Raw genomic sequence first — 72089 nt, 5'->3', positions numbered from 1 at the left:
ACCAAAACCTGTACGCAGACAGCATTAAAATAACTCCTCATTCAAAATCACAGGACACACATTCACCAACTGCGGTAACGTAAACAGACATTATATGCACTATTGGGCAAGGAAAATCCACGATGGCTGCGACAAGTGGAACATCAACGACCTAGGCGGGTTGATGTATGGTGCGTCATTATTGGAGGAATGATAATTGGACCCATTTTATCGATGGCAATCTAAATGGTGCAAAGAATGCTGATTTCCTACGTAATGTTCTACCGATGTTACTACAAGATGTTTCACTGCATGGCAGAATGGCGATGTACTTCCAACATGATGGATGTCCAGCCCATAGCTCGCGTGCGGTTGAAGCGGTATTGAATAGCATATTTCATGACAGGTCGATTGGTCGTCGAAGCACCATACCGTGGCCCGCAAGTTCACCAGATCTGACGTCCCCGGGTTTCTTTCTGTGGGGAAAGTTGAGGGATATTTGCTACCGTGATCCACCGACAACGCCTGACAACATGTGTCAGCGCATTGTCAATGCATGTGTGAACATTACGGAAGGCGAACTACTCGCTGTTGAGAGGAATTTCGTTACACGTATTGCCAAATGCATTGAGGTTGACGGACATCATTTTGAGCATTTATTGCATAAATGTGGTAGTTACTGGTAATCACGCTGTAACAGCATGCGTTCTCAGAAATGATAAGTTCACAAAGGTCCAGGTATCACATTGGAACAACCGAAATAAAATGTTCAAACGTACCTACGTTCTGTATTTTAATTTAAAAAACCTACCCGTTATCAACTGTATGTCTAAAATTGTGAGCTGTATGTTTGTGACTATTACAGCGCCATCTATCGCAATGCGAAAAAAGTGATCCAACTAAATAAAACATTCATATTTCTTTACGCACTGCACGAATATGTAATAAAAAGTAAGGGTTCCTATTTATAAAAATGCAGCTGATATCCGTTTGACCTATGGCAGCGCCATCTAGCGGGCCAACCATAGCGCCATCTGGTTTCCCCCTTCAAGCTAGACAAGTTTCGTTCTTTGTAGTTTTTTCGTTTGACGCTTATTTCGTGAGATATTTGGCCCGGTCACTATCAATGGACCACTTTGTAGTTTACATAATGCCATTTTCAAAGTTTGTCCACTTGTATGTGCAGCCCAATTTTCTAATATAATTCATGAGAAATGATCTAAAACGGTTCTCGTTTGTAGGTGAGATTGTATCCTTGACACCTCTGAACCAAAGTTTCCTGAGACGCAGAATCGATCGGAAGTAAGAGCACGTGGAGCACAGTAGCAGTTGCCATTGCACTCTGTTGACGTAAGAGTTAAAGCTAGTGGCTAGCTGTGAAAATTTAGTTGTAGGTCTATGCACGCAACATGATACAGCTTTTATAAAATGAAGTGATGAATGATATTGCTGGTACTCACACAGAGCCAGTAAATGTTACGACAAAGCTATTTCTATGAAAGTGTAAAACGTGTATTATTAATTTGTAAGGACACAACATTATGAAGGATCGAAGTGATACTGATTTTTAACAAATATTGACCATTGTCCATGGCTATTAGAGAAATGCATTGACTCAAAGGGAACAAATTTATAAGGTAACGATGTCTTGTATATTTAGTTTTACGTATGCAGCAACGCAGCATGTTGGTTTCGCTCAGTTTTGCAATACTGACCCCTGAATGTAAGAACGAAATATTTTCCATAAGATTTAATGCATAGGTTGATTAGGTGAATCTGATTTATAGTATTATGTCTGTTTTGTAATCATGATACAGAGAAGACAAATTCTGGTATCTATTTTGTCAAACAATGTCAGACTTTTTCGCATGTAACAGTCCAAGTTTTTTAAATACGACAGTAAGTAAGAATTGTAGAACAGTTAAGAAGTTCACTGGGATTGAAGTTAATGTAAAATTTTTCGCATCAGATTTTTTGAAGAAGAGACTTCGTTTTGGATGAAATTTTCAAATGGTTCAAAAATGGCTGTGAGCACTATGGGACTTAACATCTGAGGTCATCAGTCCCCTAGAACTTAGAACTACTTAAACCTAAATAACCTAAGGACATCACACACATCCATGCCCGAGGCAGGATTCGAACCTGCGACCGCAGCGGTCGTGCGGGTCCAGACTGAAGCACCTAGAACCGCTCGGCCACTCTGGCCGGCTTACAGTTTTCAAACTGATACATTCGGTTTTAGCATATGCCCCTCTCAATACCTCATCTTCTTCCATGTCGTGGTTATTTAAATACAATGAATATTTTTTTAAAGAAATCCTTTTTCAGTCAGAATCAGAACAACATTAATGTGCCAGCAGAATCAGAAACGTATCAATGTAACAGCTCCACTGCGGGCAGCACGGCCCAACGCTGAGCCAATAACCAGTATTTTCACTTAACATTTGCAAGGTTCATCATTTATCAGCTATTTCTATGAAGCTATTTTACTGCCGGCATTGCATGTATATTTTGTATGCCTACTGTGGAGAGAAAGGAATACGAAGATTATATCCAATGCGACTATACAGCCAAGAAAAATTTATTTCATTGTTTATTTACACAGGGAATTTTATCAGTTTGTTATACAGGGCCATAGAACTCCATGCTCACAAGTCTGGGTAAATTTAAGAGCGATTAATTTCACTCTGGGTATTACGTATTAGTTTTCCAGATTAAGTTGTTTAATTTTTTTGGGGTTATACTAAAACTAATTAAGCACACCATATGCTCAACCACTGCTTTCCTTTAATGTCCCTCGACTCTTATAACTGCCATCTGGTTTCTGTATAAAAAATGTAAATAGCCTTTCGCTCCCTGTATTTTACCCCTGCAACCTTCAGAATTTGGAGTGAGACAGGGTTGTAGCCCCTCCCCAATGTTATTCAATCTGTGTACTGAGCAAGCAGTAAAGGAAACAAAAGAAAAATTCGGAGTAGGTATTAAAATCCATTGAGAATAAATAAAAACCTTAAGGTTCGCTGATGACATTGTAATTCTGTCAAGAGACAGCAAAGGACTTGGAAGAGCAGTTCAACGGAATTGACAGCGTCCTGAAAGGCGTATATAAGATGAACATCAACAAGAGCAAAACGAGGACAGTGGAATGCAGTCGAATTAAGTCGGGTGATGCTGAGGGAATTAGATTAGGAAATGACACACTTAAAGTAGTAAAGAAGTTTTGCTATTTGGGGAGCAAAATAACTGATGATGGTCGAAGTAGAGACAATATAAAATGTAGACTGCCAATGGCAAGAAAAGCGTTTCTGAAGAAGAGAAATTTGTTAACATCGAGTATAGATTTAAGTGTTAGGAAGCTGTTTCTGAAAGTATTTGTATGGAGTGTAACCTTGTATGGAAGTGAAACATGGACGATAAATAGTTTGGACAAGAAGAGAATAGAAGCTTTCGAAATGTTTCGATATAGAATAATGCTGAAGATTAGATGGGTAGATCACATAACTAATGAGGAGGTATTGAACAGGATTGGGGAGAAGAGAAATTTGTGGCACAACTTGACAAGAAGAACGGACCGGTTGGTAGAACATGTTCTGAGGCATCAAGGGATCACCAGTTTAGTATTGGAGGGCAGCGTGGAGGGTAAAAATCGTAGAGGGAGACCAAGAGATGAATACACTTAGCAGATTCAGAATGATGTAGGCTGCAGTAGGTACTGGGAGATGAAGGAGCTTGCACAGGATAGAGTAGCATGGAGAGTTGCATCAAACCAGTCTCAGGACAGAAGAAAAGAACAACAACATGTTCAACAACAAATCACACAGTAAATTAGCATAACACGAACATCACGCAAATCATACTCATTAACAAACAAACATTTATTTTTTATGATGAATGTTATAGTATCCTCTGTCAGTTTGCCATTTTGCACAGTTAAAACTAATGCTTGTAAGTAAAACAAACTGGTCTCTTATTGTTCACGGTGGTGCAATAATTCTTAAGACGGCAGCTGCAGAATCAGGGGAAATACAAAGTGCGAGATAACGGCGGAGTACTTAAAGTTCCCCTACACCTGGATGCGAGAAGTTCAACATCGGTCGTTATCAGGTACAGCGTTCAGCTATTTGTCTCAACGCCTGACAGATGTAGAGATATTTAAAACAAAGAAAGTTATCACAACAGTCGTTTACAGGTTCTGCCACAATTGCGCTTCGAAATCTATTTAGTTAAGGCTCTCCCTTTGTACAAAACAAAGTTACATGCTTGGAATGCCTGCAGGAGTACGTTCTATTTATCAGTCGTCTTAGTTTATTCTGTTGTATTCAGACTTAGCTACCCCTTTCCGGATGAAAAGTGTCGAAGACAGGGATGTAGAGTTTCGTCCGTGCTATTCAGTCCACACAACGAAGGACTGGCAGAAATGAAATGAAGCTTCGGGAGTGGCATTAAAATTCAGAGTGAAAGAATATTTATGATTAGATTCGCTTATGACACTGTTATCCTCACCGAAAGTGAAGAAGAATTACAAGACTTGTCAAAAGGAATTAACAGTCTAATGAGTACAGCGTATGGGTTGAGAGCAAACGGAGGACAGACGCAGGGAGACGTAGCAGAAACTGGATTAGCGAATAACGTTAGGTGACCACTAAGTGCAGTTGAAGTGAAGCAATTTTGGTGCGATGCGACCAAGTTATCCCACGACGCATGAAACAAGGACATAGAAAGTAGATAGTACAGGAAGTGGGCATTTCTGTCCAAGAGAAGTCTAGTTGAATCCAACATCGGCTTATATCAGGGGAATAAATTTCTGAGAACGTGCGTTTCCAGCACTGCAATCTATGACAGTGAAACACGGACTGTGAGAAAACCGGAGAAGAAGAGAATCGAAGCTGTTGAGATACTGTGCTACAGAAGAATGTTGAAAATTAGGTGGACTGATATGGTAAGGAACAAGGAGAGGTTTTTGCAGAATCAGTGAGGCATGTGGAGGGCACTGACAAGGCGAAGGGAGAGGATGACATACGATGTGTTAAGGCATCGGGAATGGTACTAGAGGGAGTTGTAGGGGAAGACAGAGATGGGAATACATTCATCAAATAATTGGGGACGTAGTGCCAACCTGAGGTCAAGAACTTGGTGCAGGAGGTTGAATCGTATCAACCGATTCAGAATACTGAAGACAAAAAAGAAAAAAAAATCTCCGCAACCCGGTCAGTTGATTCAAAATCGTAATGTGATGGTAAGCTTAACAGTTCGGAAACAAAACAGTCGGTTCCAAAACACAACCGAATGGTAATTGTGATAAATGTAGGACAAATAACTGTGTCTGTATGGGTGTGTGTGTGTGTGTGTGTGCGTGTGTATGTCTAACGATATGAGTGTTCACTGTTCGCCTAAATAAAAACAAAAAATTGAAATAACAATTGGAAAGCATTACCTATGGACATTTCCACTGTGTCCGCCCCCAATGGCTCAATGGTCAGTGCGATAGAATGTCAATCCTAAGGGCTCGGATTCGATTCCCGGTTGGGTCGGAGATTTTCCCCGCTCAGAGACTGGGTGTTGTGTAGTCATCATCATCATCATTACATCCCTATCGACGCACAAGTCGCCGAAGTGGCGTCAAATCGAAAGACTTGCAGCTGGCGAACGGTGTATCCGACGGGAGGACCTACTCACACAACATTTAAATTCCATTGTGTAACTAATCATTTATAACAGCAGCAGATTTTATAATTTAGACAAACAGTCACGTTTATTAATACGTAAATGCACCGTGAGTACCAACTTAAGTTTCCCTGTTGGTTTCAAAACTACCGTATTTACGCGACTAATGTCCCATCAAATGTAATGCGCCCAGCAATGTTATAAAGTAAAAATACAAAAAAAGAACTCATTTCCACATCAGCAACAGACTAATTTTGTTTTGGATAACAATTAATGTACATATTATAATATTATTGGATTTTAGATAGTTGATATGAGATATTTGCCATAAAAGAAAAGGACAGCCAACGAGCTGTAGTTCGTAAAGATGCTAAGCATCACAGCGCGAGAGTAAAGAGAAGAAATATGTTTTTTAATGTGCGCCTATACCAAAACGCACATCCAGCGTTTAAATACTCTAAATAAACACTATGACCCGCTGGGCGCAGATATTTAAATCATTGCCACAGCTCTTGATAGCAAGAAGCTGCGAAACAGAAGAAAGAACTCCATGCTGCCCGTAATCGCGATGTGATTGACATGCGTAATCACACTTCCATACTTATCAAGAGGTCCGAAACGAATAATACGGTCTGCTGCCATCCTGCAGCATGGGGTTCACGCCCGAGCCTCAGGACGTGTGCTAGCAGCGCACGTCGGGTGTTTCAAGCGCCAACTTCGCGTCTCAATATCTCGGGATGAAATGGGAATATTGCGATGCAGTCAACGCCATTGTGTATGTGCTTTGTCATGCTATGGATTGCTGAAGAAAAAAATATAGGAGGTCCATTTAAAAAAACATAAGTTTGTGTTAAAAAACACATATGCTTTCGTTTTAGAATGTTTCCAAATATGTACATTCATGGGCCCCAGCCCTACATTGATACCGGTGAAAGTCGTTTGCCAATAGCTGTTATTGTTCCAGAGATATTTTGGGTGGACAAGATAGCTGGGACACCCTGTATATAATAGAGGCTCCGCCCACTTCTGACGGCATGATGTCTTCGTGATCAAGACTGTTTTTAATAGTAAATATTGGTAAGACATCGATCACTGCCTCTCCGATAAGGTATTCAAAAGTAACATATTTGGGACGCCTAGCAATGTGCTCTTTAGAAGAATCTCCACCCCTCGTACTCTTACGGATTTATGGTCAGCGCTGCAGGATTCATGGTGTCAGTTCCCTGCTGCACTACTTCAGTCATTAGTCTTGTGCATGCCACGTCGTATTGCGGAACTTCGGCGTCTCGCCGGGGTCCTACACGGCATTAGGCAGGTGTACCTGTTTCTTTGTCTCTTCGGTGTATGAGGGTAGTTCAATAAGTAATGCAACACATTTTTTTTCTCGGCCAATTTGGGTTGAAAAAACCGGAAATTTCTTGTGGAATATTTTCAAACATTCCCGCTTCGTCTCGTATAGTTTCATTGACTTCCGACAGGTGGCAGCGCTGTACGGAGCTGTTAAAATGGCGTCTGTAACGGATGTGCGTTGCAAACAACAGGCAGTGATCGAGTTTCTTTTGGCAGAAAACCAGGGCATCTCAGATATTCATAGGCGCTTGCAGAATGTCTACGGTGATCTGGCAGTGGACAAAAGCACGGTGAGTCGTTGGGCAAAGCGTGTGTCATCATCGCCGCAAGGTCGAGCAAGACTGTCTGATCTCCCGCGTGCAGGCCGGCCGTGCACAGCTGTGACTCCTGCAATGGCGGAGCGTGCGAACACACTCGTTCGAGATGATCGACGGATCACCATCAAACAACTCAGTGCTCAACTTGACATCTCTGTTGGTAGTGCTGTCACAGTTGTTCACCAGTTGGGATATTCAAGGGTTTGTTCCCGCTGGGTCCCTCGTTGTCTAACCGAACACCATAAAGAGCAAAGGAGAACCATCTGTGCGGAATTGCTTGCTCGTCATGTGGCTGAGGGTGACAATTTCTTGTCAAAGATTGTTACAGGCGATGAAACATGGGTTCATCACTTCGAACCTGAAACAAAACGGCAATCAATGGAGTGGCGCCACACCCCTACGAAGAAAAAGTTTAAAGCCATACCCTCAGCCGGTAAAGTCACGGTTACAGTCTTCTGGGACGCTGAAGGGGTTATTCTGTTCGATGTCCTTCCCCATGGTCAAACGATCAACTCTGAAGTGTATTGTGCTACTCTTCAGAAATTGAAGAAACGACTTCAGCGTGTTCGTAGGCACAAAAATCTGAACGAACTTCACCTTCTTCATGACAACGCAAGACCTCACACAAGTGTTTGCACCCCAGAGGAGCTCACAAAACTTCAGTGGACTGTTCTTCCTCATGCACCCTACAGCCCCGATCTCGCACCATCGGATTTCCATATGTTTGGCCCAATGAAGGACGCAATCCGTGGGAGGCACTACGCGGATGATGAAGAAGTTATTGATGCAGTACGACGTTGGCTCCGACATCGACCAGTGGAATGGTACCGTGCAGGCATACAGGCCCTCATTTCAAGGTGGCGTAAGGCCGTAGCATTGAATGGAGATTACGTTGAAAAATAGTGTTGTGTAGCTAAAAGATTGGGGAATAACCTGGTGTATTTCAATGCTGAATAAAACAACCCCTGTTTCAGAAAAAAATGTGTTGCATTACTTATTGAACTGCCCTCGTACTTTTCTTACGACGTCACATGATCGTAAAGCCACCAGGCGGCGTTCACCGTCATGGTGGTCAGCGGCCTTGACACTTTGTCTCGTCACTGCAGAGCTGACCGTACTGTGACTTGATCACTGGCTGCTAACTCTGAATGGTGAATGTTCAACAAAACGTAAGTTCTAAACAGCAGAAATGAGAAACCCCGGAAAATGAATCACAAGACTCGCAGGAATGCGGTGTGGTACACATCAGATGGAAACATTTAAACCCAAAAACTCTAGAGGAAACTGAGGAACAACAATAGTGTTCTGGATATGGCCAGCTGGGCTGTGGTAAAAAATTGCTGTTTTGCAGAGCTCGCCGCAGAGTGTAATGTAAAGCAGTCGCCCTCCGTTTCTGGCGGTGGCGCCGCTGTGGTAATCGCAGCTTTGGTTCCCCCTCTGGTGTGAAAGGGGAAGGGTAGCCTGTTCACGTGCATTTAAGGGGAGCTATGAGCTCACGAGGGGCCATTCTGGTCAGTTGGTCAGCCGGGTCAGTGTGGGGCAGTCAGTGTCTGTCTGTCGTCCGGAGTGCTAGTATGTCTTAGGCCGCCAGTCTGCTCGAGTTTGTTCAGGCAACGGGCATTGGTGGTTGGATCGATCGGTTGGTCGGTCGCGCACTGAGACACAAGATGACTTGTCCGTCTTGAGCGTCGGCGCATGTGAGGTCGCCACGTGAGTCCAGTGGGCCGCGCCGTATAGCGAGGGGTAGTGGCTTCGCGGCCGACACGAGAGCAACAGGAGTCAACCCACGACGTCGGTCTGGCCGGGGCGAGCTGCGACGCCGTGAGACGGGAGATCGGCGCGCCTTCCTGCTTCCGTTGAAGCGGCTGGCAGCGGGCGGTTTGGGAAAGCGTTTTGGGGGGGTGCTGCGCCAGGTCTTCGCCAGACATCGCAGTTTATTAGAAGTTAAGTGATTCGTGATATGTTGTTCCATTTACTTGTTTAATCTCACTTGTTATGTTGGTCAGTCTCTCGTCCCCAGCTTGCTCGTCTGTCTCCCGTCCGCATTTGTCAGGCAGTTAGTGTCTGTCTGTCTGTCGGTCTGCCGTACCTTAATAGCTGCCTCTGTCATGTTTGTCGAATTCGGTGTTAACGAATTTATTGCTTAAAGTGTAACGGCTGAATTCCTGAAATATGTTTTTATCTTGCCTATCATCTTGAGAGGCGGTATATGTGTAATATGGCAACAGAGTGTGTGCAAGATGACGTAGGGAAATGGAATATGTCAGACATTCCAGAAGAGCGAAGTTTCTTTTAGAGATGCAGGTACTGTGACTGAATACCACATGTGGGGCGGCGGATTTAGAATTGAAAATTAGTCGTTTGCTGTATAAATGTTTGAATGTTGAATCAGTTTCTAGCTTTTAGAATGTTGTTAATGCTGTCTTTCGCCGTTCTCAACACTGGCTCTCTAATTCCTTTTTAGCCCCCAGAAAGTGATTTAACAAAACGTGAAGCCTGTAATTAGAGTTCCTAGTGCCCACTTCAGATGAGAATATAATTATAGCTGCAGCTTATAGCTCTGAGGAATTAGGAGATTGTCCGGGATTTCTAATCAAAAACGATTTTCCAAAATAGTTGAGTATATTCTCAAATTCACAAATAAAAAACACAAGTATCCCTACAACCTAACTAACGGAGCAGTTCAGAGTCTAATGCGCTGATGCAACTATAAATGTCCGAATTAAATGTTAAAAAGAATGCTCGCCATAATTTGATGAGAATATTTCATCAAACGCCACGCTAAATATTTGGTAGAATGTCTGTCCCGCGACGGCACGTGAAAATACGACAATACGCAAACTGAAGCTAGATAATGAAAATCGTCCCAGAATTAACACTTCACTTGAAATGATTTCATGGTTCCGCGTATCTCTAGTAACTTAATACAGCACCCGAGGCTGTTTGTCTCAGTGATACCGACGCGACGCGACTCCCGACTCAGATGACGTGCTATTCAGCGTCTGGAGAGAACTGGGGCCTTGCTTCCTCGCGCAGCATTCTTATATATAAAGCCGCGGTGCGGACGGCTAAGGGAACGCCTGATCAAATCGGCTCTCCCGACTAGCCGCTGGGCTAGTAACGCACCACTTCAAGTTACATAATAAATTATAGCTTCTTGTGCTGATGGCCGAAGAAGCTCTTAATTTTAATGTGCATTCAGCACGCAGGTAAGTATTGATAATAAAATTTTGACGTGGCTAAGTTAAGTATTTTGGGCGAGAGAATTAATTTAATTGCACTGCACGCAGCAGATGAGCTCTGAACTGTCCCTTTCGAGATCCGCTATCGCTATAATTTTATAGGTATTCAAAAGAAACTTTTCACATCTTCATAGTCATAGCGGACCTCCAACCTATTTAAATCTAAACATCCTAACCTTATTTACTAGCCTACTTAATCTATCTTGCTTCCTTCAGTTTTGAGACGAAAACCAGAAAATCATGAATCTCCACTAAAATCTTAATCTGTGAAATCCAAAGTACTGTTTTTATTAAATCATTATGAAAGATGAATCTAAATATAAATTTTGAAATCTCTAGCTCTTTTCTGTTGCGCCAATGATTTTTACAGAAAAACGTCCAAATTTCGGAAATGGCTTAAGTTATCGAACTGATATTCAACACACATTAATTTAGTACTCTTCCTGACATGCTAGAAAAGTTTTAGCTCATTTGATTGATTTTTAAGGTATTGCGCAACATTTACGACGTCAGAGCTAGTTACAGCAGACTGGCTGGCACACAATGGAAACTGATATGAATTTACTACAGCGTGAGTAGGCTGCATCCCTACACAGAAGAGCTGTTTTTCCTCTACAGCGCAGAAGATGTGATGTAAATAAGGTCAGCCTATCCCTCGTTGATCGCAACAGATGCTAGCCATGATGAATATGGGGAACTGGAGTGTAGAAGTACATGTGGATAGAATAGTCCTTCACTAGTATATCACAACAGAAATGTAGATGTAGATGTGGACAGAGTAATCCTTCACTAGTAGATCACAAAAGAAGGTGGAAAAGAGGGACTTCGGGAACAGGAATGTAAATGAGAACAGAGTAGTCCTTTGCTAGTAGATCACAACAGAAGGTGCCCAAGAGGGACATGGGGAACTGGAATGAAGGTGTAGATGACAGAGTCGTCCTTCACCAGTTGATCGCAACAGAAGGTGGCCAAGAGGGACATGTGGATGAGGACAGAGTAGTTCTTCACTAATAGAAGGTTTCTAAGAGCCACATGGGGATCTGGAATATAGATGTAAATGAGGACAGAGTACTCCTTTGCTAGTAGATCGCCATGAATGTGGCCAAGAGGGTCATGTAAATGAGGACGGATTAGCCCTTCCCTAAAATAGATCACAAATGAAGGTGGCCAAGACGGACATGGGGATCTGGAATATAAATATAAATGAGGACCAAGTAGTCCTTTCCCAGTAGATCGCCACAGGTCCAAGAGGGTCTTGTGGATGAAGACAGAGTAGTCATTCACTATTACATCACAAAAGAAGGTGGGCTAGAGGGACATGGGAAACTGGAATATAGATGTAAATGAGGACAGAAAAGTCCTTTGCTAGTAGATCGCCACATACGGAGGGCTAGAGGGTCATGTGGATGATGACAAACTTCACTAGTAGATCACAAACGAAGGTTGCCAAGAGGGACATGGAGAAATGGAATATAGGTGTACATGAGGACAGAGTAGTCCTTTGCTAGTAGATCGCCACAGTAGGTTTCCAAGAGGGCCATGGGAATGAGGACAGGTCCTTCACTAATAGATCATAAAAGAAGGTGGCCAAGAGTGACATGGGGACATGGAATATAGATGTACATAAGAACAGAGTTGTCCTTTGCTAGTAGATCACAAAAGGCCAAGAGGGTCACGTGGATGAGGACAGATTAATCCTTCACTAGAAGATCACAACAAAAGGGGCCCAAGAGGGTCATGGGAAACTGCAATGTAGATGTAAATGAGGGCAGAGTAGTCCTTTACTAGTAGATCGCAAGGGAAGGTGCCCAAGAGGGACATGGGGAACTGGAATGAAGATGTAGATGACAGAGTCGTACTTCACCAGTTGATCGCAACAGAAGGTGGCCAAGAGGGACATGGGGAACTGGAATGAAGAGGCAGATGACAGAATAGTCCTTCACCAGTAGATCACAAAAGAAGGTGGCCAAGAGGTACATGGGGAACTACAATGTAGATGTAAATGAGGGCAGAGTAGTCCTTCGCTAGTAGATCGCAACAAAGGTGGCCAAAGGGTCATGTGGATGAGGATAGAGTATGCCTTCACTAGTAGATCACAAACGAAGGTGGCCAAGAGGGACATGGGGAACTGGAATATAGATGTAAATGAGAACAGAGTAGTCCTTTGCTAGTAGATTGCCACATAAGGAGGCCAAGAGAGTCATGGGGATGAGGACAGAGTATGCCTTCACTAGTAAATCACAGGATGTAGCCGTGGTCTAGAGGTAGCGTCTTTGATTCATAATCAAAACGTCTTCGGTCCTGGGTTCGATCCCCGCGACTGCCTAAATTTTGATAAATAATCAGCATTGGCGGCCGAAGACTTCCGGCATAAGAAGTCAGCCTCATTCTGCCAACGGCCTTGTCAAAGAGGGCGGAGGAGCGGATAGAGGTTCAGGGCACTCTGTTGTCCCAGGGGTGGGATATTGCCCCTAAAGGCGGAAGAATCAGCAATGATCAACGACATGAGGATGCAGAAGGCAATGCAAACCACTGCATTAAAGACACGTAACGTGTATCCACAGGACATGTGGCCTGTAATTGAAGAAGTGTCATGATGATCTCTCCATTGGCAAAAGATTCCGGAATAGTCCCCCATTCGGATCTCCGGGAGGGGACTGCCAAGTGGGAGGTTACCATGAGAAAAAGATTGAATAATCACCGAAAGGATAACGTTCTACGAGTCGGGGTGTGGAATGTCAGAAGCTTGAACGTGGTAGGGAAACTAGAAAATCTGAAAAGGCAAATGCAAAGGCTCAATCTAGATATAGTAGGGGTCAGTGAAGTGAAGTGGAAGGAAGACAAGGATTTCTGGTCAGATGAGTATCGGGTAATATCAACAGCAGCAGAAAATGGTATAACAGGTGTAGGATTCGTTATGAATAGGAAGGTAGGGCAGAGGGTGTGTTACTGTGAACAGTTCAGTGACCGGGTTGTTCTAATCAGAATCGACAGTAGACCAACACCGACAACGATAGTTCAGGTATACATGCCGACGTCGCAAACTGAAGATGAACAGATAGAGAAAGTATATGAGGATATTGAAAGGGTAATGCAGTTATGTAAAGGGGGACGAAAATCTAATAGTCATGGGCGACTGGAATGCAGTTGTAGGGGAAGGAGTAGAAGAAAAGGTTACAGGAGAAAATGGGCTTGGGACAAGGAAATAAAGAGGAGAAAGACTAATTGAGTTATGTAACAAGTTTCAGCTAGTAATAGCGAATACCCTGTTCAAGAATCACAAGAGGAGGAGGATACTTGGAAAAGGCCGGGAGATACGGGAAGATTTCAATTACATTACATCATGGTCAGACAGGGATTCCGAAATCAGATACTGGATTGTAAGGCGTACCCAGGAGCAGATATAGACTCAGATCACAATATAGTAGTGATGAAAAGTAGGCTGAAGTTCAAGACATTAGTCAGGAAGAATCAATACGCAAAGAAGTGGGATACGGAAGTACTAAGGAATGACGAGATACGTTTGAAGTTCTCTAACGCTATAGATACAGCAATAAGGAATAGCGCAGTAGGCAGTCCAGTTGAAGAGGAATGGACATCTCTAAAAAGGGCCATCACGGAAGTTGGGAAGGAAAACATAGGTACAAAGAAGGTAGCTGCGAAGAAACCATCGGTAACAGAAGAAATACTTCAGTTGATTGATGAAAGGAGGAAGTACAAACATGTTCCGGGAAAATCAGGAATACAGAAATACAAGTCGCTGAGGAATGAAATAAATAAGAAGTGCAGGGAAGCTAAGACGAAATGGCTGCAGGAAAAATGTGAAGACATCGAAAAAGATATGATTGTCGGAAGGACAGACTCAGCGTACAGGAAAGTCAAAACAACCTTTGGTGACATTAAAGGCAACGGTGGTAACATTAAGAGTGCAGCGGGAATTCCACTGTTAAATGCAGAGAAGAGAGCAGATAGGTGGAAAGAATACCTTGAAAGCCTCTATGGGGCTGAAGATTTGTCTGATGTGATAGAAGACGAAACAGAAGTCGATTTAGAAGAGATAGGGGATCCAGTATTAGAATCGGAATTTAAAAGAGCTTTGGAGGACTTACGGTCAAATAAGGCAGAAGGGATAGATAACATTCCATCAGAATTTCTAAAATCATTGGGGGAAGTGGCAACAAAACGACTATTCACGTTGGTGTGTAGAATATATGAGTCTGGCGACATACCATCTGACTTTCGGAAAAGCATCATCCACACAATTCCGAAGACGGCAAGAGCTGACAAGTGAGAGAATTACTGCACAATCAGCTTAACAGCTCATGCATCGAAGCTGCTTACAAGAATAATATACAGAAGAATGGAAAAAAAAATTCAGAATGCGCTAGGTGACGATCAGTTTGGCTTTAGGAAAAGTAAAGGGACGAGAGAGGCAATTCTGACGTTACGGCTAATAATGGAAGCAAGGCTAAAGAAAAATCAAGACACTTTGATAGGATTTGTCGACCTGGAAAAAGCGTTCGACAATAGAAAATGGTGCAAGCTGTTCGAGATTCTGAAAAAAGTAGGGGTAAGCTATAGGGAGAGACGGGTCATATACAATATGTACAACAACCAAGGCGGAATAATAACAGTGGACGATGAAGAACGAAGTGCTGGTATTAAGAAGGGTGTAAGACAAGGCTGTAGCCTTTCCCCCTACTCTTCAATCTGTACATTGAGGAAGCAGTGATGGACATAAAAGAAAGGTTCAGGAGTGGAATTAAAATACAAGGTGAAAGGATATCAATGATACGATTCGCTGATGACATTGCTATCCTGAGTGAAAGTGAAGAAGAATTAAATGATCTGCTGAACGGAATGAACAGTCTAATGAGTACACAGTATGGTTTGAGAGTAAATCGGAGAAATACGAAGGTAATGAGAAGTAGTAGAAATGAGAACAGCGGGAAACTTAACATCGGGATTGATGGTCACGAAGTCAATAAAGTTAAGGAATTCTGCTACCTAGGCAGTAAAATAACCAATGACGGACGGAGCAAGGAGGACATCAAAAGCACAATCGCTATGGCAAAAAAGGCATTTCTGGCCAAGAGAAGTCTTTTAATATCAAATACCGGCCTCAATTTGAGGAAGAAATTTTTGAGGATGTACGTCTGGAGTACAGCATTGTATGGTAGTGAAACATGGACTGTGGGAAAACCGGAACAGAAGAGAATCGAAGCATTTGAGATGTGGTGCTATAGACGAATGTTGAAAATTAGGTGGACTGATAAGGTAAGGAATGAGGAGGTTCTACGCAGAATCGGAGAGGAAAGGAAATGTGTGGAAAACACTGATAAGGAGAAGGGACAGGATGATAGGACGTCTGCTACGACATGAGGTTCAAAATGGCTCTGAGCACTATGGGACTCAACTGCTGAGGTCATTAGTCCCCTAGAACTTAGAACTAGTTAAACCTAACTAACCTAAGGATATCACAAACATCCATGCCCGAGGCAGGATTCGAACCTGCGACCGTAGCGGTCTTGCGGTTCCAGACTGCAGCGCCTTTAACCGCACGGCCACTTCGGCCGGCAAGACATGAGGGAATGACTTCCATGGTACTAGAGGGAGCTGTATAGGGCAAAAACTGTAGAGGAAGACAGAGATTGGAATACGTCAGGCAAATAATTGAGGACGTAGGTTGCAAGTGCTACTCTGAAATGAAGAGGTTAGCACAGGAAAGGAATTCGTGATGGGCCGCATCAAACCAGTCAGTAGACTGATGACCAAAAAATAAAAAAAATAAAAAAGTAGATCACAAACGAAGGTGGCCAAGAGGTACATGGGGAACTGGAATATACATGTAAATAAGAACAGAGTTGTCCTTTGATAGTAGATCACAAAAGGCCATGAGGGTCATGTGGATGAGGACAGATTAATCCTTCACTAGTAGATCACAACAAAGGTGCCCAAGAGGGTCATGGGAAACTGCAATGTAGATGTAAATGAGGACAGAGTAGTCCTTTACTAGTAGATCGCAAGGGAAGGTGCCCAAGAGGGACATGGGGAACTGGAATGAAGATGTAGATGACAGAGTCGTACTTCACCAGTTGATCGCAACAGAAGGTGGCCAAGAGGGACATGGGGAACTGGAATGAAGATGTTGATGACGGAATAGTCCTTCAACAGTAGATCACATTAGAAGGTGGCCACGAGGGACATGGTGAACTGTAGTATAAAGGTTACTTCAGAGCAGTGCAGTTTCTGTTACAGAGGCAGTTACTGCGACAGAATAGAAGAAGAGGTGCAGTTCCCTTGCAGCAGACTGGACAGAGTAAGTAAATACACTGAATCGTTTACACCACTAACGTTTGACTGGTACGGCAATTATTCCATGTCTGTGGTATCAGTTCATTGAAATTTCATCCTTGTGAGCTTATTTTCAGTGCCGAGGGTCACCACTGGAACCGTCGACACCTGGTTTCAGAAAGCTGCGTTGTGATCGTGAGTTGTGTGTTGCCGTGTGTCTCGTGTGCCGATGGCACTGTACTATAGACAACAGGGACTATCTTGGTGCACAGACAGAATCGACTGAGATATTCCGTGGCCTTGTTTGGTGTTCAGTGGTAACACTTACTTCTGTTTATGTCGCTCAGATGAACACCAGCTTCTCCGGGGACGATATGTTAAGAGCTCACTGCAGGCTGTGTTCCTATTGTCCCGTACCTCCCCATATCCTGAAATCGAGTTGTGAAGAACTCTTGGCTATTCCAATAGGACTGTTTTCGTATTTCTACATCTACATCTACATCCATACTCCGCAAGCCACCTGACGGTGTGTGGCGGAGGGTACCTTGAGTACCTCTATCGGTTCTCCCTTCTATTCCAGTCTCGTACTGTTCGTGGAAAGAAGGATTGTCGGTATGCTTCTGTGTGGGCTCTAATCTCTCTGATTTTATCCTCATGGTCTCTTCGCGAGATATATGTAGGAGGGAGCAATATACTGCTTGACTCCTCGGTGAAGGTATGTTCTCGAAACTTTAACAAAAGCCCGTACCGAGCTACTGAGCGTCTCTCCTGCAGAGTCTTCCACTGGAGTTTTTCTCCGTAACGCTTTCGCGATTACTAAATGATCCTGTAACGAAGCGCGCTGCTCTCCGTTGGATCTTCTCTATCTCATCTATCAACCCTATCTGGTACGGATCCCACACTGCTGAGCAGCATTCAAGCAGTGGGCGAACGAGCATACTGTAAGCTACTTCCTTTGTTTTCGGATTGCATTTCCTTAGGATTCTTCCAATGAATCTCAGTCTGGCATCCGCTTTACCAACAATCAACTTTATATGATCATTCCATTTTAAATCACTCCTAATGCGTACTCCCAGATAATTTATGGAATTAACTGCTTCCAGTTGCTGACCTGCTATTTTGTAGCTAAATGATAAGGGATCTATCTTTCTATGTATTCACAGCACATTACACTTGTCTACATTGAGATTCAATTGCCATTCCCTGCGCCATGCGTCAATTCGCTGCAGATCCTCGTGCACTTCAGTACAATTTTCCATTGTTACAACCTCTCGATAAACCACAGCATCATCCGCAAAAAGCCTCAGTGAACTTCCGATGTCATACACAAGGTCATTTATGTATATTGTGATTAGCAACAGTCCTACGACACTCCCCTGCGGCACACCTGAAATCACTCTTACTTCGGAAGACTTCTCTCCATTGAGAATGACATGCTGCGTTCCGTTATCTAGGAACTCTTGAATCCAATCACACAATTGGCCTGATAGTCCATATGCTCTTACTTTGTTCATTAAACGACTGTGGGGAACTGTATCGAACGCCTTGCGGAAGTCAAGAAACACGGCATCTACCTGGGAACCCGTGTCTATGGCCCTCTGAGTCTCGTGGACGAATAGCGTGAGCTGGGTTTACACGACCGTCTTTTTCGAAACCCATGCTGATTCCTACAGAGTAGATGACTGGTCTCCAGAAAAGTCATTATACTCGAACATAATACGTGTTCCAAAATTCTACAACTGATCGACATTAGAGATATATGTCTGTAGTTCTGCACATGTGTTCGACGTCCCTTCTTGAAAACGGGGATGACCTGTGCCCTTTTCCAATCCTTTGGAACGCTACGCTCTTCTAGAGACCTACGGTACACCTCTGCAAGAAGGGGGGCAAGTTCCTTCGCGTACTCTGTGTAAAATAGAACTTGTATCCCATCAGGTCCAGCGGCCTTTCCTCTTTTGAGCGATTTTAATTGTTTCTCTATCCCTCTGTCGTTTATTTCGACATCTACCATTTTGTCATCTGTGCGACAATCTAGAGAAGGAACTACAGTGCAGTCTTCCTCTGTGAAACAGCTTTGTAAAAAGACATTTAGTATTTCGGCCTTTAGTCTGTCATCCTCTGTTTCAGTACCATTTTGGTCACAGAGTGTCTGGACATTTTGTTTTGATCCACCTACCGCTTTGACATAAGACCAAAATTTCTTAGGATTTTCTGCCAAGTCAGTACATAGACCTTTACTTTCGAATTCATGGAATGCCTCTCGCATAGCCCTCCCCACACTACATTTCGCTTTGCGTAATTTTTGTTCGTCTGCAAGGCTTTGGCTTGTTCAAGGAAGGCCCAACGTTCACCAGTATATGCAAAGAAAGTGAAATCCTTTTGTCACTTTTCTCATAACCAGTCTATCAAACAGCTTACTCCATCAGGATAATGGAGGACCCCGTACTGTAGTTTACCATCACCCTGAACACTGTAAGGATTTGCACGGCCTGACCCACACAGCATGCAAGATATTGGGAAAAGTACAGCTTCATGCCAAGACTTACAGAGCATGTGTTCCATGTCGAGCAAAGATGGCTATAGTGTCCATGGCAAGTACAGTGGCCTCTCCGTGTTATCCTCTTGGAGTTGGCTGCATCCTGGTGGTAGACAGTTAAAACTATTCAAAGAGACTTCTTTGGTTCTGTCAGCGAGTTTCATGGCGATAGTTGTGCTTCTTTGTCCGCAGTAAAGATGGTCACTGTTGCCTGTACGTCTGATGTACGGCGACAAACTCTTCAGCTTGTTTTAAGAATGTATTGTATTAACTGCAACGGTGCTGGTAAAAAGTTGGCCTTTAATCGGAAAAACCAAGAGTTTATGAATTGCCTAGGTTACATAATTCCGTAACCAGACAACATTTAGCGTACTGACGTCTAGTTGGTCATAGTCACCAGTAGCCTGACGTGACAAAGTGGCCGCTTCATGACGTACTTGTTTCAAGACAACGGAATTGATAAGAAGGCAAGACTGTTTAAAAAAAAAGTATACTGTGGTGCTAATTGTCTTAACACGTGTTTCTCTTAGGATCAAATTATTTAAGAAAATCACTAGAACAGTTATGGGATTTCCAAGCTACGCAACAAGCACTAGACGCTGCAAGGAAATGAAAGATGCCATTCGCTACAGTAACCAAACTACACTACTGGCCATTAAAATTGTTACACCACGAAGATGACAGGCTACAGACGCGTAACTTAACCGACAGGAAGAAGATGCTGTGATATGCGAATGATTAGATTTTCAGAGCATTCACACAAGGTTGGCGCCGGTGCCGACACCTACAGCGTGCTGACATGAGGAAAGTTTCCAACCTATTTCTCATACACAAACAGCAGTTGACGGGCGTTGCCTGGTTAAACGTTGTTGTGATACCTCGTGTACATCTACATCTACATCTACATTTATACTCCGCAAGCCACCCAACGGTGTGTGGCGGAGGGCACTTTACGTGCCACTGTCATTACCTCCCTTTCCTGTTCCAGTCGCGTATGGTTCGCGGGAAGAACGACTGTCTGAAAGCCTCCGTGTGCGCTCGAATCTCTCTAATTTTACATTCGTGATCTCCTCGGGAGGTATAAGTAGGGGGAAGCAATATATTCGATACCTCATCCAGAAACGCACCCTCTCAAAACCTGGCGAGCAAGCTACACCGCGATGCAGAGCGCCTCTCTTGCAGAGTCTGCCACTTGAGTTTGTTAAACATCTCCGTAACGCTATCACGGCTACCAAATAACCCTGTGACGAAACGCGTTGCTCTTCTTTGGATCTTCTCTATCTCCTCCGTCAACCCGATCTGGTACGGATCCCACACTGATGAGCAATACTCAAGTATAGGTGGAACGAGTGTTTTGTAAGCCACCTCCTTTGTTGATGGACTACATTTTCTAAGCACTCTCCCAATGAATCTCAACCTGGTATCCGCCTTACCAACAATTAATTTTATATGATCATTCCACTTCAAATCGTTCCGCACGCATACTTCCAGATATTTTACAGAAGTAACTGCTACCAGTGTTTCTTCCGCTATCATATAATCATACAATAAAGGATCCTTCTTTCTATGTATTTGCAATACATTACATTTGTCTATGTTAAGGGTCAGTTGCCACTCCCTGCACCAAGTGCCTATCCGCTGCAGATCTTCCTGCATTTCGCTACAATTTTCTAATGCTGCAACTTCTCTGTATAGTACAGCATCATCCGCGAAAAGCCGCATGGAACTTCCGACACTATCTACTAGGTCATTTATATATATTGTGAAAAGCAATGGTCCCATAACACTCCCCTATGGCACGCCAGAGGTTACTTTAACGTCTGTAGACGTCTCTCCATTGATAACAACATGCTGTGTTCTGTTTGCTAAAAACTCTTCAATCCATCCACACAGCTGGTCTGATATTCCGCAGGCTCTTACTTTGTTTATCAGGCGACAGTGCGGAACTGTATCGAACGTCTTCCGGAAGTCAAGAAAAATAGCATCTACCTGGGAGCCTGTATCTAATATTTTCTGGGTCTCATGAACAAATAAAGCGAGTTGGGTCTCACACGATCGCTGTTTCCGGAATCCGTGTTGATTCCTACATAGTAGATTCTGGGTTTCCAAAAACAACATGATACTCGAGCAAAAAACATGTTCTAAAATTCTACAACAGATCGACGTCAGAGATATAGGTCTGCTCGACGACCCTTCTTGAAGACTGGGAGTACCTCTGCTCTTTTCCAATCATTTGGAACCTTCCGTTCCTCTAGAGACTTGCGGTACACGGCTGTTAGAAGGGGGGCAAGTTCTTTCGCGTACTCTGTGTAGCATCGAATTGGTATCCAATCAGGTCCAGTGGACCTTCCTCTGTTGAGTGATTCCAGTTGCTTTTCTATTCCTAGGACACTTACTTCGATGTCAGCCAGTTTTTCGTTTGTGCGAGGATTTAGAGAAGGAAGGAGGAGGAATGCGTACCATCACGTTTCCGACTTTGATAAAGATCGGATTGTAGCCTATAGCGATTGCGGTTTATCGTATCACGACATTACTGCTCACGTTGGTCGAGATCCAATGACTGTTAGCAGAATATGGAATCGGTGGGTTCAGGAGGGTAATATGGAACGCCGTGCTGGATCCCAACGGCCTCGTATCACTAGCAATCGAGATGACAGGCATCTTATCCGCGTGGCTGTAACGGATCGTGCAGCTACGTCTCGATCCCTGAGTCAACAGCCATCTGCACGAACAGTTCGACGACATTTGCAATATCATGGACTATCAGCTCGGAGACCATGGCTGTGGTTACCCTTGGTGCTGCATCACAGACAGTATTGCCTGCGATGGTGTACTCAACGACGAACCTGGGTGCACGAATGGCAAAACGTCATTTTATCGGATGAATCCAGGTTCTGTTAACAGCATCATGATGGTCGCATCCGTGTTTGGCGACATCGCGGTGAACGCACGTTGGAAGCGTGCATTCGTCGTCGCCATACTGGCGTATCACCCGGCGTGATGGTATGGGGTTCCATTGGTTACGTGTCTCCCTCACCTCTTGTTTGCATTGACGGCACTTTGAACAACGGACAGTCATTTCAGATGTGTTACGATCCGTGGCTCTACCCTTCATTCGGTTCCTGCGAAACCCTAAATTTCAGCAGGATAATCCCTGTACGGGCCTTACTGGATACAGGAAATGTTCGACTGCTGCCCTGGCCACCACACTCTCCAGATCTCTCACTAATTGAAAACGTCTGGTCAATGGTGGCCGAGCAACTGGCTCGTCACGATACGTCAGTCACTACTCTTGATGAACTGTAGTATCGTGTTGAAGCTGCATGGGCAACTGCACCTGTACACGCCATCCAAGCTCTGTCTGGCGCAATGCCCAGGCGTATCAAGGCCTTTATTACGGCCAGAGGTGGTTGTTCTGGGTACTGATTTCTCAGGATCTATGCACCCAAATTTGCGTGAATTTGTAATCACATGTCAGTTCTCTTATAATATATTTGTCCAATGAATACCCGTTTATCATCTGTATTTCTTCTTGGTGTAGCAATTTTAATGGCCAGTAGTGTAATCTAGTTTCTTAAGAAAAAATTTAATTTTTTGAAGTTAATTGTTTTTATTTAATTTTTTAGGTATAAATATTAACTTATTTATTCTTTAAGTACTGGAGCGTCAACACTCGCCTATGAAGATTTCTCACGTTGCTCTTGCTGAAAGAGAAAGACACCGTCCCCCGTATACTATCTGCAGTTGCGTCAGCCTTAGCTGATACGTTGGGTTCCACGTAACCGAGCAGCCCGGAAGCTAGCCGGGGAACCACTGAGCAGTGCTGCCAACCTCTGATGATGCTGTCCCTGCGTGCTACACATCCTCAGAACGGTGCAACTTTTTTCTGTCATAGGCATCAGTGCTTTACAACGCCGAAACAACTTCGACAACAGTTCTTCTCCGCAAAGTACTCAAGACATTTTGCTCAGTGGCAATCATGCAACCGGAGCGATTTACTTACCTATCCTAGATAACACGACAAATACGAGTTATCTACTGACAAAGCAGATAGTAGGCAGATATATAACTGCACGATACGCCTCGAATCGGCTGTTTGGTGTTATGTTAAGAGGTACGTCAGTACAGAAGAGGAATTGCGGACGGAGTCAGTGACCATCTTTAACTGCAGCTGAGACAAATAGCGTGCTGTGGACTAGTGTCGAAGCGGGCTGTTGCCACTTTTTAAGACCAACCAAGAAACTCGTAAGTACCGCTAAGGTTACATATTTATGCCTAGTTAGATAAACATAAATGCAACATCTACCACGTTTTCGTCACTCATTTACCGAGCATTCCTGTCTCTTGCTATTTGGCAGAGTGAAGGAAAAAACTAGTAGCCAACATTTGCAAGTGATTCCGAAGTGCCGGCCGGGATGGCCGAGCGGTTATAGGCGCTACAGTCTCGAACCGGGCGACCGCTACGGTCACAGGTTCGAATCCTGCCTCGGTCATGGATGTGTGTGATGTCCTTCGGTTAGTTAGGTTTAAATAGTTGTAAGTTCTAGGGGACTGATGACCTCAGAAGTTAAGTCCCATAGTACTCAGAGCCATTTGAACCATTTGATTCCGAAGTACTATAATCTGTAATTAAGTTTCTGTGTAATTTTCGCAGCTTTCTCGATCTCTGTGTTGACCAAAGTTTAATGTTATGAAGTGTCTTCCAGCTGGCTTACAAGGGGAGGCCGCCAATTGTGAAATTCAGATTCGATTCATACTGCGCATAATAAAAGCTCATGGCCAGAGGTGTAATGTGGCAAAGCACCAAGATGCACTTCTCAGCCGCTGTCGAGAAAATCGACAGTTAAAAAAAACAGTTGCGATGAAATACTCTCTACGATTTACAATTTCCTACAGCGTCGTGGCGCAGCGGTAGCTCGGGTTCGTAATCCGAAGGTCGCCGGATCGAATCTCGCGCCATGCAACCTTTTTTATTTAGAATTTGTTTTTTGTAATATATATATATATATATATATATATATATATATATATATATATATATATATATATATATATATCGTGGGGTCTCTACTCTAATTCGAACGTTTGACTTACACTATACGTATTCGTTTCGGAATATCATTTCTACGTCTTCTGTTAACTACACGTGTAAACATTACGAAGACAATTAATAACATTTGTGTAATACAACTTTGTTTGCGGAAAACATAATCATGTTCGAAGTCGCTAGTTTTTCCACGACAAATGACTTTCAACAACTTATTATATGCATAATTGTTGCAACTGATTGCCGGGAATTTTTTATATATATATTTGAATTACAAAAAACAAATACTAAAAAAAAGTTCCATGGTGCGAGATTCGATCCGGCGACGTTCTGATTACGAAACCGAGCATTTACCGCTGTGCCACGACGCTGTAGGAAATTGTAAATCGTAGAGAGTATTTCACCGCAACGGTTTCTTTTAACTGTCGATTTTCTCGACGATGGCTGAGAAGTGCATCTTGTTGCTTTGTCACATTATACCTCTGGCCATGAGCTTTTATTATGCGCAGTATGAATCGAATCTGAATTTCACAGTTGGCGGCCTCCCCTTGTTAGATATAGCCATTCTGTGTTATATTAATATAATGTGACCATACTTTGTTTCATACTTCGATCAGTACTTTAGGTAGTCCGTATTTAAGGTCCCACGCCTCCTCGTAACTATTTATTCGTCCTAGTCGAAATCTGAACTGCTTTCTGACCTGAAGGTGTGTACAGAACCTCCACTTTCCCAGGCGTTCGGTGTTGTGTACGTCTGTATGACTAATGACTACTCAGCAATACATATTCAAGTGTTTGGAAAATGCTTCATAGATCCAGTTTCAAGACTAACCATCGATAGGTCCACTCCCCAGTACCACTTGGGAAAAACGGAAATCTAACTCTTCACTTGCCTAATTTTATTACGAACGTCGCTTGTTCATACGTGAATGAGCGTCAACAAACTATTTTAACAACGATAATGACTGCCGCTGAAGAAATGAATTAAAGTTTGTACCACGATCGGCATTCGAACCTGTGTGTTCTCACTCACTACGCAGAAATGCTGACCATTACACCAGCGCATCTCTACAGTGAACACTACTGCGGCCGGCCGAAGTGGCCGTGCGGTTAAAGGCGCTGCAGTCTGGAACCGCAAGACCGCTACGGTCGCAGGTTCGAATCCTGCCTCGGGCATGGATGTTTGTGATGTCCTTAGGTTAGTTAGGTTTAACTAGTTCTAAGTTCTAGGGGACTAATGACCTCAGAAGTTGAGTCCCATAGTGCTCAGAGCCATTTGAACCAACACTACTGCACGAACCATCCAAGACAGGTGCCCTCCGCAACACACGCTTCAATTCATTCACTCCTGGAAATTGAAATAAGAACACCGTGAATTCATTGTCCCAGGAAGGGGAAACTTTATTGACACATTCCTGGGGTCAGATACATCACATGATCACACTGACAGAACCACAGGCACATAGACACAGGCAACAGAGCATGCACAATGTCGGCACTAGTACAGTGTATATCTACCTTTCGCAGCAATGCAGGCTGCTATTCTCCCATGGAGACGATCGTAGAGATGCTGGATGTAGTCCTGTGGAACGGCTTGCCATGCCATTTCCACCTGGCGCCTCAGTTGGACCAGCGTTCGTGCTGGACGTGCAGGCCGCGTGAGACGACGCTTCATCCAGTCCCAAACATGCTCAATGGGGGACAGATCCGGAGATCTTGCTGGCCAGGGTAGTTGACTTACACCTTCTAGAGCACGTTGGGTGGCACGGGATACATGCGGACGTTCATTGTCCTGTTGGAACAGCAAGTTCCCTTGCCGGTCTAGGAATGGTAGAACGATGGGTTCGATGACGGTTTGGATGTACCGTGCACTATTCAGTATCCCCTCGACGATCACCAGTGGTGTACGCCCAGTGTAGGAGATCGCTCCCCACACCATGATGCCGGGTGTTGGCCCTGTGTGCCTCGGTCGTATGCAGTCCTGATTGTGGCGCTCACCTGCACGGCGCCAAATACGCATACGACCATCATTGGCACCAAGGCAGAAGCGACTCTCATCGCTGAAGACGACACGTCTCCATTCGTCCCGCCATTCACGCCTGTCGCGACACCACTGGAGGCGGGCTGCACGATGTTGGGGCGTGAGCGGAAGACGGCCTAACGGTGTGCGGGACCGTAGCCCAGCTTCATGGAGACGGTTGCGAATGGTCCTCGCCGATACCCCAGGAGCAACAGTGTCCCTAATTTGCTGGGAAGTGGCGGTGCGGTCCCCTACGGCACTGCGTAGGATCCTACGGTCTTGGCGTGCATCCGTGCGTCGCTGCGGTCCGGTCCCAGGTCGACGGGCACGTGCACCTTCCGCCGACCACTGGCGACAACATCGATGTACTGTAGAGACCTCACGCCCCACGTGTTGAGCAATTCGGCGGTACGTCCACCCGGCCTCCCGCATGCCCACTATACGCCCTCGCTCAAAGTCCGTCAACTGCACATACGGTTCACGTCCACGCTGTCATGGTATGCTACCAGTGTTAAAGACTGCGATGGAGCTCCGTATGCCACGGCAAACTGGCTGACACTGACGGCGGCGGTGCACAAATGCTGCGCAGCTAGCGCCATTCGACGGCCAACACCGCGGTTCCTGGTGTGTCCGCTGTGCCGTGCGTGTGATCATTGCTTGTACAGCCCTCTCGCAGTGTCCGGAGCAAGTATGGTGGGTCTGACACACCGGTGTCAATGTGTTCTTTTTTCCATTTCCAGGAGTGTATCTTTAGCTTATTTTGCCCCTGCATTCTCACTAATGTTAGGACTCTACGGCACTGGAGTAGCACCCAAGCGTTGGACGTTGTGGGGAAATCCTGTACCACAGAAGGGCGCAACGAAAACTGCCTTTGTATTAGTGACTTATCATGTCCGTAAAACTCACTCTGCTCTTCCGCGATAGTTCAAAGTGAACTGCCTTTCTTTGAATTTATTCGATGTCCTGCGTTAATCCAGTTCCACATAAAAGGATGGACAAGTGTAGTGTAGGCACTCTCTTCAGTAGGCTCGTTGCATCTTTTAAGACTTTTGCGAAAGAACGCAGTGTTTTGTTCGCCTTCCCCATAATATTACCTATAAAATTAGCGCTAACAGAGGGCGCTGATTATATGCAGCACTATGTTTTCTTTCATTTGTGGCTCCGTTAGCGATTTGTTTTATGGATGTTTAGTATTACCCGGTGCACTATCAACGGTGTCTAATATTTATGTCATTATCTAGAATATATACGAAGACAATAACTTGTTCTATAAAGAACAGTTACTGTTGATGACCGTGCAGCTTTTTCCTGGAATAAATTATGACTAACTGAAAACCTCAGCTGCCGACAGGTGTTGTTGATATACCTCGATGTGGGCAGCTGAAAATGTGTGCCCCGACCGGGACTCGAACCCGGGATCTCCTGCTTACACTCCTGGAAATGGAAAAAAGAACACATTGACACCGGTGTGTCAGACCCACCATACTTGCTCCGGACACTGCGAGAGGGCTGTACAAGCAATGATCACACGCACGGCACAGCGGACACACCAGGAACCGCGGTGTTGGCCGTCGAATGGCGCTAGCTGCGCAGCATTTGTGCACCGCCGCCGTCAGTGTCAGCTAGTTTGCCGTGGCATACGGAGCTCCATCGCAGTCTTTAACACTGGTAGCATGCCGCGACAGCTTGGACGTGAACCGTATGTGCAGTTGACGGACTTTGAGCGAGGGCGTATAGGGGGCATGCGGGAGGCCGGGTGGACGTACCGCCGAATTGCTCAACACGTGGGGCGTGAGGTCTCCACAGTACATCGATGTTGTCGCCAGTGGTCGGCGGAAGGTGCACGTGCCCGTCGACCTGGGACCGGACCGCAGCGACGCACGGATGCACGCCAAGACCGTAGGATCCTACGCAGTGCCGTAGGGGACCGCACCGCCACTTCCCAGCAAATTAGGGACACTGTTGCTCCTGGGGTATCGGCGAGGACCATTCGCAACCGTCTCCGTGAAGCTGGGCTACGGTCCCGCACACCGTTAGGCCGTCTTCCGCTCACGCCCCAACATCGTGCAGCCCCCCTCCAGTGGTGTCGCGACAGGCGTGAATGGAGGGACGAATGGAGACGTGTCGTCTTCAGCGATGAGAGTCGCTTCTGCCTTGGTGCCAATGATGGTCGTATGCGTGTTTGGCGCCGTGCAGGTGAGCGCCACAATCAGGACTGCATACGACCGAGGCACACAGGGCCAACACCCGGCTTCATGGTGTGGGGAGCGATCTCCTACACTGGCCGTACACCACTGGTGATCGTCGAGGGGACACTGAATAGTGCACGGTACATCCAAACCGTCATCGAACCCATCGTTCTACCATTCCTAGACCGGCAAGGGAACTTGCTGTTCCAACAGGACAATGCACGTCCGCATGTATCCCGTGCCACCCAACGTGCTCTAGAAGGTGTAAGTCAACTACCCTGGCCAGCAAGATCTCCGGATCTGTCCCCCATTGAGCATGTTTGGGACTGGATGAAGCGTCGTCTCACGCGGTCTGCACGTCCAGCACGAACGCTGGTCCAACTGAGGCGCTAGGTGGAAATGGCATGGCAAGCCGTTCCACAGGACTACATCCAGCATCTCTACGATCGTCTCCATGGGAGAATAGCAGCCTGCATTGCTGCGAAAGGTGGATATACACTGTACTAGTGCCGACATTGTGCATGCTCTGTTGCCTGTGTCTATGTGCCTGTGGTTCTGTCAGTGTGATCATGTGATGTATCTGACCCCAGGAATGTGTCAATAAAGTTTCCCCTTCCTGGGACAATGAATTCACGGTGTTCTTATTTCAATTTCCAGGAGTGTACATGGCAGACGCTCTATCCATCTTTTTTTTTTTTTTTCTTGCGCTGATATGAAACTTCCTGGCAGATCAAAACCGTGCGCCCGACCGAGACCCGAACTCGGGACCCCCGCCCTTCGCGGGCAAGTGCTCTACCAACTTTTTTTTTTTTTTGGCAAGTTCTCTACCATCTTTTTTTTTGGGAGTGAGGAGTTTTTATGTATTTATTTATTTATTTTATATGAAGGAAGGTAGGAGAAACAGAAAACTTTATTATTCACAAAATAAACATAGTACGTCCTGACACATGATAACTGTCCGGGAAGGAACCTCGCTGCCGTCGTACCATGCAGCATGAAATAACAACAAAACCGAAGTGGGGCCACCTCCGGCACCTAAAGAAAAGTATTTATGGATATGAAAACAAAATTTGAAGTACATTCATTTGCGAACTGTTCAAGTCTGTGTTTTTCGTAGGTCGCATACTCGCATAGTGTTCTTAGTCGATCACATTACTTGGTCGGTTTCACAACGAAAGCACCGCAGCTCATCTTTGCGCACCCGGCACACCCCAAGCATATGGCGGGTCCGCAAAAACCGTTACTAGGAAATTGGCATACCAGTCCTTGTACTTTTGTAGCCGTAATAGTTTTACGTGTCCATCTTGCAAGTATTGCCAGTAATCCAGGACGTTCAGTAAGTTCGTACGTGTGTCTCTATAGATGTAATGGACCGTCATACCTGTGATCCACGCCACTGCGTTCGTCTTATGACGCGGAAAATACGTTTCCTCTGGAAAAAAGACTATGTCAGAACAGTCTGCTGTATAGATAGTGCGCCGCATGAACGCTATTATCTTTCTTGCGAGAGTCCAGACAGCCAATGCCTCTCTGCAGACCAGCCGATGGTCGTCCGTATCCGGCACGCCGCATTGGTGACACAAGGGCGAATCTGCCAAATGTATTGCGTACTTTTTATCATTTGTAGGGTATTTTCGGTTGACGACAATGTACCATGTTGACCTGACTGATGTAGGTAGGTGGGGGTGGTGGACCGTGCGCCACACCACGTGCCAATTAACAGCTGGATGTTTGCGTTCCACCCTATTCCGGGCGATCTGTCGAAGAAGCAGATGGTACACGTCCTTCGATGTCGACTGTCGGGTCGTCGGTAAACGCTCTCCAACGTAACTGTGTTCCACGATGAACGTGCGCACATAGGTTAACGGGGGCGATATATAGCCGACACTGACTGGAGGAAGATGCGATGTTGGTAGGAGTTCTTCGATGATCGTCCCCGTAAGCGAGTGATTCCTGTTGCGCCACCGTTTGAGCATAGTATTAATATACATGGCACGCGCCTTCTCGTGCACGTTCACTAAACCAACGCCCCCCTCTCGCGCTGGGAGGGTAAGCGTGTTGTACTGTACCTTAAAGAGTTGTCCCAGGCACACATAGTACCCAAAAGCCGCCTGAATCCTCATAGCCATCGTGCGCGTCAAGGGGAGAAGGTGTGTCAGGTGGCACATCATCCATCTGAGCCACCGAGGACACAGATGAATAGCGCGACTGCAGGGACTTATCCCTTGCACGCTTCCCGTGAGACTCACATTCCCAACTGTCCACAATTCTACATATGTAATGTACCTTATAGACATTTGCCCACCCACTCATTACTCGCGCACTCTTTGGCGATTCCCGTAAGAGTTTGGGCAACCTGTGCGCATTCGCACAGACGATGATCAATGGCTGGGTAGCCTTTAACTATATAAACGAAGACAGTAACTTGTTCTCGAAAGAACAGGTACAATTCATATGTAAAATTGTGGACAGTTGGGAATGTGAGTCTCACGGGAAGCGTGCAAGGGATAAGTCCCTGCAGTCGCGCTTTTCATCCGTGTCCTCGGTAGCTCAGACGGATAGAGCGTCTGCCATGTAAGCAGGAGAACCCGCGTTCGAGTCTCGGTCGGGGCACACATTTTCAGCTGTCCATATCGAGGTATATCAACAACACCTGTCGACAGCTGAGGTTTTCAGTTAGTCATCATTATCTAGAATATTGGCACTAGAGCACATGTCAACCGCTGTGTCTTAACTCCTTCTCTTTTTAACAATATTACTTTTTTCGTGTTCTTCTTTTTATTGTTTTTTATTACCGTAATGCCTTTTATTCGTTATAAGCTTATTACAGACTTCAACTATTGTATCCCCCTTTATTTTCGCTGTTTCAATTAATTATTGAAAACTAGTGTATGGCGACATTAGCGACATCTGGTCAACTTACAACACAAACATCTTGTGGCTACTGTACGGCAGCTTGTTTTAAACATTAGTACTACTGACAACACGACTCGTGCATGTGATGTTATCTATATGTATTCGACGATGCTGGTGCTGATTCCGCATTTAACATTTGACGATGCCACTATGGCTGCAGTACATTGAGACTGTTTTTACGAAACAGGTATGCCTCTGCATATTTAAAGCGCACAAATGTAAATACTTCCCCCATGAACCATGGACCTTGCCGTTGGTGGGGAGGCTTGCGTGCCTCAGCGATACAGATGGCCGTACCGTAGGTGCAACCACAACGGAGGGGTATCTGTTAAGAGGCCAGACAAACATGTGGTTCCTGAAGAGGGGCAGCAGCCTTTTCAGTAGTTGCAGGGGCAATAGTCTGGATGATTGACTGATCTGGCCTTGTAACATTAACCAAAACGGCCTTGCTGTGCTGGTACTGCGAACGGCTGAAAGCAAGGGGAAACTACAGCCGTAATTTTTCCCGAGGACATGCAGCTTTACTGTATGATTAAATGATGATGGCGTCCTCTTGGGTAAAATATTCCGGAGGTAAAATAGTCCCCCATTCGGATCTCCGGGCGGGGACTACTCAAGAGGACGTCGTTATCAGGAGAAAGAAAACTGGCATTCTACGGATCGGAGCGTGGAATGTCAGATCCCTTAATCGGGCAGGTAGGTTAGAAAATTTAAAAAGGGAAATGGATAGGTTAAAGTTAGATATAGTGGGAATTAGTGAAGTTCGGTGGCAGGAGGAACAAGACTTTTGGTCAGGTGATTACAGGGTTATAAATACAAAATCAAATAGGGGTAATGCAGGAGTAGGTTTAATAATGAATAAAAAAATAGGAGTGCGGGTTAGCTACTACAAACAGCATAGTGAACGCATTATTGTGGCCAAGATAGACACAAAGCCCATGCCTACTACAGTAGTAAAAGTTTATATGCCAACTAGCTCTGCAGATGATGAAGAAATTGATGAAATGTATGACAAGATAAAAGAAATTATTCAGGTAGTGAAGGGAGACGAAAATTTAATAGTCATGGGTGACTGGAATTCGTCAGTAGGAAAAGGGAGAGAAGGAAACATAATAGGTGAATATGGATTGGGGGGAAGAAATGAAAGAGGAAGCCGCCTTGTAGAATTTTGCACAGAGCATAACTTAATCATAGCTAACACTTGGTTCAAGAATCATAAAAGAAGGTTGTATACCTGGAAGAATCCTGGAGATACTAATAGGTATCAGATAGATTATATAATGGTAAGACAGAGATTTAGGAACCAGGTTTTAAATTGTAAGACATTTCCAGGGGCAGATGTGGATTCTGACCACAATCTATTGGTTATGAACTGCAGATTGAAACTGAAGAAACTGCAAAAAGGTGGGAAGTTAAGGAGATGGGTCCTGGATAAACTGAAAGAACCAGAGGTTGTAGAGAGTTTCAGGGAGAGCATAAGGGAACAATTGACAGGAATGGGGGAAAGAAATACAGTAGAAGAAGAATGGGTAGCTCTGAGGGATGAAGTAGTGAAGGCAGCAGAGGATCAAGTAGGTAAAAAGACGAGGGCTAATAGAAATCCTTGGGTAACAGAAGAAATATTGAATTTAATTGATGAAAGGAGAAAATATAAAAATGCAGTAAATGAAGCAGGCAAAAAGGAATACAAACGTCTCAAAAATGAGATCGACAGGAAGTGCAAAATGGCTAAGCAGGGATGGCTAGAGGACAAATGTAAGGATGTAGAGGCTTGTCTCACTAGTGGTAAGATAGATACTGCCTACAGGAAAATTAAAGAGACCTTTGGAGAGAAGAGAACCACTTGTATGAATATCAAGAGCTCAGATGGCAACCCAGTTCTAAGCAAAGAAGGGAAGGCAGAAAGGTGGAAGGAGTATATAGAGGGTTTATACAAGGGCGATGTACTTGAAGATAGTATTATGGAAATGGAAGAGGATGTAGATGAAGATGAAATGGGAGATAAGATACTGCGTGAAGAGTTTGACAGAGCACTGAAAGACCTGAGTCGAAACAAGGCCCCGGGAGTAGACAACATTCCATTAGAACTACTGATGGCCTTGGGAGAGCCAGTCATGACAAAACTCTACCATCTGGTGAGCAAGATGTATGAGACAGGCGAAATACCCACAGACTTCAAGAAGAATATAATAATTCCAATACCAAAGAAAGCAGGTGTTGACAGATGTGAAAATTACCGAACTATCAGTTTAATAAGTCACAGCTGCAAAATACTAACGCGAATTCTATACAGACGAATGGAAAAACTGGTAGAAGCGGACCTCGGGGAAGATCAGTTTGGATTCCGTAGAAATGTTGGAACACGTGAGGCAATACTAACCTTACGACTTATCTTAGAAGAAAGATTAAGAAAAGGCAAACCTACGTTTCTAGCATTTGTAGACTTAGAGAAAGCTTTTGACAACGTTAACTGGAATACTCTCTTTCAAGTTCTGAAGGTGGCAGGGGTAAAATACAGGGAGCGAAAGGCTATTTACAATTTGTACAGAAACCAGATGGCAGTTATAAGAGTCGAGGGGTATGAAAGGGAAGCAGTGGTTGGGAAAGGAGTGAGACAGGGTTGTAGCCTCTCCCCGATGTTATTCAATCTGTATATTGAGCAAGCAGTAAAGGAAACAAAAGAAAAATTCGGAGTAGGTATTAAAATTCATGGAGAAGAAGTAAAAACTTTGTGGTTCGCCGATGACATTGTAATTCTGTCAGAGACAGCAAAGGACTTGGAAAAGCAGTTGAACGGAATGGACAGTGTCTTGAAAGGAGGATATAAGATGAACATCAACAAAAGCAAAACGAGGATAATGGAATGTAGTCAAATTAAATCGGGTGATGCTGAGGGGATTAGATTAGGAAATGAGACACTTAAAGTAGTAAAGGAGTTTTGCTATTTAGGGAGTAAAATAACTGATGATGGTCGAAGTAGAGAGGATATAAAATGTAGACTGGCAATGGCAAGGAAATCATTTCTAAAGAAGAGAAATTTGTTAACATCGAGTATAGATTTAAGTGTCAGGAAGTCGTTTCTGAAAGTATTTGTATGGAGTGTAGCCATGTATGGAAGTGAAACATGGACGATAACAAATTTGGACAAGAAGAGAATAGAAGCTTTCGAAATGTGGTGCTACAGAAGAATGCTGAAGATAAGGTGGGTAGATCACGTAACTAATGAGGAGGTATTGAATAGGATTGGGGAGAAGAGAAGTTTGTGGCACAACTTGACTAGAAGAAGGGATCGGTTGGTAGGACATGTTTTGAGGCATCAAGGGATCACAAATTTAGCATTGGAGGGCAGCGTGGAGGGTAAAAATCGTAGAGGGAGACCAAGAGATCAATACACTAAGCAGATTCAGAAGGATGTAGGTTGCAGTAGGTACTGGGAGATGAAGAAGCTTGGACAGGATAGAGTAGCATGGAGAGCTGCATCAAACCAGTCTCAGGACTGAAGACCACAACAACAACAACAAATGTAAATATTGTCAGTACTCTTTTTCTTTATGGTCTGTGTATTGTTCTTAAGCTTTATACAGTTTGCGAGTGTATTTATGTTTTTTTTTTCATTTTTGCTGCCGATCTGATAATGGTCATTAATGACCGAAACAGGTAATCTGTTAACAAAAAGTTTGTGACCACAGACGTAAGTTAAAGGAAACCTATAAAATAGTTCCAGTTTATGTTGTTTGTAACAGTAATCCCCAGGTTATTACCTGATCCGAGAACCTTTAAGTTCGTGTGCTTTATTACATAGCTAAAAATGTTCATATGTGTGTGAAATCTTATGGGACTTAACTGCTAAGGTTCAAAAAATGGTTCAAATGGCTCTGAGCACTGTGCGACTTACCTTCTGAGGTCATCAGACGCCTAGAACTTAGAACTAATTAAACCTAACTAACCTAAGGACATCACACACATCCATGCCCGAGGCAGGATTCGAACCTGCGACGGTAGCGGTCGCTCGGCTCCAGACTGTAGCGCCTAGAACCGCACGGCCACTCCGGCCAGTAACTGATAAGGTCATCAGTCCCTAAGCTTACACACTTCTTAACTTAAATTCTACATCTACATCTACATCCATCCTACGCAAGGCACCTGACGGTGTGTGGCGGAGGGTACCCTGAGTACCTCTATCGGTTCTCCCTTCTATTCCAGTCTCGTATTATTCGTGGAAAAAAGGATTGTCGGTATGCTTCTGTGTGGGCTCTAATCTCTCTGATTTTATCCTCATGGTCTCTTCGTGAGATATACGTAGGAGGGAGTAATATACTGCTTGACTCTTCGGTGAAGGTATGTTCTCGAAACTTTAACAAAAGCCCGTACCGAGCTACTGAGCGTCTCTCCTGCAGAGTCTTCCACTGGAGTTTATCTATCATCTCCGTAACGCTTTCGCGATTACTAAATGATCCTTTAACGAAGCGCGCTGCTCTCCGTTGGATCTTCGCTATCTCTTCTATCAACCCTATCTGGTACGGATCCCACACTGCTGAGCAGTATTCAAGCAGTGGGCGAACAAGCGTACTGTAACCTACTTCCTTTGTTTTCGGATTGCATTTCCTTAGGATTCTTCCAACGAATCTCAGTCTGGCACCTGCTTTACCGACGATCAACTTTATATGATCATTCCATTTTAAATCACTCCTAATGCGTACTCCCAGATAATTTATGGAATTAACTGCTTCCAGTTGCTGACCTGCTATTTTGTAGCTAAATGATAAGGGATCTATCTTTCTATGTATTCGCAGCACATTACACTTGTCTACATTGAGATTGAATTGCCATTCCCTGCACCATGCGTCAATTCGCTGCAGATCCTCCTGCATTTCAGTACAATTTTCCATTGTTACAACCTCTCGGTACACCACAGCATCATCTGCAAAAAGCCTCAGTGAACTTCCGATGTCATCCACAAGGTCATTTATGTATATTGTGAATAGCAACGGTCCTACGACACTCCCCTGCGGCACACCTGAAATCACTCTTACGTCGGAAGACTTCTGTCCGTTGAGAATGACATGCTGCGTTCTGTTATCTAGGAACTCGTCAATCCAATAACACAATTGGTCTGATAGTCCATATGCTCATACTTTGTTCATTAAACGACTGTGGGGAACTGTATCGAATGCCTTGCGGAAGTCAAGAAACACGGCATATACCTGGGTACCCATGTCTATGGCCCTCTGAGTCTCGTGGACGAATAGCGCGAGCTGCGTTTCACACGACCGTCTTTTTCGAAACCCATGCTGATTCCTACAGAGTAGATGACTGGTCTCCAGAAAAGTCATTATACTCGAACATAACACGTGTTTCAAAATTCTACAACTGACCGTCGTTAGAAATATGGGTCTATAGTTCTGCACATCTGTTCGACGTCCCATTCTTGAAAACGGGGATGACCTGTGCCCTTTTTCCAATCCTTTGGAACGCTACGCTCTTCTAGAGACCTACGGTACACCGCTGCAAGAAGGGGGGCAAGTTCCTTCACGTACTCTGTGTAAAATGGAACTGGTATCCCATCAGGTCCAGCGGCCTTTCCTCTTTTGAGCGTTAATTGTTTTTGTATCCCTCTGTCGTCTATTTCGATATCTACCATTTTGTCATCTGTGCGACAATCTAGAGAAGGAACTACAGTGCAGTCTTCCTCTGTGAAACAGCTTTGGAAAACACATTTAGTATTTCGGCCTTTAGTCTGTCATCCTCTGCTCCGATGCGTAGAACGCCAGTTTTATTTCTCCAGATCACGGCGGCCTTCTCAGTAGTCCCGGGCCGGAGATCCGAATGGGGGGACTATTTTAATTCCAGAATATTTTATCTAAGACATGCCATCTGCATTTAACCATACTGTAGATCTGCATGCAATCGAGAAAAATTACAGCTGTAGTTTCTCCTTGCTTTCAGTCGCAGTACCAGCACAGCAAAGCCGTTTTGGTTGATGTTACAAGGACAGATCTGCCAATCTTTCAGACAATTACCCCTGTAACTACTGAAAAGGCTGCTGCCCCTCTTCAGGAACCACACGTTTGTCTGGCCTCTCAACAGATACCCCTCCTTTGTGGTTGTACCTACGGTACGGCCATCTGTATCGCTGAGGCACGCAAGCCTCCCCACCAACGGCAAGTCCATGGTTCATGGCGGGGGGGATCTGACAAGGGAACCTCCCCATCGCACCCCCCTCAGATTTAGTTATAAGTTGGCACAGTGGATAGGCCTCGAAAAACTGAACACAGATCAATCGAGAAAACAGGAAGAAGTTGTGTGGAACTATGAAAAAAATTAGTAAAATATACAAACTGAGTAGTCCATGTGCAAGATTGGTAACATCAAGGATAGTGCGATTGCAGGAGCGCCGTGGTCCCGTGGTTAGCGTAACTGCGGACCGAGAGGTCCTAGGTTCTAGTCTTCTCTCACCTGAAAATTTTGCTTTCTTTATTTTCGCAAAGTTGTGATCTGTTCGTTCGTTCATTGACGTCTCTGTTCACTGTAATAAGTTTAGTGTCTGTGTTTTGCGACCGCACCGCAAAACCGTGCCATTGGTAAACGAAAGGACGTGCCTCTCCAATGGGAACCGAAAACATTTGATCGCAAGGTCATAGATCAACCGATTCCTCCACAGGAAAACACATCTGATATATTCTATACGACAATGGTGACGGCATGTGCGTCACATGACAGGAATATGTTGACGACCCACCTACCTAACTTGTACACTTAGCGAATGGGTAAAAAGATTCTTCTACCTTGCCCGATTTAGGTCTTCTTGTGGATGTGATAATTACTCCCAAAAAAGTGATGAAAACATAAGAGTTTGTCACATAAACTGAAAATAAAAAATTAAACTTTTCATTCGAGGGAAGACTTGAACCTAGGACCTCTCGTTCCGCAGCTGCTCACGCTAACCACGGGACCACGGCGCTCTTTGAATCCCACAGTCCTTGATGTTGCCTATCTTCGCATAGACTACTCAGTTTTTATATTTTACTAATTTTTTTCGTAGTTCCACACAACTTATTCCTGTTTTCTCGATTGATCTGTGTTCAGTTTTTCAAGGGCTATCGACTGTGCCAACTTGTAACTAAATCTGAGGGGGGGTGCGATGGGTAGGTTCCCTTGGGAGTTATACATTGGAAAATATCGATAAATGAACGTCACACATTTGGTGCGCTGGATCCTGTTGTGGCACCCAATCAGTTTAACTGACAACTATACCGACGCAATTTATCACGGAATTGGCACTCTGTGAACCATCTATTGTCTGCCTCTCACTCCACCTCTTACGTCATACATTGGCCAGTACAGTCGCAACTAAATCAAGAAGTGAATCTTTGGGTATGATTTTATGAATCCAGTAGCCATAAATGCCAGACAGCTAAAGAAGCCATTGAAGTCTCCCGTCCATATAGAAGGTGGTCCACTTAATCGTTTCTATTGTTGTTCCAGAGACATTTGCGCTGAAACGCCTAAGTGAATCGCGCTGTATACGGCCGAACCGAAATCTAGGGACAACATTTCGTAAGTTGTTCAGGAATATCTTTTGAGTATTGTGGTGCCAGTTTCCCATCATCCCTGTTGGTGTCTTGCAAGATACAAACTGGGCTCTGAGGTAAAGATAAAACAACAAAAATCCGCTCCACCTGAATTTGCATGAGACTGACAGCTCCTGTGAGCCCAACTGCTTAGTAACATTGTACACGATGACAATGCTGATTACTTTAGTGACAATTAATGATTAAAATAGGCTCAAGTAGCGGCGATATGTTGTCGGTGTACCTGTATTAACAATACCTAGTGTTGTGGATTGGCAGGAGCCAACCCACGGGGTTTGGAGGAAGCCGAAAGGCACGCGTTTAAGCTCACGCAGGCTGGCGTGAGGTCTCGAACAGGACAAGGTAGTCCGACTAGAAAAAAAGGATGTAACTGGTGGAATACTTAACTTTAATCCATTAATGTTGAACGTAGCTCTTGTCAGTACATTCTTTACAATATCAATAGCAACTGATAACGGCGCCTTGCTAGGTCGTAGCAAATGACGTAGCTGAAGGCTATGCTAACTATCGTTACTGAAACAACTGGGGCGAGTGCTAGGAAATCTCTCTAGACCTGCCGTGTGGCGGCGCTCGGTCTGCAATCACTGATAGTGGTGACACGCGGGTCCGACGTATACTAACAGACCGCGGCCGATTTAAAGGCTACCACCTAGCATGTGTGGTGTCTGGCGGTGACACCACACCTAGCAGAGAATGGGACAGAATTCTTAGCGCTTACGTAACATTCGTGATCCAGGGAAATTATACGTTAATTTTCGTGTAAATACTTACATATTTTGAGGAAGGCACATTAATCCGAGAACATGGAGCCTAAGTGAATAAAGAAATTTTACCACATAGATAAGTTTAGAGAGAGGATGTACACCATGGAAAAGCTGATTATTCTAGTAATAATTAATGATTGAAATGATATTAAAATAGGCCCACATAACGGGGATATGGTATCGATATAACGACGTTGACAGTCCCTAGTATGACATGAGAAAGAATTCCAAGCGCTTAATTAACATTCGTGATCCACGGAAATTACACATTTATTTTCTATGAAAATATTCACTAATGCTCAGGAAGCGACGTTAAATCGATAATGTGGAGTGTAATTGAATAAAGGAATAGTATCACATTCAAACGCTTATACACAGTAATTACTACAATATAAGAGTTGCAAGACTATACTGGTAACGTGTGAATAAATGGATAATACCACATCCCATTCAAACCACAAACCGAAAATTACCATAGGTGGTCCGTTCATCCGTACTCACCTCCTTTTTTTTTCCCCTTTATTGAATTTCAACTCCCCCCCCCCCCCCGAAGGGGGCGGGCTGGCAGCAGCTTAGTATGCCGCTCTTCAGCCGACAGATTTTGTGACAAAGATCAAGAGAACAAATAATAACAAAACAGGCGATAAAATCGCAGACTTAGAGAGTAACAAGGCGAAAAGAAATCGTGGAACTTAAAACAACAACAGAGGGATGATGATGCTAATAAAAATACATACGAAGCAGACAGGGAAAACAATAGACAATTAAAAAACACGGCGACAGTCTGGATTCTGTTCGCAAAAGACATAAAATTCACACCTAGCGACAGCATGGTTTCTGTTTGCAACACGAGAAAGACAAACAACACTGAATAGTCACTGGAACACTGCACTAAAAAGTTGTCAAATGTGACACCACAGTCGAGAGCAGGTGGGGGGAAACTGGACAGAAGATGGGAAAACAAAAAAAAGGGGGAAAGGAGAGTAAAAGCGAAGGGGGGAACCGGGAAAGGAGCTGATGGAGGATGAGGACCCAGAAGAGGGGTGGGGGGCAGACGCGACAGGGAGTGGGGTAGGCAGAGGAGGGGAATACAAAAGGACTGGGGGGGGGGAGAAGGGAGGTAGGGAGAGGTTTAGTGGGGAGAAAACAGGACGGAAGGGGGGGGGAAGAGGGAGCCCAGGGAAAGGACAGAGGAAAGGAGGGGGAGTGAGGATCAGAGTTGATAGGAAGGATAAATGGAGGGAGAGAGGGCATCATCCGGGAGGGGGAGTTGACGGAAGCCACCTTGGGAAAGGAGATGGAGGGTGTAGAGATGGAGGGTAGGGGGGACACAACGGTGAAGACGTGGCAGGGGCAGGGATGGGAGAGGAGAGGAGCAACCAGGGGGTGAGGGGGTTTCCGTACTCACATGAATTCTGTGTTAATATGACTTCACGATCCGTCTGCAGATCTGAGAAGAATATTGTCATTTATTACTCGGGGAAAGCCCACGTACTACCATCATTAGTTACTGGTTACATGAGGCTATCCAACTCTTCCAACATTGCGAGGGTGATCCATTGATAGTGACTGGGTCAAATATCTCACGAAATAAGCGTCAAACGAAAAAACTACAGAGAACGAAACTCGTCTAGCTTGAAGGGGGAAACCAGATGGCGCTATGGTTGGCCCGCTAGACGGCGCTGCCATAGGTCAAACGGATATCAACGGCTTTTTTTAAAAATAGGAACCAGCATTTTTTATTACATATTCGTGTTGTACGTAAAGAAATATGAATGTTTTAGATGGACCACTTTATTCGCTTTGTGATGGATGGCGCTGTAACATTCACAAACGTATAAGTACGTGGTATCACGTAACATTCCGCCAGTGCGGACGGTATTTGCATCGTGATACATTACCCGTGTTACAATGGACCGTTTACCAATTGCGGAAAAAGTCGATATTTTGTTGATGTATGGCTATTGTGATCCAAAGGCGTGTGCTATGTATGCTGCTCGGTATCCTGGACGACATCATCCAAGTGTCGGGACGGTTCGCGGGATAGTCACATTATTTAAGGAAACAGGAAGTGTTCAGCCACATGTGAAACGTCAACAACGACCTGCAACAAATGATAATGCCCAATTGAGTGTTTTAACTGCCGTCGCGGCTAATCCGCAGATCAGTAGCAGACAAATTGCGCGACAATCGGGAATCTCAAAACGTCGGTGTTGAGAATGCTACATCAACATCGAGTGCACAGGTACCATATATCTACGCACCAGGAATTGCATGGCAACGACTTTGAACGTCGTGTACAGTTCTGCCACTGGGAAAAAGAGAAATTGCGCGACGATGACAGATTTTTTGCACGCATTCTATTTAGCGACGAAGAGTCATTCACCAACAGCGGTAACGTAAACCGACGTAATATGCACTGTTTGGCAACGGAAAATCCACTATGGCTGCGACAAGTGGAACATCAGCGACCTTGGCGGGTTAAAGTATTGTGCATCATTATGGGAGGAAGGATAATGGGCCCAGATTTTAGCGATGGCAATCGAAATCGTGCAATGTATGCTGATTTTCTACGTTATGTTCTACCGATGTTACTGCAAGATGTTTCACTGCATGATAGAATGGCGATGTACTTCCAACATGATGGATGGCCGGCACGTAGCTCGCGTGCGGTTGAAGCGGTATTGAATAGCACATTTCATGACAGGTGGATTGGTCGTCGAAGCACCATACCGTGGCCCGCACGTTCACCGGGTCTGACGTCCCCAGATTTCTTTCCGTGGGGCAAGTTGAAGGATATTTGCTATCGTGATCCACCGACAACGCCTGACAACATGCGCCAGCGCGTTGTCAATGGATGTGCGAACGTTACGGAAGGCGAACTACTCGCTGTTGAGAGGAATGTCGTTACACGTATTGCCAAATGCATTGAGATTGACGGACATCATTTTGAGCATTTATTGCATTAATGTGGTATTTACAGGTAATCACGCTGTAACATCATGCGTTCTCAGAAATGTTTTTTAATTTAAAAAACCTAGCTCTTACCAACTGTTCGTTTAAAATTGTGAGCCTTATGTTTGTGACTATTACAACGCCATCTCTCACAAAGCGAAAAAAGTGGTCCAACTAAAACATTCATATTTCTTTATGTACTACACGGATATGATATAAAAAAATTGGGTTTCCTATTTAAAAAAAACGCAGCTGATATCCGTTTGACCTATGGCAGCGCCATCTAGCGGGCCAACCATAGCGCCATCTGGTTTGCCACTTCAAGCTAGACGAGTTTCGTTCTTTGTAGTTTTTTCGTTTGACGCTTATTTCGTGAGATATTTGGCCCGGACACAATCCTATGCTCAACAGGCGTAGCACACTGAACAGAAGGGTGTCGAGGTCCATGTACATGACACTCATCCGACCCCTGATGACGTACGCAGCTCCTGTCTGGGGATACGCTGCGCCTACACGCCTGCGCCGTCTGAAGCTCGTACAAAACAAAGTACTCAAAATCATAAGCAATGCTCCACGATACACACGCATCGCGGACCTTCACCGGGAATACCGACTTGAGACTCTCACGGAGGTAATCCACAAACTCACCACAAGACTATACAGAAACTCCAGACATTCGCAGAACCCGTTTATTCTGAATCTGGGGAATTACGACCACAACCATAGATGGAAACATAAAAGACCAAAAGACATACTTGCAAGGCCATAACATCTATGGCCAAGCATACGCAAACATAACGGCACAGGCGAGCCCCTGTTAATCAGACGCCATTACTGGATATCCAGCTGAAATACACTGCGGAATAACTGGCACCACGCAGGGAAGCCGTACCGTACACTGCATGCAGACAAGCTCCACACATCCCCCACACAGTGAGATGATCTATGGCCGATCTCCCACTACTGTATAACGATCTTGATTGTTCCAAGAATGTAGCAGCTGCAGCAACTGGGACACATCGCCATCGCTTGTCACGGTAATGATGCATGGTACCTATACTAACAAATCCAACCTTGCATGAGCTATCGCAGCTAGTAAGCCACTACTGCTCTTACTACCCATCCCACTGTCGCAGAGGTTTTTTTCCCACGGCACGAGCCCTGGCACTTTCTTCCCTCTGCTCTTCAAATCGCTACCCTCGTTTCGTCCACTATCTATCACCTGATGGACCGTGCTAATGCGTAGCCTTACCCAGACCCACGGACAACATCACAGCCCAGCATCCTGTGATCCACTTACTAGATAACTAACATGTTTACGGAGGTGACAGCTGAACTTTTGGTTTGGTCACCACGTTGGTGCGGGCGTGGAGGGGCCCCATCTCTTTTTACCAGATCCGGGACGCGCAGTCTCGCTGGCGCAGCGCCGCGTGCTGTGACGTAGCGGAGGAATGTCCTTACTTCGGCCGCGCGTGGCTGGCGGCGCCCGGTTGGCCGGCCGGCTCGGCGGCGGACAGCAGGTGGCTCCGGGTTCGAGTCCCGGTGCTGTCGACACGAGAGGCGTTCTCGTAGTGCAGGGTGTACTCTATCCCACCCCGTCCTCTTCCCTGCTCCTCCTGGTGGCTCGTCCGCGGTGGACGGGCGGAACGGGCTGCAGTCCCCCAGCGTCGTCGGCTCACCCGGTTGTGACGACGGATGCACAGGGCCCAGGCCCCGCACGATCTCGACGACGGCTCACTGATGTGGTCAGCATCGGCGGCGAGCGAGTCTGCCGCGATGTCTGCTAATCCTGGGTTGACGATTGACGGCGGCAGCAGAGAGGACCAGAGCTGGTACTGTCCCCTCACGTCTGCTGCTAGATGGGCCGCCCGTACTGTAACATCTCCTCAATAACATGTCGATCACCGAGCCGAGCGCTATGCAGCGACCCAGTACACATCTCACTGCAAGTCTAACTGCGAGTGCCTTGTTGCCATCAAAGCTGGCGTATTTAAAGGAAGCACGAGCGACGTCCTGACGTCATGCTCGTTTGTACACGGTTATTACAAATGATTGAAGCGATTTCACAGCTCTACACTAACTTTATTATTTGAGATATTTTCACAATGCTTTGCACACACATACAAAAACTCAAAAAGTTTTTTTAGGCATTCACAAATGTTCGATATGTGCCCCTTTAGTGATTCGGCAGACATCAAGCCGATAATCAAGTTCCTCCCACACTCGGCGCAGCATGTCCCCATCAATGAGTTCGAAAGCATCGTTGATGCGAGCACGCAGTTCTGGCACGTTTCTCGGTAGAGGAGGTTTAAACACTGAATCTTTCACATAACCCCACAGATAGAAATCGCATGGGGTTAAGTCGGGAGAGCGTGGAGGCCATGACGTGAATTGCTGATCATGATCTCCACCACGACCGATCCATCGGTTTTCCAATCTCCTGTTTAAGAAATGCCGAACATCATGATGGAAGTGCGGTGGAGCACCATCCTGTTGAAAGATGAAGTCGGCGCCGTCGGTCTCCAGTTGTGGCATGAGCCAATTTTCCAGCATGTCCGGATACACGTGTCCTGTAACGTTTTTTTCGCAGAAGAAAAAGGGGCCGTAAACTTTAAACCGTGAGATTGCACAAAACACGTTAACTTTTGGTGAACTGCGAATTTGCTGCACGAATGCGTGAGAATTCTCTACCGCCCAGATTTGCACATTGTGTCTGTTCACTTCACCATTAAGAAAAAATGTTGCTTCATCACTGAAAACAAGTTTCGCACTGAACGCATCCTCTTCCATGAGCTGTTGCAACCGCGCCGAAAATTCAAAGCGTTTGACTTTGTCATCGGGTGTCAGGGCTTGTAGCAATTGTAAACGGTAAGGCTTCTGCTTTAGCCTTTTCCGTACGATTTTCCAAACCGTCGGCTGTGGTACGTTTAGCTCCCTGCTTGCTTTATTCGTCGACTTCCGCGGGCTACGCGTGAAACTTGCCCGCACGCGTTCAACCGTTTCTTCGCTCACTGCAGGCCGACCCGTTGATTTCCCCTTACGGAGGCATCCAGAAGCTTTAAACTGCGCATACCATCGCCGAATGGAGTTAGCAGTTGGTGGATCTTTGTTGAACTTCGTCCTGAAGTGTCGTTGCACTGTTATGACTGACTGATGTGAGTGCATTTCAAGCACGGCATACGCTTTTTCGGCTCCAGTCGCCATTTTGTCTCACTGCGCTCTCGAGCGCTCTGGCGGCAGAAACCTGAAGTGCTGCTTCAGCCGAACAAAACTTTATGATTTTTTCTACGTATCTGTAGTGTGTCGTAACCATATGTCAATGAATGGAGCTACAGTGAATTTATGAAATCGCTTCAATCATTGGTAATAGCCCTGTAATGACCGCATTCGTTCCACTGATACTACTGATTCATCTGCCGTACTCGCCCCTTAGGTATTCTTGCGACAGAGTTACGTGTTGTTGGGGCAGACTTACGCGAAGTTGTGAAATGCAGTACAGCTGATGCTATACCTCTGTCTTGCACTCTACAGAAGTCTCCGTCTAACACAAACCCGCGTGCTAAGCAATTCTCTCTCGCCTGTTGTGTGTAACCCGGCCATTGCCCCTGCGTGACGACACACTCCATACATGTGCAATCCTCTTACATCTTGGCTAACTTACTGCCTCTGGCTCTCGGCATAGGCACCGAAACTTTGACAATATTCCACGTTTCCAACTCTTTACTATTCCGCGCCACTACAGAGGAAAGGGAGTTACACACTGCACACGAACGGATTTCATCACGGAGGACTGTTACCCAAGAACGCGTCCTGAGTCATACCAGTGTGTGGCGGATTTTACATCGGAAAATACACTCCTGGAAATTGAAATAAGAACACCGTGAATTCATTGTCCCAGGAAGGGGAAACTTTATTGACACATTCCTGGGGTCAGATACATCACATGATCACATTGACAGAACCACAGGCACATAGACACAGGCAACAGAGCATGCACAATGTCGGCACTAGTACAGTGTATATCCACCTTTCGCAGCAATGCAGGCTGCTATTCTCCCATGGAGACGATCGTAGAGATGCTGGATGTAGTCCTATGGAACGGCTTGCCATGCCATTTCCACCTGGCGCCTCAGTTGGACCAGCGTTCGTGCTGGACGTGCAGACCGCGTGAGACGACGCTTCATCCAGTCCCAAACATGCTCAATGGGGGACAGATCCGGAGATCTTGCTGGCCAGGGTAGTTGACTTACACCTTCTAGAGCACGTTGGGTGGCACGGGATACATGCGGACGTGCATTGTCCTGTTGGAAGTTCCCTTGCCGGTCTAGGAATGGTAGAACGATGGGTTCGATGACGGTTTGGATGTACCGTGCACTATTCAGTGTCCCCTCGACGATCACCAGTGGTGTACGGCCAGTGTAGGAGATCGCTCCCCACACCATGATGCCGGGTGTTGACCCTGTGTGCCTCGGTCGTATGCAGTCCTGATTGTGGCGCTCACCTGCACGGCGCCAAACACGCATACGATCATCATTGGCACCAAGGCAGAAGCGACTCTCATCGCTGAAGACGACACGTCTCCATTCGTCCCTCCATTCACGCCTGTCGCGACACCACTGGAGGCGGGCTGCACGATGTTGGGGCGTGAGCGGAAGATGGTCTAACGGTGTGCGGGACCGTAGCCCAGCTTCATGGAGACGGTTGCGAATGGTCCTCGCCGATACCCCAGGAGCAACAGTGTCCCTAATTTGCTGGGAAGTGGCGGTGCGGTCCCCTACGGCACTGCGTAGGATCCTACGGTCTTGGCGTGCATCCGTGCGTCGCTGCGGTCCGGTCCCAGGTCGACGGGCACGTGCACCTTCCGCCGACCACTGGCGACAACATCGATGTACTGTGGAGACCTCACGCCCCACGTGTTGAGCAATTCGGCGGTACGTCCACCCGGCCTCCCGCATGCCCACTATACGCCAACTGCACATACAGTTCACGTCCACGCTGTCGCGGCATGCTACCAGTGTTAAAGACTGCGATGGAGCTCCGTATGCCACGGCAAACTGGCTGACACTGACGGCGGCGGTGCACAAATGCTGCGCAGCTAGCGCCATTCGACGGCCAACACCGCGGTTCCTGGTGTGTCCGCTGTGCCGTGCGTGTGATCATTGCTTGTACAGCCCTCTCGCAGTGTCCGGAGCAAGTATGGTGGGTCTGACACACCGGTGTCAATGTGTTCTTTTTTCCATTTCCAGGAGTGTACTTTATCCACGTCATCTTTAGCGATTGCAAGCCTTCAACAATGCAGACTTCTCTCCTAGAGAGAATTTCTGCCAATTGGTGCTACAACAGTGTACCCTGGATCCCGTATTTGTAAACAGCGTTCTCTTCACGGATGGGGCTGGATCTGCCTGTGACTGTCACATTTGGGCCGATGTCATTGCTAGTGCAACACGCATATCAAGACGTCAGCTGTGATATTCGTTGAACGTCTGAGCAGGACTGCTCGGAGTTCGCGTAATTGGACCACACTTCCTACCGCAGAGACTAACAACACAGTAGTACATGCGGTTTGTGCGGACTGTACCTCCAGATGTACACGACGATGTCCCACTGAACCAACGCCTGCATGACGGTGCTTCAGCATAACATCACTTACGAGTGCGTCGGCTTCTGACTCAGATATATTGACAACATTGCACAGGTAGAGGATGGCCTGTCCTATGGTCTCAGGATTTAAATCCAATGGATTTCTGTGTGTGGGGGGGATCATGTCTAAAACCTGCTCTACGCTACCGATTCCCAGGTTCGATTCCCGGTGGGGTCAGGGATTTTCTCTGCCTCGTGATGACTGGGTGTTCTCTGATGTCCTTAGGTTAGTTAGGTTTAAGTAGTTCTAAGTTCTACGGCACTGATGACCATAGATGTTAAATCCCATAGTGCTCCGAGCCATTTTTTTTTTCTACGCTACCGAGGTCAACTTCTCCTGAGGAATTTCGCTTGCGCATTGATGCACCCTTCCAGCATTTACGGAATTCCCCAGGACTGCCTGAGAGGATTCGCAACTCATTTCAGAGACGAGTTCAATGTTGCATTCAGGCGCATGGACATCATATCGAACATCTACACTGCTGGCCATTAAAACTGCTACACCAACAAGAAATGCAGATGATAAACGGGTACTCAATGGACAAATATATTATACTAGAACTGACATGTGATTACAGTTTCACGCAATTTGGGTGCAGAGATCCTGACAAATCAGTACCCAGACCAACCACCTGTGGCCGTAATAACGGCCTTGCTATGCCTAAGAGGTGAGTCAAACAGAGCTTGGATGGCGTGTACAGGTACAGCTGCCCGTGCAGCTTCAGCACGATACCACAGTTCATCAAGAGTAGTGACTGGCGTATTGTGAAGAGCCATTTGCTCGGCCACCATTGACCAGACGTTTTCAATTGGTGAGAGATCTGGAGAATGTGCTGGCCAGGGCAGCAGTCCAACATTTTCTGTATCCAGAAAGGCCCGTACAGGACCTGCAACATGCGGTCGTGCGTTATCCTGCTGAAATGTAGGGTTTCGCAGGGATCGAATGAAGGGTAGAGCCACGGGTCGTAACACATTTGAAATGTAACGTCCGCTGTTCAAAGTGCCTTCAAAGCGAAGAAGAGGTGACCGAGACGTGTAACCAATGGCACCCCATACCATCATGCCGGGTGATATGCCAGTATGGCGATGACGAATACACGCTTCCATTGTGAATTCACCGCGATGTCGCCAAACACGGATGCGACCATCATGACGCTGTAAACAGAACCTGGATTCATCTCAAAAAATGACATTCGTGTACCCAGGTTCATCGTTGAATACACCATCGCAGGCGCTCCAGTCTGTGATGCAGCGTCAAGGGTAACTGCAACCATGGTCTCCGAGCTGATAGTCTATGCTGCTGCAAACGTCGTCGAAATGTTCGTGCAGATGGTTGTTGTCTTGCAAACGTCCCCATCTGCAGCCATGCGGATAAGATGCCTGTCATCTCGACTACTAGTGATACGAGGCCGTTGGGATCCAGCGCGGCGTTCCGTATTACCCTCCATATTCTGCAAACAGTTATTGGATCTCGACCAACGCGAGCAGCAATGTCGCGATACGATAAACCGGAATCGCGATAGGTTACAATCCGATCGTTATCAAAGAAGGGAACGTGATGGTACGCATTTTTCCTCCTTTCTCGAGGCATCACAACAACGTTTCACCAGGCAACGCCGGTCAACTGCTGTTTGTGTATGAGAAATCGGTTGGAAACTTTCCTCATGTCAGCACGTTGTAGGTGTCGCCACCGGCGCCAACCTTGTGTGAATGCTCTGAAAAGCTAATCATTTCCATCTTCCTCCTGTCCGTTAAGTTTCGCGTCTGTAGCACGTCATCTTAGTGCTGAAGCAATTTTAATGGCCAGTAGTGTGTTAGTTCCCCCCACATACATATCGCGCATTGTCCACGAGGAGAAAATTTGAGAAATTAGAGCCAATACAGAGACTTACCGACAGTCATTCTTCCCACGCACTAATCGCGAGTGGAACAGGTTGGAAGGATCAGATAGTGGTACCGAAAGTACCCTCCACTACACACCATTACGTGGCTTGCCGCGTATGATGTAGATGTTGATGAAACTAGTCATTATTAATGTCGTTTTGCAGTAGTTGTTTTACTGTCTTCATTTGAATTGAATCATCACAGTTTCTATTTCAGTCGTGTTGGGCTCAGTATCCTCTCTTTTTGGAACTACAACTGATTTTGGTCAAAATCTGTGAAAACTATCCGCGACACAAGCACGACCACGATGAAAAAGTGTGAAACAATTGTAGACTGTATTTTCTGAAGATGATTCGCTACCAGACTTTTAACCAAGCACGACCACGATAAAAATGTGTGAAACAATTGTAGACAGTATTTTCTGAAGACGATTCGCTACCAAACTTTTAACCAAGCACGACCACTATGAAGATGTGTGAAACAATTGTAGACAGTATTTTCTGAAGATGAATTGCTGCAAAACTTTTAACCAAGCACGACCACGATGAAAAAGTATTAAACAATAGTAGACTGTATTTTCTGAAGATGATTCGCTATCAAACTTTTAACCAAGCACGACCACGATGAAAAAGTGTGAAACAATTGTAGACTGTATTTTCTGAAGATGATTCGCTACCAGACTTTTAACCAAGCACAACCACGATAAAAATGTGTGAAACAATTGTAGACAGTATTTTCTGAAGATGATTCGCTACCAAACTTTTAACCAAGCACGACAACGATAAAAATGGGTGAAACAATTGTAGACAGTATTTTCTGAAGATGATTCGCTACCAAACGTTTAACCAAGCACGACCACGATGAAAAAGATGAAAATGTGTGAAACAATTGTAGACAGTATTTTCTGAGGACGATTCGCTACCAAACTTTTAACCAAGCACGACCACGATGAAAAAGATGAAAATGTGTGAAACAATAGTAGACAGTATTTTCTGAAGCTGATTCTCTACCAAACTTTCAACCAAGCAAGACCACTATGAAGATGTGTGAAACAATTGTAGACAGTATTTTCTGAAGGTGATTTGCTGCAAAACTTTTAACCAAGCACGACCACGATAAAAAGTATGAAACAATTTAGACTACATTTTCTGAAGATGATTAGCTACCAAACTTTTAACCAAGCACGACGACGATAAAAATGTGTGAAACAATTGTAGACAGTATTTTCTGAAGATGATGGCTACCAAACTTTTAACCAAGCACGACCACGATGAAAAAGATGAAAATGTGTGAAACAATTGTAGACAGTATTTTCTGAAGATGATTCGCTACCAAACTTTTAACCAAGCACGAACATGATGAAAAAGTATGAAACAATTGTATTTTCTGAAGATGATTCGCTACCAAACTTTTAACCAAGCACGACTATGATAAAAATGTGTGATCAGTTGTAGACTGTATTTTCTGATGATGATTCGCTACCAAACTTTTAACCAAGCACGACCACGATGAAAAAGATGAAAATGTGTGAAACAATTGTAGACAGTATTTTCTGAAGATGATTCGCTACCAAACTTTTAACCAAGCACGACCACTATGAAGATGTGTGAAACAACTGTAGACAGTGTTTTCTGAAGATGATTTGCTGCAAAACTTTTAACCAAGCACGACCATGATGAAAAAGTATGAAACAATTGTAGGCTGTATTTGCTGAAGATGATTCGCTACCAAACTTTTAACCAAGCACGACCACGATAAAAATGTGTGAAACAATTGTAGACAGTTTTTCTGAAGATGATTCGCTACCAAACTTTTAACCAAGCTCGACCACGATGAAAAAGATGAAAATGTGTGAAACAATTGTAGACAGTATTTTCTGAAGATGATTCGCTACCAAACTTTTAACCAAGCACGACCACTATGAAGATGTGTGAAACAATTGTAGACAGTATTTTCTGAAGATGATTTGCTGCAAAACTTTTAACCAAGCACGACCACGATGAAAAAGTATTAAACAATAGTAGACTGTATTTTCTGAAGATGATTCGCTATCAAACTTTTAACCAAGCACGACCACGATGAAAAAGTGTGAAACAATTGTAGACTGTATTTTCTGAAGATGATTCGCTACCAGACTTTTAACCAAGCACGACCACGATAAAAATGTGTGAAACAATTGTAGACAGTATTTTCTGAAGATGATTCGCTACCAAACTTTTAACCAAGCACGACAACGATAAAAATGGGTGAAACAATTGTAGACAGTATTTTCTGAAGATGATTCGCTACCAAACATTTAACCAAGCACGACCACGATGAAAAAGATGAAAATGTGTGAAACAATTGTAGACAGTATTTTCTGAGGACGATTCGCTACCAAACTTTTAACCAAGCACGACCACGATGAAAAAGATGAAAATGTGTGAAACAATAGTAGACAGTATTTTCTGAAGCTGATTCTCTACCAAACTTTCAACCAAGCAAGACCACTATGAAGATGTGTGAAACAATTGTAGACAGTATTTTCTGAAGGTGATTTGCTGCAAAACTTTTAACCAAGCACGACCACGATAAAAAGTATGAAACAATTGTAGACTACATTTTCTGAAGATGATTCGCTACCAAACTTTTAACCAAGCACGACGACGATAAAAATGTGTGAAACAATTGTAGACAGTATTTTCTGAAGATGATGGCTACCAAACTTTTAACCAAGCACGACCACGATGAAAAAGATGAAAATGTGTGAAACAATTGTAGACAGTATTTTCTGAAGATGATTCGCTACCAAACTTTTAACCAAGCACGACCACTATGAAGATGTGTGAAACAACTGTAGACAGTATTTTCTGAAGATGATTTGCTGCAAAACTTTTAACCAAGCACGAACATGATGAAAAAGTATGAAACAATTGTATTTTCTGAAGATGATTCGCTACCAAACTTTTAACCAAGCACGACCACTATGAAGATGTGTGAAACAATTGTAGACAATATTTTCTGAAGACGATTCGCTACCAAACTTTTAACCAAACACGACCACGATGAAAAAGATGAAAATGTGTGAAACAATTGTAGACAGTATTTTCTGAAGATGATTCGCTACCAAACTTTTAACCAAGCACGACCACTATGAAGATGTGTGAAACAACTGTAGACAGTGTTTTCTGAAGATGATTTGCTGCAAAACTTTTAACCAAGCACGACCATGATGAAAAAGTATGAAACAATTGTAGGCTGTATTTGCTGAAGATGATTCGCTACCAAACTTTTAACCAAGCACGACCACGATAAAAATGTGTGAAACAATTGTAGACAGTTTTTTCTGAAGATGATTCGCTACCAAACTTTTAACCAAGCTCGACCACGATGAAAAAGATGAAAATGTGTGAAACAATTGTAGACAGTATTTTATGAAGACGATTGGCTACCAAACTTTTAACCAAGCACGACCACGATGAAAATGTGTGAAACAATTGGAGACAGTATTTTCTGAAGATGATTCGCTACCAAACTTTTAACCAAGCACGACCACGATGAAAATGTGTGAAACAATTGTAGACATTATTTTCTGAAGACGATTTGCTGCAAATCGTTTAACCAAACACGACCACGATGAAAAAGTATGAAACAATTGTAGACTGCATTTTCTGAAGATGAATCGCTATCAAAATTTTATCTAAGCGACTGGGTGCGTCGTTGCTGACTTAGGCCCTTACGAAAATTGTACAGAACAATCCAACTATCCAACCATATCCATACACTCCTGCCAGTTTCTGAGCTGTTAGTGTTTTAACGACAATGAAGGGGTATTTTAGAACTATAGTAATGTCACAAATAATTACTGACGTGTAATGATAACTCATAAAATTTTAATAAGCAACCAACGATCGGTCTTGAGGCATGATTAGCTAGCAAGACGTAAAACCCGATGTTTCCTGTTTCCTTAACGGTAACGCTAACTGAGAATGCATCTAGGTTACTAAGCGGCTGTTGCGGCTGATGGTACGTGGTTCATGGTGCATATCGAGCGAAGTGGTGCACTGGTTAGCACACTGCACTCGTATTAGGGAGGACGACGGTTCAAACCCGTGTCCGTCCATCCTGATATAGGTTTCTCGTGATTTCCCTAAATCGCTTCAGACAAATGCCGGGATGGTTGCTTTGAAAGGGCGCGGCCGATTTCCTTCCCCCCACCCTCCCTTATCTGAACCTGTGCTCCATCCGTAACGACTTCGACGTCCCCTGGACGCTAAACACTAAATCTCCTCCCCGTCCCTGATACATGTTGCCTGTTTGGCGGGTTATAGGGGCAACAAAAATTTGCATAACAGTATTTCACCTAATTACTGGCCATATTTAAAATTTTAAAACTGTGATATAATCTACTTATGGCGACGGCCTTGCCGCAGTGGATACACCGGTTCCCGTGAGATCACCGAAGTTAAGCTGCTGTCGGGCTTGGCCGGCACTTGGATGGGTGACCATCCAGGCCGCCATGCGCTGTTGCCATTTTTCGGGGTGCACTCAGCCTCGTGATGCCAATTGAGGAGCTACTCGACCGATTAGTAGCGGCTTCGGTCAAGAATACCATCGTAACGACCGGGAGAGCGGTGTGCTGACCACACGCCCCTCCTATACGCGTTCACTGAAAATGGTAGTGGAATGATATGCAGTAGGCAATAGCTTTGCTTATTCATGATCTGTGCTGGCTAGCTGTATGTCCCATTTATCAGCTTCGTTGCCTCACTTTGTAGTGTCACGAGCTATGCTTTGTGCTACGTAATATTTATAGCCCCACGGTAAGCATTGCTGATGCAGTTTGTCGCTGCACATAGTTTTCACGGCAGAGTCAGATCAGTCTTACGCGTCACTTTATTGAACTGTTAGAGTCTCAAAAAAATTAATTTCGTTCACTTAGATTCATATCACACAATTTGCAAAGGCATTTTTACTGCATGGGTCTTCATTTCATAGGATGGCACTCACTAGTTCACGAACCTCTTGCGGACCCCTGTTCACGAGTCTGGGTATTTTGACATTGGCCTCTCAATATACATATTCCTTACTGTCATTTCGTGTAAACAATATAAGCTTTTTCCCAAGAATAAGCAGCTTTCACTCAGTTAATACTCGGCAGAAATCAAACCTGCATTTGGATCGGATTTACTTAACTCTTGTGCCGAAAGGTGTGCCGTACACAGCTGCATCCATTTTCGATAATATACCACAAGAATTCAAAAATCTTAACAGTAATCCACGCCCTTTCAAATGGAAACTGAAGAGTTTCCTGATCGGTCACTCCATCTATTCTGTAGTGGAGTTCCTTGAAAAATTGAGCTGATTCTTGTTGTATTGTCGATTGCGTTTACTTATGGCTTAACTTTCTTCGGGTTCATTACTTATGGCTTAACTTTTTTCGGGTTCATAATAATTTTATTTCATCTATTATTACTTTTATGTTTTAATTTCATATACTGACACGTTCCACGTCCTTGGATATCTGCTCCTCAGTTTGGTCCTACGGAACTTGACGTGTAGGTAAATAAATAAATTACATTAAACAGCCATCATCCTTCCAGACTTCCATGCTAAGTTTAATTAATCAGTACCCTTGAGAGACACATGTACACGAAACCTACGATCCGCGTAAGAGATTTTGACAGTTTGCTGCTAAATATCCTTTTGAATTAGATGGGGTTCCTTCTGAAAAAGGGTCGTGAAGCGGATTTAGAATTGTGTCAAAATTTCTGTTGGACAGTTAAGTTACAAGTCAACGGTTAGCTTTCACACCTTCTCCGACATTCACAGTTCTCTCTCAATAACTGGAGACCAGAAGGTGGGGCTGAAATGTATTACGAGAACGCACCTCGACATTTCGTAATCTTCATCTCACTTTTTACAATCAGGTGTGGACTTTCGAACAGAAGAACGCTCTTCTCATGTAATATAATGTTCAAACAATTGAACGGTTATGCTGAGATGTACTATGTGATCCAAAGTATCCGGACATCTCATCTCGTGGCGCCCTCAATCGATAATACTCGAATTCAATATAGTGTTGTCCGGCCCTTAGCCTTGATGAGAGCTTTCACTCTCGCAGGCATACCTTCAATCAGGTGCTGGAAGGTTTCATGGGGAATTGCAGTCCATTATTCACGGAGTGCTGCACTGACAAGAGGTATCGATGTCGGTCACTAAGGCCTGGCACGAAGTCGGCGTTACAAAACATCCCAGAGGTGTTCTATAGGTTTCTGGTCAGGACCCTGTGCGGGCCAGTCTATTACAGGGATGTTACTGTCGTGTAACCACTCTGCCACAGGCCGTGATTTACGAACAGTTGCTCGATCGTGTTGGAAGATGCAATCGCCATCCCCGAATTGCTCTTCAACAATGTGAAGCAAGAAGGTGCTTAAAACATCAATGTAGGCCTATGATGTGATAATGCGACGCAAAAAGCAAGGTGTGAAAGCCCCCTCCATGGAAAACACGGCCCACACCATAACACCACCGCCTCTGAAATTTTCTGTTGGCACTATACACGCCGGCAGATGACGTTCACCGGGCATTCGCCATACCCATACCCTGCAATGGCCGAGCGGTTCTAGGCGCCACAGTCTGGAACCGCGCGACTGCTACGGTCGCAGGTTCGAATCCTGCCTAGGGCATGGATGTGTGTGATGTCTTTAGGTTAGTTAGGTTTAACTAGTTCTAAGTTCTAGGAGACTGATGACCTCAGAAGTTAAGTCCCATAGTACTGAGAGCCATTTGAACCATTTTTTGAACCCTGCAATCGGATCGCCACATTGTGTACCGTGGTTCGTAACTCCACACAACCTTTTTCCACTGTTCAATCGTCGAATGTTTGCGCTCCTTACACCAAGCGAGGCGTCATTTGGCATTTACTGGCGTGATGTGTGCCTTATGAGCAGCCGCTCGATCATGACATCCCAGTTTTCTCACCTCCCGCCTAACTCTCGTAGTACTTGCAGTGGATCCTGATGCAGTTTGTAATTTCTGTGTGATGGTCTGGATAGATGTCTGCCCATTACACATTACTGATCCCTTCAAGTGTCGGCGGTCTGTGACAGTCAACAGACGAGGTCGGCCTGCACGCTTTTGTGCTGTGCGTGTCCCTTCACGTTTCAACTTCACTATCACATCGGAAAGAGTGGACCTAGGGATGTTTAGGAATGAGGAAATCTCATGTACGGACGTATGACCCAAGTGACACCCAAGCACCTGACCACGTTCGAACCGAGCGAGGCGGCGCAGTGGTTAAACACTAGACTCGCATTCTGGAGGACGACGGTTCAATCCCGCGTCCGGCCATCCTGATTTAGGTTTTCCGTGATTTCCCTAAATCACTGCAGGAAAATGCCGGGATGGTTCCTTTCAAAGGGCATGGCAGACTTCCTTCCCTATCCTTCCCTAATCCGATGAGACCGATGATCTCGCTGTCTCCTTCCCCAAAAACAACCAATCACGTTCGAAGTCCACGATTGCCGTGCAGCGCCCCATTCTGCTCTCTCAGGATGTCTAATGACTACTGAGGGCGCTGATGTGGAGTACCTGGCAGCAGGTGTTTTTGGAGTGTGCGGATACTGACTGTATCTTCCTCCTTGTCTGTTACAGAGCTAGGAAGTAAGCAGAAGAATGGGCTGCTTCTCCATTCTCCAGTACGCCCAAAGACATGAGCTGTATGAAGAAGTGGATCTGGCGGAAATCGCAGACGAATGCAGAAAGAAGACTGGGCAGACACCAGTGGTTGTAGTAGATGGAAGACAATGCGTGTGGCTCCTGTACCGAGGGTGTGACTTCTACTGTGGTGGGCAGTACAAAGAATTCCGAGAAGCGTGCACAAACTTGGTGCGGCGCTTCAGAAATTGTGGAGTGCATCTCGTGTTCTACTTCTACGGGCTACCGTCTGTTGACAAGAAGGAGAAGTGGGTGCGGCTGAATAGGGAGAGTGCAGAGCAAATGAGCAAGTCCTTGAGGACCGCACACGAGCAGGGCTCGACGCGAGTGAGGCCGAAGCGCCATCCGGAAGGTCTGGTGCCGTGTGCACACGTCATCTTCAGGGAAGAACCGAATAGTGAGGTCCGGCTTTCTACAGGCATCTGCCATCAGGAGATAGCGCAGTACGCAGCCAGCAACACGAACTGCCTGGGGGTGATGAGCGGGAATGCCGATTTCCTGGTGTACAGTGGTGTGCCAAGCCTTTTAATTCTCCACGGTGAGTCGAAGGCCGAAGAGGGCGTGAGTCTAAGGAGGTTTCGCCCAGCAGTTATCGCCTCACATCTAGGCATCCGACTACAACATCTGCCAGCATTTGGGACATTTGCAGGAGACAGTTTTATCAAATCAGATGAGCTACAGCGTGTCCACGGGCGACTGCAAGACTTTTATAACTGCAGGGGGAACCCTATGGCCGCAGTAGCGAAGCTGGTGAAGGATAACGCAGTCGATGAAATGTGTCGGATTGCATTTGGTGACAGGTGGGCAGAATTCCTCGAGACTGTGGAAGTAGGAATTGGCCAGTACGGGTGCAAGCCGACAGTCTCTGACAGTCCTACGGAAGGTTCCGACTGGTCGCAGGTGCTGCACTTCATAGAATCGAAACACGTGTCGGGCGAAATACCAGGAATGGTTCTGTCCCTGGCCAAAAGTCGCATCTTCCGTGCGGGTGCCGCCCTAGAGGACATGGCGGATGGTGCTCAAAATGGACTGTCGACAGCAGAGATGCTCCAGCCCATGAGGCGCAGGATGTACACCGTGCTGCTCTGGGAAAGTGGAGAGGGGCCTTTCAGAGTGGAGGAGTTCTTCACCAGGAGGTCAGACGTGTGTCAGGAGGAGGTGGAGGTCTCGAAGTGGCTGCCCCCCGGTGTGACACACCCAGGACTGCGACGGCTGTGGACGGCTGATGTGGAATCGCGCTGGCGGCTCTTCACCTGGATAGTGGGCGCCCCAGATGGGGACGGTTCTGCTCTGAGGTCTCTTCAGCCCCAGTACCTCGCGGTTCCGGCTGCCGCACTTTCTTTCCTCCGGCACGAGGCCTGCTGTCTGGAACGTCACGAGGCTGAGGTCCTCGCAGTGGTCGCCGTGACTGTGGGGCGCCTTTCGGTTCAGCAGTTAGCTCAAAAGCAGCTCCCGTCACTAGACACTCGGGCCGTGTATTTGGCGTCTTTATTCGTTCGCACTGCCCTACAAGTTCTGGATGCTGCTGCCATCTGTGGGTTATCCTTCCCCCGAGACTCAGAGTGTCTGCTGGACGCCTATTTTGATGGGATATTCTTCCATGAGCTCTATCTTAAGGCCAAGGCCCAGTCGTTTGCAAGGATTGGAGCCCACCTACCACGGGACCGTCCACATCTTGGGCCACTCCACCACCTGTTGGATGTAATTGAAGGGACTCACACCAGTCGCCAATAACCGGTCTTTGAGAAAATTTACATCTACATCTACAGCTACACAGATACTCCGCAAATCACACTTCAGTGCCTAGCAGACGGTTTATCGTGTCACTTACACAATCCTTCCACCGAGACTCGGAGTGCCTGCCGGACGCCTATTTTGATGGGATATTCTTCCACGAGCTCTACCTTAAGGCTAAGGCCCAGTCATTTGCTAGGATTGGAACCCACCTAACACGGGACCGTCCATACCTTGGGCCACTCCACCAGCTGTTGGATGTAATCGAAGGGACTCGCACCAGTCGCCAATAACCGGTCTTTGAGAAAATTTACATCTACATCTACAGCTACACAGATACTCCGCAAATCACACGTAAGTGCCCAGCAGACGGTTTATCGTGTCACTTACACAATCCTTCCACCGAGACTCGGAGTGCCTGCCGGACGCCTATTTTGATGGGATATTCTTCCACGAGCTCTACCTTAAGGCTAAGGCCCAGTTATTTGCTAGGATTGGAACCCACGTACCATGGGACCGTCCATACCTTGGGCCTCTCCACCAGCTGTTGGATGTAATCGAAGGGACTCGCACCAGTCGCCAATAACCGGTCTTTGAGAAAATTTACATCTACATCTACAGCTACACAGATACTCCGCAAAACACACTTCAGTGCCTAGCAGACGGGTTATCGTGTCACTTACACAATCCTTCCACCGAGACTCGGAGTGCCTGCCGGACGCCTATTTTGATGGGATATACTTCCACGAGCTCTACCTTAAGGCTAAGGCCCAGTCATTTGCTAGGATTGGAACCCACCTACCACGGGACCGTCCATACCTTGGGCCACTCCACCACCTGTTGGATGTAATCGAAGGGACTCGCACCAGTCGCCAATAACCGGTCTTTGAGAAAATTTACATCTACATCTACAGCTACACAGATACTCCGCAAATCACACTTCAGTGCCTAGCAGACGGGTTATCGTGTCACTTACACAATCCTTCCACCGAGACTCGGAGTGCCTGCCGGACGCCTATTTTGATGGGATATTCTTCCACGAGCGCTACCTTAAGACTAAGGCCCAGTCATTTGCTAGGATTGGAACCCACCTACCACGGGACCATCCTTATCTTGGGCCACTCCACCAGCTGTTGGATGTAATCGAAGGGACTCGCACCAGTCGCCAATAACCGGTTTTTGAGAAAATTTACATCTACATCTACAGCTACACAGATATTCCGCAAATCACACTTAAGTGCCCAGCAGACGGTTCATCGTGTCACTTACACAATCCTTCCACCGAGACTCGGAGTGCCTGCCGGACGCCTATTTTGATGGGATATTCTTCCACGAGCTCTACCTTAAGGCTAAGGCCCAGTCATTTGCTAGGATTGGAACCCACCTACCACGGGACCGTCCTTATCTTGGGCCACTCCACCAGCTGTTGGATGTAATCGAAGGGACTCGCACCAGTCGCCAATAACCGGTTTTTGAGAAAATTTACATCTACATCTACAGCTACACAGATTCTCCGCAAATCACACTTAAGTACCCAGCAGACGGTTTATCGTGTCACTTACACAATCCTTCCACCGAGACTCGGAGTGCCTGCCGGACGCCTATTTTGATGGGATATTCTTCTATGAGCTCTACCTTAAGACTAAGGCCCAGTCATTTGCTAGGATTGGAACCCACCTACCACGGGACCGTCCTTATCTTGGGCCACTCCACCAGCTGTTGGATGTAATCGTAGGGACTCGCACCAGTCGCCAATAACCGGTCTTTGAGAAAATTTACATCTACATCTACAGCTACACAGATACTCCGCAAATCACACTTAAGTACCCAGCAGACGGTTTATCGTGTCACTTACACAATCCTTCCACCGAGACTCGGAGTGCCTGCCGGACGCCTATTTTGATGGGATATTCTTCTATGAGCTCTACCTTAAGACTAAGGCCCAGTCATTTGCTAGGATTGGAACCCACCTACCACGGGACCGTCCTTATCTTGGGCCACTCCACCAGCTGTTGGATGTAATCGAAGGGACTCGCACCAGTCGCCAATAACCGGTCTTTGAGAAAATTTACATCTACATCTACAGCTACACAGATACTCCGCAAATCACACTTAAGTACCCAGCAGACGGTTTATCGTGTCACTTACACAATCCTTCCACCGAGACTCGGAGTGCCTGCTGGACGCCTATTTTGATGGGATATTCTTCCACGAGCTCTACCTTAAGGCTAAGGCCCAGTTATTTGCTAGGATTGGAACCCACCTACCACGGGACCGTCCTTATCTTGGGCCACTCCACCAGCTGTTGGATGTAATCGAAGGGACTCGCACCAGTCGCCAATAACCGGTCTTTGAGAAAATTTACATCTACATCTACAGCTACACAGATACTCCGCAAATCACACTTAAGTACCCAGCAGACGGTTTATCGTGTCACTTACACAATCCTTCCACCGAGACTCGGAGTGCCTGCTGGACGCCTATTTTGATGGGATATTCTTCTATGAGCTCTACCTTAAGACTAAGGCCCAGTCATTTGCTAGGATTGGAACCCACCTACCACGGGACCGTCCTTATCTTGGGCCACTCCACCAGCTGTTGGATGTAATCGAAGGGACTCGCACCAGTCGCCAATAACCGGTCTTTGAGAAAATTTACATCTACATCTACAGCTACACAGATACTCCGCAAATCACACTTAAGTACCCAGCAGACGGTTTATCGTGTCACTTACACAATCCTTCCCCCGAGACCTCTGTTGACCGCTTCACCGTAGCTTTGCCGCGCTTTGTCGCATGTTTCACAGAAAACTGGACGACGGACATTTATCAACAGGCGTACAAGTTCTCCGTCTGTTTCCCTGTACACCAGCATGGAGTCGGGGTCAACCACCCACTCACTGTCACTCATCTTATGGCGGCTGGAGGCCGCGCCGCGTTACCGCTTTCTCAGAGCTTGAGCCGCTCTAAGCTGCCTATTGTCGCTTCCCTTCGCCGTTCCCCAGCCCGCCACGGTCAACTCTAAATGTTTCCCTGGGGTAAACTAGCATCCAGTAAATCGACTCGTTTCCACAAGGTTTTCACGTCGTGTGAATTACTTTAAAACCATCACCCGACATTAATCATTCCAATACGTCCATACTATACCCTCTACAAGATGCATTGTGCCTTGTCAGTCATTTTTGGTTCAGCCCTACTGTTCACTCAACGTGAGTTGGGTGATCTTTAATGACTTCATGTAAGGGGCATAGTTCTTGCCATCTTACAGTTTTCATGTATGCAGTTCATGTGACGTAAAAATTCTTGGAGACGGTCTAGACCATGAGGCCACACTATAAAAGTGTCATCAACGTATCGCCAAAATGCTGTCAGTTTAAAAGTGGCAGAGTCGAGTGCTCATACATCACATACATTGTAGATGTTTGAGGTTTGAAAAGGTCTCTGAAAGCATATAGTTTCATACAAATAATTTATTATCCACCCTCTGCCAGGCACTTAAGTGTCATTTACCGAGTATCCATGTCGATGTAGATGAATGCCGGGGCCAGCATCAGATCCTAGCTTAGAGGTCTGATATAACTGTTAAGCCATGTCATGGCTCAGCATTTTTGATTTATCCGCGAGATTTTTCACTTGTTTTCGCTGCAGCGATAGGGGGCGTGACCGCTGAGTGCTGTTGGCGCTGGTGCGCGAAGCAAAAGTTTTGGCAGTACGGCTGGGTCGGTATATGGCGACAGGACGGAAGCAGCTGGGAGTCAACTGGTGCCAGCCGAGTATGGACTGCGATGAGTGCGGCTGTTTGCGAGCATGTGGGAATGCTCACTTGCTTAGCGTTGTTCTCCATGACCAGCTGTTTTATGTTGGGTCTAGCACTCGAGTGTAACAGGAAACTGCATTGGTGTAGTTCTCGTCACCTGGCTAAGGCCGCAATTTTGATATCCCTTTATTATATCTGTGGAATCGTGCGGGGCCCACGCTCTGCCACCATTTATGATGTACAGACGGTAGCAGAGCCAGGATGGGGAAGGTGTAGGTACATTTATTTGGTCCAAGCACTCTTGACACAAATTTATTATTTAACAATAACTGGTTATACATCCAAGTTAGTACAACTAGCAGTTTAAAAGGAAATTTTAGCAATAAAAAATTTTATTTTAACCTTTCTCTAGAAGAACATGCAGCCCCACTCTGAAACATTACATAAAGGTACTGTTAGGAAACGGTATATTATATCGTACAAGAGTGCAACATGTACAAATATTAACAATTACATCAGAAAAATATTGAACTTGTGATTTGTACTACATATAAATCAAACCTTTAAAAAGTCCAATTTGGCAAGAGTACGAGAAATTCCATATTGCCTGCAAAAATAAATAAATAAATAAATAAATAAATAAAAAAAGGCGAAGATAATGTTTTTTCTTTTTAACCTCCTGATTTCACTTAAGCTTACGTAAACCGTACACAAATGTCAATGTCATGTGACATCAGTTCACCTTTCGTGACAAATATACAAAATTTGTAATTTATTTTATATTAGTTAAGTAAGCTACAAAACATAAATAACATTGACAAACTGCCTATTGGCTTCTGTCTCGGGTTCTTCGGCCGACGTTCATCTAATGATTTTTCTGACGTTTCGCCAGCACGAGTGGCTGGCATTGTCAAAGCTTCACCCTCCATTGCCGGTGGTGAACTGGAGCCGAGCTCGCGGGCGCAGACTATATGTACCTGGCGCGCCAACGTCCGAGGGCTTCTCCGCGGTCATTTCCGGTGCGGTTCTCCTCTTGCTACCTGCGACGGTCGTTCGCTGCAGTACGGGAAGCCAGGATCCGTTGACCTTAAGGCTTTCCTCTTTCTTGCTCAAACTGTTCGCGTGTTTTTGTATTTCTACAGCTTCTCTGAACAAGCGCGTGTGATAGTGGTTCTCTACAGCCAGAACTTCCGTGTCGGCGAATTTTATTACGTGGTCGGTCTCATTCAGTACGTGTTCTGCCACGGCCGATTTCTCCACCTGCCCCAACCTGCAATGTCGCTTATGCTCCTTGATCCTGGTGTTAATGGATCGTCCAGTCATCCCGACATAAACTTTTCCGCATGTGCATGGTATGCGGTATATTCCCGACATTGGAAGTGGGTCTCTTTTCTCCTTCGCCGATCTAAGACACTCTTTGATCTTCCTTGTCGGTTTGAAAAACATCTTTACGTCATGTTTGCGCAATATACGGCCGATTCTGTCCGTCACTCTGGGAATGTATGGCAGAAAGGCCGTACCCGACATTTCTTTTTCTGGTTCCTTACTTCGCCGAGTGTTTGGCTCTGTTACACTTCTAATATAACTTGTGGAGCACCCATTGCTCCTCAGGACAGTTTCCAGGTGTTGCATTTATCGTTTGAGGTGTTGCGGCTCACATACTCGTTCTGCTCTCGTTGCGAGCGTACTAATCATGTCTCTTTTCTGGCTCGGGTGGTGGTTTGAAAGTTTGTGCAGGTATCGACATAGTCTGCGGCCGCGAGTTCGCCTCCAGTTCACCACCGGCAATGGAGGGTGAAGCTTTGACAATGCCAGCCACTCGTGCTGGCGAAACGTCAGAAAAATCATTAGATGAACGTCGGCCGAAGAACCCGAGACAGAAGCCAATAGGCAGTTTGTCAACAAGTGGCCACGAACGCCTCAACAATTTTGTATAAATAACATTAACGACTGGTGACATGAGTAAACACTGTGAAGTTTTCAATTTCACGACGGTTGTGTTATCCAGCAAGTTTTCATTTAAATGCTCCCCCCCACGTGTTCCAAAATCAATTCGGTCAGTCTCGAGAAGAACCACAACTTAATAAACAAATATGGCAATATCAAGAAATAGATGGCTTTATCCCAAGCAGTATTAGTAGATTTAGGAAATTTGCAATTTATACGCACCAATTTTAGCAACGTCTAATGTAATAATAATTTGGACAGAACTTTCATAAAATGATAGATTAGTGGGTACCGTGCCATACACTTTGAACCAAATTATGAATTATTCACAGCAGACACCTGGCACATGATGATATTCTCTGAAGTATTTCAAATCACAAAATGTTGGCTACAAGTACCACGCCATGACATCTGTCGCACAAACTCCGTGTTCAAAGGTATCATCTGCAGAACCTTGCCGGCCGGAGTGGCCGAGCGGTTCTAGGCGCTACAGTCTGGAACCTCGCGACCGCTACGGTCGCAGGTTCAAATCCTGCCTCGGGCATGGATGTGTGTGATGTCCTTAGGTTAGTTACATTTAAGTAGTTCTAAGTTCTAGGGGACTGATGACCTCAGAAGTTAAGTCCCATAGTGCTCAGAGCCATTACAATTTTTTTTTGCAGAACCTTGGTTCAAAACTAGTTACTTCCATTTTGTTAGTCGCAGTAAGCCACCATTGGAGATAAGCCTTTGTGGAATTACTGCAGATTTCCACAAAGATTTGTTCAATACTATGTTAGTTAACGCTCCATCCATGAAATGCAGATTTTTGAATTAGATCCCCAATCTACGTAATTATCTAAAACCGTTACCGGACATTCAGAGCAAAGAGAAGACGAATTCATTGTTAACTACACAGCCTTCAGATTTTCACCCGCGTGCCATGCTGCACTAGCACCTCCATCAGTAAAAATGTCATATCAGTGCGTAGCCACATACTAAGTTTACTAAGTTTAACTACCAGAATGAAAATTTTTGTCTGTATGGAATGTGGACCATATCGAAGTTAGCTGCCTTCTTTACATTTTACTTAACGTGGATCTGATGGCTGGGCCTTGATTCTTATGGGTACAGTTATCGTCTGTTGAATTATCCAGGCACAAGAAAATAGTTAAACTGAAACCTTGCACTCGTATGTCAGTGTACAATCTTCTTGTGACGTAAACTCCAGTTTCCCATAGCTTGAAGCTTTTTTTTTTGAAAAATTGGAAATGATAGTGCAGGCCAAATATTAATTTGGTTGGGAAGGGGGCATGGGGGATGGGGGGGGGGGGGGAGGGAAAGGACTCGGATTGGTGGGATGAAGTGTGACTGATCGCGACAGCCAGTATACATGAGCTTGGTGAGCGGTACGATTTCTGTGTTCGACTCCTCTCCTGGCTTATTGTATTAATCTGTTATGAAGTTATAAGTAAAATATTTGGGAAATTTTGAATCAAAATACTGAGTTTGCATTTTTTGGGTCTCGTAACGATTTTATCTTAACGCCACACGCTTAGTTGCGAGACAAACGTACTGTACAATAGTGTGGATGTCTGGAGTGAGGGAAAGACCAGCCTGTAGATAGCTTAACATTGCCGCCGCCATTCAACTAAAAGTCTCCATCACAGCCAAGCAAGATGTCTTTTTTTGTTGTCACAGAATTTATACTAGAGCTCTGATACTACAGTGGCCTAGAGTGAATAACTGCCTGTTGTTTCGGTTGGGGCAAATACGTCACCCACAATGTCACTCACACACGGGGCACGTAATGGCTTTTGTGATGGAATTTTTCTACTGTGGTAGCTTACATATTCTTTGTAACTTTATTTTTATTTCTCTTCAATTAGTTTATGTATATTAACTGAAATATAGACGTTTGTGAGTATTTTCTGTCTAAGGGTTACTTTTTATCTGATTTGTGCCATGTGTTTTATATCACACATATGAACTTATACGTAAAAAATTGCTGTAAGCTTCCAATAAAAATTTATCTGTAAATCATATTACTGGATATTCGTTTCTTTGAAAACTTTCTCCTTGTGCAATGTGTCTTTGAGGCACTGTATTCAACTGCTGAGAAATACTGACTGTTGGTTGACCTTGTGTTGCGCCTGTGAACAGTATCCTGAAGCAAAACTGTAAAATTAGTGAAGTAGTGCATTTAAAATAATGATAAATAATCTAATTAAGTACCAAAAGTACAGTATGTGATCAAAAGTATCCGGACACCTGGTTAAAAATGACTTACACGTTCGTGGCACCCTCCATAGGTAGTTCTGGAATTCAATATGGTGTTGGCTTACCCTTACCCTTGATGACAGCTTCCACGCTCGCAGGCATACATTCAATCAGGTTTCTTGGGGCGTGGCAGCCCATTCTTCACGGAGTGCTGCACTGAGGAGAGGTATCGATGTCGGTCGCAGAGACCTGGCACGAAGTCGGCGTTCCAAAACATCCCAGAGGTGTTCTGTAGGATTCAAGTCAAGTGTAACCACTCCGCCACAGGCCGTGCATTATGAACAGGTGGTCGACCATGTTAAAAGACGCAATCGCCATCCCCGAATTGCTATTCTTATGAGAAACATTAAAGGCTCTTAAAACATCAATGTAGAGCTGTGCTGTGATAGTACCCCGTGGTCTAGGGGTAGCGTCTTTGATTCATAATCAAGACGTCTTCTGTCCCGGGTTCGGTCCCCGGCACTGCCTAAATTTTGATAAATAATCAGCATTGGCGGCCGAAGACTTCCGGCATAAGAAGTCAGCCTCATTCTGCCAACGGCCTTGTCAAAGATGGCGGAGGAGCGGATAGAGGTTCAGGGCACTCTCTTGTCCTGGGGGTGGGAAATTGCCCCTAAAGGCGGAAGAATCAGCAATGATCAACGACATGAGGATGTAGAAGGCAATGGAAACCACTGCATTAAAGACACGTAAAGTGTATCTACAGGACATGTGGCCTGTAATTGAAGAAGTGTCATGATGATCTCTCCATTGGCAAAAGATCCCGGAATAGTCCCCCATTCGGATCTCCGGGATGGGACTGCCAAGGGGGAGGTTACCATGAGAAAAAGATTGAATAATCAACGAAAGGATAAAGTTCTACGAGTCGGGGCGAGGAATGTCAGAAGCTTGAACGTGGTAGGGAAACTAGAAAATCTGAAAAGGGAAATGCAAAGGCTCAATATACATATAGTAGGGGCCAGTGAAGTGAAGTGGAAGGAAGACAAGAATTTCTGGTCAGATGAGTATCGGGTAATATCAACAGCAGCAGAAAATGGTATAACAGGTGTAGGATTCGTTATGAATAGGAAGGTAGGGCAGAGTGTGTGTTACTGTGAACAGTTCAGTGACCGGGTTGTTCTAATCAGAATCGACAGCAGACCAACACCGACAACGATAGTTCAGGTATACATGCCGACGTCGCAAGCTGAAGATGAATAGATAGAGAAAGTGTATGAGGATATTGAAAGCATAATGCAGTATGTAAAGGGGGACGAAAATCTGATAGTCATGGGCGACTGGAATGCAGTTGTAGGGGAAGGAGTAGAAGAAAAGGTTACAGGAGAATATGGGCTTGGGACCAGGAATGAAAGAGGAGAAAGACTAATTGAGTTCTGTAACAAGTTTCAGCCAGTAATAGCGAATACCCTGTTCAAGAATCACAAGAGGAGGAGGTATACTTGGAAAAGGCCGGGAGATACGGGAAGATTTCAATTAGATTACATCATGGTCAGACAGGGATTCCGAAATCAGATACTGGATTGTAAGGCGTACCCAGGAGCAGATATAGACTCAGATCACAATACAGTAGTGATGAAGAGTAGGCTGAAGTTCAAGACATTAGTCAGGAAGAATCAATACGCAAAGAAGTGGGATACGGAAGTACTAAGGAATGACGAGATGCGTTTGAAGTTCTCTAACGCTGTAGATACAGCAATAAGGAATAGCGCAGTAGGCAGTACAGTTGAAGAGGAATGGCCATCTCTAAAAAGGGCCATCACAGAAGTTGGGAAGGAAAACATAGGTACAAAGAAGGTAGCTGCGAAGAAACCATGGGTAACAGAAAAATACTTAAGTTGATTGATAAAAGGAGGGAGCCCGCATCTCGTGGTCGTGCGGTAGCGTTCTCGCTTCCCACGCCCGGGTTCCCGGGTTCGATTCCCGGCGGGGTCAGGGATTTTCTCTGCCTCGTGATGGCTGGGTGTTGTGTGCTGTCCTTAGGTTAGTTAGGTTCTGGGGGACTGATGACCATAGATGTTAAGTCCCATAGTGCTCAGAGCCATTTGAACCATTTTGATAAAAGGAGGAAGTACAAACATGTTCCGGGAAAATAAGGAATACAGAAATACAAGTCGCTGAGGAATGAAATAAATAGGAAGTGCAGGGAAGCTAAGACGAAATGGCTGCAGGAAAAATGTGAAAACATCGAAAAAGTTATGATTGTCGGAAGGACAGACTCAGCATACAGGAAAGTCAAAACAACCTTTGGTGACATTAAAAGCAACGGTGGTAACATTAAGAGTGCAACGGGAATTCCACTGTTAAATGCAGAGGAGAGAGCAGATAGGTGGAAAGAATACATTGAAAGCCTCTATGAGGGTGAAGATTTTTCTGATGTGATAGAAGAAGAAACAGAAGTCGATTTTGAAGAGATAGGGGATCCAGTATTAGAATCGGAATTTAAAAGAGCTTTGGAGGACTTACGGTCAAATAAGGCAGAAGGGATAGATAACATTCCATCAGAATTTCTAAAATCATTGGGGGAAGTGGCAACAAAACGACTATTCACGTTGGTGTGTAGAATACATGAGTCTGGCGATATACCATCTGACTTTCGGAAAAGCATCATCCACACAATTCCGAAGACGGCAAGAGCTGACAAGTGCGAGAATTATCGCACAATCAGCTTAACAGCTCATGCATCGAAGCTGCTTACAAGAATAATATACAGAAGAATGGAAAAGAAAATTGAGAATGCGCTAGGTGACGATCAGTTTGGTTTTAGGAAAAGTAAAGGGACGAGAGAGGCAATTCTGACGTTACGGCTAATAATGGAAGCAAGGCTAAAGAAAAATCAAGACACTTTCATAGGATTTGTCGACCTGGAAAAAGCGTTCGACAATATAAAATGGTGCAAGCTGTTCGAATTCTGAAAAAAGTTGGGGTAAGCTATAGGGAGAGACGGGTCATATACAATATGTACAACAACCAAGAGGGAAGAACGAAGTGCTCATATTAAGAAGGGTGTAAGACAAGGCTGTAGCCTTTCGCCCCTACTCTTCAATCTGTACATCGAGGAAGCAATTATGGAAATAAAAGAAAGGTTCAGGAGTGGAATTAAAATACAAGGTGAAAGGATATCAATGATACGATACGCTGATGACATTGCTATCCTGAGTGAAAGTGAAGAAGAATTAAATGATATGCTGAACGGAATGAACAGTCTAATGAGTACACAGTATGGTTTGAGAGTAAATCGGAGAAAGACGATGGTAATGAGAAGTAGTAGAAATGAGAACAGCGAGAAACTTAACATCAGGATTGATGGTAACGAAGTCAATGAAGTTAAGGAATTCTGCTATTTAGGCAGTAAAATAAACAATGACGGACGGAGCAAGGAGGACATCAAAAGCAGACTCGCTATGGCAAAAAAGGCATTCCTGGCCAAGAGAAGTCTACTAATATCAAATACCGGCCTTAATTTGAGGAAGAAATTTCTGAGGATGTACGTCTGGAGTACAGCATTGTATGGTAGTGAAACATGGACTGTGGGAAAACCGGAACAGAAGAGAATCGAAGCATTTGATATGTGGTGCTATAGACGAATGTTGAAAATTAGGTGGACTGATAAGGTAAGGAATGAGGAGGTTCTACGCAGAATCGGAGAGGAAAGGAATATGTGGAAAACACTGATAAGGAGAAGGGACAGGATGATAGGACATCTGCTAAGACATGAGGGAATAACTTCCATGCTCCTAGACGGAGCTGTAGAGGGCAAAAAGTGTAGAGGAAGACAGAGATTGGAATACGTCAAGCAAATAATTGAGGACGTAGGTTGCAAGTGCTACTCTGAGATGAAGAGGTTAGCACAGGAAAGGAATTCGTGGCGGGACGCATCAAACCAGTCAGTAGACTGATGACCAAAAAAAGAAAGAAAGAAACAAGGGTAGCAAGCCCCCTCCATGAAAAACACGACCACACCATAACACCAAGGCCTCCGAATTTTACTGTTGGCACTACACACGCTGATGACGTTCGCCGGGCATTCGCCATACCCACAGCCTGCCATCAGATCGCCACATTGTGTACCGTGATTCGTCACTCCACACGACGTTTTCCCACTGTTTAGTCATCCAATTTCTACGCTCCTTACACCAAGCGAAGCATCGTTTGCCACATACCGGCGTGATGTGTGGCTTATGAGCAGCCGCTCGACCATGAAATCCAACTTTTCTCACCCCCCTCCTAACTGTCATAGCACTTGCCGTGGATCCTGATGCAGTTTGGAATTCATGTGTGGCGGTTTGGATAGATGTCGGCCTATTAC

The 72089-nt window shown here is 45.2% G+C and overlaps 1 protein-coding gene across 3 annotated transcripts; it reads left to right on the top strand.

Moving 5' to 3' along the window:
* The first annotated feature begins 23507 nt into the window (after positions 1-23507).
* LOC126215306 (constitutive coactivator of peroxisome proliferator-activated receptor gamma-like) lies at positions 23508-64161 on the top strand. 3 transcript variants are annotated; one of them, XR_007542121.1, is made up of 3 exons: positions 23508-23627; positions 58025-59890; positions 62235-64161. XR_007542121.1 is itself a non-coding variant. In XM_049941988.1 (2 exons), exon 2 carries the CDS (start codon positions 58046-58048, stop codon positions 59819-59821), a length of 1776 nt encoding a protein of 591 aa, XP_049797945.1. In that variant the 5' UTR covers positions 23508-23627; positions 58025-58045; the 3' UTR covers positions 59822-60030. The 3 variants fall into 3 exon arrangements, 1 of the variants encoding a protein (XP_049797945.1); XR_007542120.1 differs by having other exon boundaries at positions 61942-64161; XM_049941988.1 differs by lacking the exon at positions 62235-64161 and having other exon boundaries at positions 58025-60030.
* Positions 64162-72089: the final 7928 nt, after the last annotated feature.

The sequence above is a fragment of the Schistocerca nitens genome, chromosome 12 (genome assembly GCF_023898315.1).
Source record: "Schistocerca nitens isolate TAMUIC-IGC-003100 chromosome 12, iqSchNite1.1, whole genome shotgun sequence".
Classification (NCBI taxonomy): Eukaryota; Metazoa; Arthropoda; class Insecta; order Orthoptera; family Acrididae; genus Schistocerca; species Schistocerca nitens.
Note: the sequence above shows the minus strand (reverse complement) of the source record. Positions and strands in the feature narration are given on the sequence as shown.

What these genes read in the sequence shown, in the direction of transcription:
- LOC126215306 (XM_049941988.1), top strand. Translation starts at nt 58,046, where the DNA reads ATGGGCTGCTTCTCCATTCTCCAGTACGCCCAAAGACATGAGCTGTAT.